The sequence below is a fragment of the Ursus americanus genome, chromosome 12 (genome assembly GCF_024610735.1).
Source record: "Ursus americanus isolate L20-20 chromosome 12, mUrsAme1.1.p, whole genome shotgun sequence".
Taxonomy (NCBI): Eukaryota; Metazoa; Chordata; class Mammalia; order Carnivora; family Ursidae; genus Ursus; species Ursus americanus.
Genome location: NC_142138.1, coordinates 1,905,261 through 1,975,452, shown reverse-complemented (window position 1 = coordinate 1,975,452; position 70,192 = coordinate 1,905,261). Strand labels below are relative to the sequence as shown.

At 53.7% G+C, this 70,192-nt stretch overlaps 1 protein-coding gene across 1 annotated transcript; it reads left to right on the top strand.

The window, feature by feature from the left end:
• The first annotated feature begins 41,709 nt into the window (after nucleotides 1-41,709).
• Nucleotides 41,710-69,992, top strand: SLC2A1 (solute carrier family 2 member 1). The gene is made up of 10 exons (XM_045799796.2): nucleotides 41,710-41,995; nucleotides 53,846-53,941; nucleotides 64,584-64,744; nucleotides 64,894-65,134; nucleotides 65,784-65,946; nucleotides 66,038-66,225; nucleotides 66,469-66,573; nucleotides 67,024-67,125; nucleotides 68,318-68,521; nucleotides 68,910-69,992. The coding sequence occupies exons 1-10, from the start codon at nucleotides 41,978-41,980 to the stop codon at nucleotides 69,108-69,110; spliced, it is 1,479 nt and encodes a 492-aa protein (XP_045655752.1). The 5' UTR covers nucleotides 41,710-41,977; the 3' UTR covers nucleotides 69,111-69,992.
• The last annotated feature ends 200 nt before the right edge of the window (nucleotides 69,993-70,192 follow it).

Genomic DNA, 70,192 nt, shown 5'->3' with positions numbered 1-70,192 from the left:
ACAACCCAGAATCACATCTCAGGTGCTACTTAGCTACTCTGTTTTCCTCCAAGGACCCTCAGGAATGCTGTGGCGTCCCAGGTCCCTTCGCCACAGTGTGCCTGGTACCAACATTTACTCTGGGGCCCAGGGTACCAACTACGATCAAGGGCTCTGCAATCCAACAGACTTGGGGTCCAGTCGAGGTCTCTTCACTGCGGGACTTTAACCAAGGACTCACCCATTCTGAGCCTCAGTTTCCTGTTGTGTCAAACTGGAATGATAACAGCCACAGACCTTAGAGGTGACTGTGAAGATTAACTTAGGGGTCCCACAGCACCTGCTGTATTTGTGAGGGAGTCAGGACCCCCATAAAGGGAGGCCAGGAAACCCTGGGTGGGCCAGGCTGAACAAGGGTATGGAAAGTCCTAGAACAGTCATCATCACTCAATAAGTATTGTCGTGATCATTATTATTACTCCTACTTTCACTATTTGGAGGAGAGGGGGAGAAGAGGGGCCGGGGTAAGGTGTGGCACTGTCTCTTTGTGTGAGCTGCTTCCTGAGGCCAAGGCAACAATTCCTTCCTGCCAGGGTTTACGGGAGAAGGAAAGGGCAGGCAGGGAAGGAGGGGGCTGCAGAGAGAGAGACTTCTGATCTCCAGCCTGGGACTCTCGCATTTCACCTACTTGGCCTTCTGGGCACCTAGTTGCGATCTTTGACGATCAGGATGTTGCTATCCTGGTCATTTTCCTCAAGCATCTGATGACCACACAGGTCACCTCCAGCCCCAGATTCCTGGAAAATTCCACAAGACTGTTTGGGGAGGGAGTATGACAGAATAGAAACTGTGGTGACACTGTGAGCAAGCCACTGAACTTCTGAGACTCGCTCGTGACAGAGGCGAGCCCCGCGGTTAAGGGTTCCAGTCCCAGCCCTACTACCTGCTAATTGTTGGAGTTGGGGCAAATCCCTCACCATCTGTGCACCTCAGTTTTTCTTCCACTCAACAAGGGTAACAGTATCCACACAGCAACATGATTTAGGATATTCTCCGTCCCGTATTTGATAGACCCTAAGTGGAATCAGGTGACACTGCAAAATTATGCAAAAAGCCTCCTGTCGCGTGTGGTGTATTCTGTAGAAGCCTCAGAAATTCGAACTCCCTTTGGAGCCGGCCAGAGTGTAGAGTCCCTTCTGGTTGTGTCAGTGGGCAAGCCCTCCAGCTTGCTCTGTGATTCCTCATCTACAGATTGGATTTAGTCAGATCTTTTTTACGATATTAACAATAATAGCTGCCATTTGTTGACTACTGACCACGGGCTGGGCATTCACTATGCTCGGCGCTTTTCACATGTGAAGTCAGATCATCTTCTCAGCAACTCCATAAGAAGGTGTTCTTGTGTCCATTCTGCAGATGGGGAAACTAAGGAGTGGCAGAGCTGGGCATTCAGCCACAGGCAGCAGACGTGGGAGCCCCGCTTTTCCCCAGCGCACACACTGCCTACCGCTCAGCTCCTGCAGGACGGATCAGTGGGGCTTATGTTAAGCAAGACGGGGACATCCGCGAATGTTAGTGCCCACCCAGCCTTGTTAAGAACAGATCAAGTACTGGGGCACAGGGACCCCTGGGGGGCTCAGTCGGCTAAGCGTCCGCCTTCAGCTCAGGTCATGATCCCTGGGTCCTGGGATCAAGCCCCGCATCGGGCTCCCTGCTCAGTGGGCAGTCTGCTTCTCCCTCTCGCTCTCCCTCTGTGCTCTCTCTCTCTCTCTCTCAAATAAATAAATAAAATCTTTAAAAAAACTACTGGGGGCAGAGTTGCCGACAGGATTATTGAGAGGGATTTTTGTTAATGTTCGCCTTTTACATTATACAAGGTTTGCTTACGGAACATCCCTTCAATGGAATTACAAACACATATAAATGATGAAAGAGTAAATCTATCACACAGCTTAATAGTAAAATTAAAATAGTGACTAGTAAAGTCTAAAAACATCTTAGAAAATATTTCAATGACATGGAGACACATCCACAGGATTATTAAGTGAAAAGGAAAAATAAAACCAGTCCCCAAACCATATGTCTTGACTGCTATTTCAGTGGGTTTGCTTAGAGGGGTGCCTGGGAGGATCTAATGGCAAATTGTTAACACCAGTGGTTATGGCTGGACAGGAAGACCACATGGGATTCTTTTTTTTTTTTTTTTAAAGCAGTCTCTGTACCCAACGTGGGCCTTGAACTCACCATCCCGAGATTAAGAGTCACAGGCTCCTCTGACCGAGCCAGCCAGGCACCCCTTATTTTTGTTTTTTGATCAACTGTATTTTCTAATTAGCTTTTCTAGAGTCAGCATGTATTTCTTTTGTTATTAAAAATATTCATAAATGCAGGATGAATAGGGACTTAGGCCTAGCAGTCAAAAAGAAAGAAAAAGAAAGACTGGGTTTGTTCCGTAACATTCATGTATTCACTCAGTAAATAGTTGAGTGTTCACTACATGTGAGTGCTAGGCACCGCTCTCAGCTCTGTTCAGCAGCAAGCTCAGGAGGTCCAGAACAATACTGCCGTGAAGAAGACGGTGGGGTGCACCCGGAAATGGGGTGTCGGAGCACCTGGGGACTGGCCTCCCGCTTTACTGGACACGCCTTCCTTCTGGCGGCCGTGCACACCTGCACTTTCTTCCCACGGCGATGTAGCTGTGTGTCCATGCGCCGAAATCAGCCTTTCCTTCTGAGTGACTCGCTGAGCGGGAGACACGAGAGTTCACACCACACGCGGAAGGGCCGAAAGCAAACGTCTTTTGGGGAATCTGTCACAACGCTAGGGACTTCCGTGAGCCCTCCCAACCACCTTGCATCTCCATTTTTGCAGATGAGGACACTGGGGCTCAAAGGAGGAAAACCACCTTTCCGAGGTGACCCAGCTAGTCAGGCAGCCAGCTGGGATTTGAACCCGGTTCCTTCCCACGGAGACGCTGTCGCCCTTCCACTGCAGGACCCACGGACTGCCTCCCTCCATCTCCTTCACTAACATCAACCTTCTGGAGCACGCGAGCTGAGCCCCCTGCTAAGGGCGTGGTCGCAGGTGTCGCTGGTCTCACTGACCCTCCACCGGAGGTGGGGACAGGACGTAGGTGTTACTTACCAACGAGGCGTCCAAGGCTCACAGAGTTTGCCACCTGCCCCAGGTCACGCGGCTCAGGAATGGGTGGCACAGAGATTTGCACTCTGTCCTACCAGGTTCCCGAGCTCTGTCCCCTCATGCCCGCACTACCCTGCCTCTCCGATCCTTGGCGACACCCCTCTGTGGTAGCATCAGTGAACATTCACGAGTGTCAGCTTTTCTTTCCCGTTTGTTTGCTTTTTACAAAGTCGCTCTCGCAGGGAGTGTGTGTAACACAGAAAGATGAAGAAGGGGGAAGAGTACAGGGACGGGGAAGATGGAGGAGGAATGTTTGACAGTCCGTCAAGCGGTGAGAACCAACACCTCATTCTTCTAGAGAACAAAAATTCAGTTTCTGGAAAATTAGCATAAAAACATGGTAAAGAAAGAGAAGGAAGAAAAGACTTGAAACCAGGTCTTGGAGGTACAGTTAAAGGAACTAAAAATACTTCACCTGAATGGAACTAGTTTTGCTCATTCTACTAACAAATACGGATAAGGCCCCTCCCCTGGAACAAGTATTGTGTAAGGTGCTGGGGACGTGGAAATAAATAGGACAGATGTGGCCCCTGTCCCTGTGGAACCTAAAGTGGGTGGGATGGTCATGGTCTCTGCCTGCAAGTATCTGAAGGGGTGTCGGGGAAGAGAGAGCAGCCTTGTTGCATGTGGGTCCAGAGGACAGAGCTGGGATTGTTGTGTGGAAGCCCTGGTGGGCAGATTTCCTCCCCGACAACAGAAGGGCTTGTCAACAGGCACCCCTCTTCGGAGAGAGAGGGCCGGCTGCCTCAGGGAAGCAGCGTGCTCCCTGTTCCGAGGGGAAAAGAGGGTGAGCACTTTGCGAGGATATGGGAAAGGGGCTGTGTTGTCAGCTAGGGCTGCCAAAACAGCACGGATCGGGGGGCCTCGTTTATCACGTTCTGGAGGCTGGGGAGTCCAAGATCAAGGTGCCAGCCAACTTGATTTCTGGTGAGCTCTCCCTGACTTGCAGGTAGTCACCTTGTCCCCGTGTCCTCACGTGGCCTTTCCTTGGTGCCTGCTCATGGAGGGGGGGGGGGGCTCTGGTGTCTCTTCTTATAAGGACACTGTCCCCACCATGAGGACCCTGCCCTTGTGACCTCATCTAAACCTAAGGATGGCTCAAAGACCCCAGTTCCAAAGACCATCACACTGCAGGGTTAGGGCTTTAACATACGAATTTGGGGGGGAGGGGACAAACATTCAGTCCATAGCAGGGGTCTCAGCATGAACTGGGCAGCCGGACTAGGCTCACCCTGGAGAGCCCTTCTATACCTGATTCTGTGCTTCTGGGGAAGCTGAGGCCCAGGTGGACCCCTTGTGGGGGTCGGCTATGACTCAGGCTGCTCACCGTGAGTGGGGGGCAGGGGTTGGGCATCAGACAGAACTGCTGTGTGGCTCACCCATGGCTCCCCCCTGCTCCGGGAGTAGAGGCGCAAAGATGAGCCAAACCACTCCTTGCTTACACACTCTGGGCAAGCGCCCTGCCCTCTTGCAGTCTTCTCCGTCTGAAGAAGAGGGTGTGATGCTCCCACCTACTCAGAAAATTATTGCGAAATGGCGATGAGGCGAGGAAATGTATGTTAGAGCTCAGCACAGAGCCTGACACGTGACAAACACCCCGTGGATGGGAGCTGTCGTTTCTTTTTCTTTTTCTTTCCTTTTTTTTTTTTTTTAAGAGAGAGAGAGGGGCAAGGCAGGGGCAGAGGGAGAGGGAGAGGGCGAGAGAGAATCTTAAGCAGACTCCCCGCTGAGCACAGAACCTCACATGGGGCTTGACCTCATGACCCCAAGATCACGACCTGAGCCAAAATCAAGAGTCAGACACTTAACTGACTGAGCCACTTAGGCGCCCTGAAGGCTGTCATTTCTGATGACTCAAAATAATGATAAAAAGTTCCTGCCATGGGGTTTCAACCTGGGCGGGGAACATTCAGGAACACAGCCGAGGTGATGACCGTGTGGGGTCTCTCTACCTCCCAGGATGTTTAATTCTGACAGAGACCCCTCCTGGAGTAAGAGTTAGGAAAGTCTTCCTGGTGGAAGGACATTCCGAGCTGAGACATGAAGGAAGCCTGAAGAAGTAGAGAGGTTTGGGGCAAGGTGGTTGTAAACCAAAGGATGAAAGAAAAGACAGGTTGTTGGGCTAATTGGAGAAAGAAAGTAGCTCAGGTGACCCCACAAATATATTCACCCATTCTCCCACTCCATCGTAAACCACCTCCCAAAGCCTTGCCTTGGACCCTGCCAACAACCGTCATGGCTCCAGCTGTAAAATCACCACTTGAACATCGGCCAACGGACCACAACCTCCATGTGTCACCACACGCACGGCCTGGGTCCCCTGCAACGGCCCACCACCCCTCAATGTTCTTCTAGTGCACACCTCTTCTTCCTCATGTCTTTCCCTCCACCCCCAGCTCCCGACAACCCCTCTCTACTCTCTGTTTCTATGAGTTTAACTGCTTTGTTTTGTTTTTAGATCCCACGTATAAGTGATACCATCAGTATTTGTCTTTCTCTGACTTATTTTACTTAGCATAATGCCCTCACAGTTCATCCGTGTTGTCATGAATGGCAGGACTTCCTTCTTTTTCACTGCTGAATAATACACACACCAACTCTTCTTTATCCACTCATCAATAGATGGGCACCTAGGTTGTTGCCATATCTTGGCTATTGTGAAAGACGCTGCAGTGAACATGGGAGTGCACGTATGTTTTCCAAGATCCTATTTCCATTTTTTTGGATATAGACCCACAGTGGGATTGCTGAGTCATAGACTAGTTTTATTTTCAATTTTCTGAGCACCTCCATACTGTTTTCCATAACGCTTACACCAATTTACATTCCTACCAACGGTGGACAAGTGTTCCCTTTTCTCCACATCCTCCCAATACTTGTCCTATCTTGTCTTTTGGATGATGGCCATTCTACCAGGTGTGGGCCATGTCCTCCTTTATTACAGCTCAGAGTCAAGGTCCAACGTTTCAATGATAGTCTTGCCAATGCCATAAATTCTCTTGGCCCCCTGTCTTTCAATCGACTGGTTGAGCAAACCTCTCCCCATCTGCTTCCTGTGGCTTCCTGTGCCAGGCAGCCAAACATGGCTGAGGGCTACACACCACAGGGAAGAGGGCTTTCCCAAGACTCTGGAACCCTCGCCTCAAATGAGTCTTGGACACTGCCCAGGAATCAACCACTCTCCAATGGCCTTGTCACACCTTCACCACACCCCTCAAACCAGCTTCCTCTATTCTCATTCTCAGTGGTGATCCTACCTTCTACTTGACAGAGAAAGAAAACTCCATCCCTGATATTCTCCCATAGCCACACACACACACCTCTACACCCATCCTCTTCTCTTTTTCTTCTATTTCAACATGGAAGCTGACTTCCTCATCAAAGGTTGATGTTTCCACCTGGATTTTAGTGCCCTCCTTTCACTCTTTCCTAGAAATCTTGTATTTCGTACTATTCCTTCTTTCTCTTGGATTTTTTTTTAAAGATTTTATTTATTTATTTGACACAGAGACAGCCAGTGAGAGAGTTAGCCAGTGAGAAAGAGACAAGCAGGGGGAGTAGGAGAGGAAGAAGCAGGCTCCCAGCAGAGGAGCCTGATGCGGGGCTCGATCCCGGAACGCCGAGATCGCGCCGTGAGTCGAAGGCAGACGCTTAACGACTGAGCCACCCAGGCGCCCCTCTCTTGGATTTTCTATCTCTACTTCAAGGCCTGTGAAGTAGGGCCTCCCCCCTCCCCTCCAGCCCCACTGTACCCTACGCTCCCTCCGTTCCTGGGCTCTCACCACACTAGCTTCTTTCGAGTCCTTTTTACTTACTAGGATCCCCCCTTCATAGGGCTTTGCACATATTGTTCCTTGTCTGGAATGTTCTTCCCACTCATGTTGCAGACCTTGGCTCGGGTATCACTTCCTCAGGGAAGCCCTCCTTACTTCCCTAAGTCAGTCAAATTATCTTGTCACATCTTCACTTAGCACTCGGTAGCTCTCTTTGTAGTGCTGCCATGGTTGTGACTTGATTATCTGTACGCTTATCTGCTTCCCTTACAATATCATTTCCCTCACTGAATTCCTAGGCAAGAGAGTGGGTCTTTGCTCAGCATTGTATCCTCAGTGCCTGACCTAGTGGGCCTAGTCTCCAGGATTACTAATAGTAGTAAGGGTTCAATGAATGAACATATAGGGAGCGCCTACTGTGCGCCATACTCTTCTGTGTATTTGGTTGCATTTAAGCCTCACGACAACTTTGCAAGTAGGTATTTGCTCTTTATAGATGAGGTCATCGAGGCTCAGAGATGCTAAGAAGCTTATCCATGGTCACATGCTGGAGACGACTGAGGCTGCGCAAGAACTGCCCATCTGACTCCAAGCCAGAGCTCTTCTCTGTTTCTCCAGCTGCCAGGAAAGGGAAGGAAACATCCCCCTCTCCACTCCCGTAGTCTGAGGGCCGCGCACACTAGATGCGCTAGAGCGTTATCTCCATCCGTCCTCAGAATCAGCCTATGAGGTGGGGGTTCTATCCTTTTCCAGATGTGGTCACTGAGATACAGAAAGGTTTTGTGAACAGCCCCCCAGTTACTCAGCAAAATAGCAGCACTGAGCTGCTAACCCAGGGCCTCAGGGCTCTCTTCACCACAGCAGGCACGACAGAACAGGTAAATGAAAGCATAGCCAGGGTGGAGGATCTGTAAACCTCATGAAAGGACTGAACTGGCTTCTGGGCCTCTTCTTTGGCCCACACTTGACAACCTGAGTCATCCTGGCTTTGAGGAATCCTCGTGCCTGGAACTGCTCTGTTGACCCAAGACCCTGGATCGGAGCATTTCCAGCCAAGGTGGGGAAGCAAGGGTAAGAGCCATGCCACATCCCTGGCGCCAGCTCGAGGATCCATTGTCAAGATGGAAGCTGACCTTCCAGCTCCACTTAAAAGATAAACTGTCTGGTCTTACGGTGGCTTTTCAAGGACAGCCCCCCTTACCGTCGCTCTCCCTCCCGGGCACAGTGTGGAAGCAAGGGGGCAGGTGGGGCCCTGGCTGAAAGGGCGGAATGAGCCAGTTTCCAGATGGAATAGAACCAAGAGCCTTTGGGCACTCGAGCTGCTTGGGCTTGACCCTCGCTGCCTGACCTTCCAGTGGGCAAGAGAGACACACCACCGGCAGCGGCCTGTGCTAAGGGTGGGGCTCCGAGGAAGGCTTCTCTTGGCTGGCAAAGTGACAAAACTACCATCTGAGCAGCGAGATGGACATTCTGCCTACCTGGGCCTCCCTGTAGAGGACCCACTAGTGCCACCATTGTTTCCTTGGCTCATGCCTTTATTCAAGAAATAACTGAACAGGGGCGCCTGGGGGGCTCAGTTGTTAAGTGTCTGCCTTCGGCTCAGGGCGTGATCCCGGCGTTCTGGGATCGAGTCCCACATCGGGCTCCTCCGCTATGAGCCTGCTTCTTCCTCTCCCACTCCCCCTGCTTGTGTTCCCTCTCTCGTTGGCTGTCTCTCTCTGTCAAATAAATAAATAAAATCTTAAAAAAAAAGAAAAAGAAATAACCAAATAGAGCAGTGTTTCTCAAATTACTGACAACACGTCTCAGACCCATCTTTTCGTATTTCTTACTTACATGTCAAATTGCTGCAAAATCTTTCTAAATGCTTGCGCAGAACGTTGGTATTTAACTCTCTGTGGCCTGGTGACAAAGAGCAGCTGGTCTCTGCCCAAGGGCTTCCCGTGGCAGCAGGATTGGAGGACGGGATGGATTGGGCGCACAAATGTTCCAGCTTCTTTGTCCCCCTGTGGGACACTTCCACAGGGTGTTGTACACGGTTTCGTGTGGGACTAAGCCCCAGTTACCTCATCTTTTATTGGCTTTCCTCCCTTCTCTCTCTCTTCCCCACTCCTTCACCATCCTTTCTGGGGACACCCTCTTAAATACAGTACCTGCACCTGAATCTTTGATTCAGCGTCTGCTTTGCAGGGTCCCCAAATTAGGACACTTTCAAAGTTCAAGTCCCATCATACTCTTTCACGCACCCTTAACTAGAGCCAACTTCAGTTATAAACTGGATGCCTTCTGTGACTCTGTGCTTGCTGTGCCTGTTACCTAGAAGCCCTTCTGGCTTTCCTGTTTGTCATCTCCTATCTGTTTTTCAAGAGCCAGCCCAGGTTCCATTTGTTGCATGACAAGAACAAAGAGTAATGGCTCAGCCCTTTGAACTTCCAGATCAGTCTATCAGTAATGGCATGATCTTTGCCTTCCAGGTTTCTTGATTCAATGGAGTCAACTGACAATCTTCCTGCCTGCCCCCCATCACTCCTGCTGGGCCACTGGGGTTCGATCACTTATTCCCATGGACACAACTAGACCTTACCATCGCTCAGAACTGCGCAGGCTCTGGGATCTTAAAGGCCAGGGTCCTCAGGGCAGCCACAGACACTTCTCTGGCTCTGTCACTTGGAGGGCTTCTGTCGTTGGAGGTTATCAAGACCTCCATTTCCTCCTCCTTCAGCCAGACCTACACATCCAGTCCCACAGTCTTCCCCCCAAACTCACCAGCCCCTTGGCCCCTTCCAGCCCTGCAACTGTACAAAATCCAGCCCTGGGTCAATCCGCCCATCAGCCTCCTGGGCTCCCTCTTTGCCAGGAGCCTGAGAAGAAGTGCAAAGTGGGTAAGGGCACCCAAGGAGGTACCGGGGTTGAAATCCTGGCATCACTACCTATGTGTTGTATAACTTCGGGCAGTTACATACGTTTTGGGTCTGCGGGCTCCTCATCTCTAAAAGAGAAAAATAAAACACACCGCTCAGATAGACGTTCAATTTTTAAACGCCAAAGACACGGCAAACTCTCCCTTACTGCTTTTGTTGGCACTGCTTTAACTCCCGCATGCCCGCTTCATCGGGTTGCTGGGAATTCGATGAAATAACGCATGTAAAGCATTCAGGACCGGGCCAGGCACAGGGTAGACACTCCATAAAGGTCGGCTGCTAGTATTATTACTGAATTAGTTTCTTGGACAACCATAACAAACCACGGCAAACTGGGTGGCTCAGATCCACAGAAACGAGGGGCCTCACAGTTCCGGAGGCCCAGAAGTCTGAAATGAAGATATCGGCAGGGACCCTTCTGAGCCTCGGAGGGAGACTTGATTCATGCCTCTCTCCTTGCTTCCAGTGGATGCCGGAGATCCTCGGTGTTTCTTGGCTGTGGCTGTGTAACGATGACCTCTGCCTCTGTGTCACGTAGCCATCCTCCCTGTGCGTCAGTCCCAGATCTCCCTGACTTGCTCTTGTAAACATACCTGCCACCCCCCTACATCCAGGCTAATCTCATCTTGAGATCTTTCACTTAATTACATCTGCAAAGACCCCTTTTCCAAATAAGTTCACCTTCATGGGTTCCAGGGGTTAGGATTTGGACATATCCTACGGGAGTCAGCATTTAACCCACTACAGTGATCATTACGAAAAGTTTCAGTGGACAAGTGGGAGCAGAAGCCTGACTGCAAAGAATTAAGAGACAAACAGGGAAAACAAAGAGAGAGAGAGAGATGATTAAAAAAAAAAAAAAAGAGGGCAGAGGGGAGATGAAGAAATGTAGATAATTACTGGAGAGACTTGGTCAGGAAGGAATGCAAATGGAGAGGCTGCTGGAGGAAGAGTAGGGAGAAGAGGAATTTTCGGTCCTCTTTGAAATTATGGTAGAAACTTGGGTCTCTTGGGGGAAAAGATGGTAGAGAAGAAGGAAGACCTTCAAGATGCGAGAGAGTAAGGAGAGGAGCAGGCCCCAGAGCAGAGTCACCCTCCAAAAATCAGGGCTGAATGGCTGACAGCAAACCCGGGGACGGGCCAGCCACTGAATCACAGCGGGCCACGGAACAAGTCAGAACAGACACATCATCGGAGGAGAAAAAGGTGAGCCAAGCAGCCACCAAAGACAAGAGAAAACACAACCAACTAGCCGTGGAAGAGCCTGAGACAGCCTGAATCAGAGATCATACGTTGGTCAGTTTATAAGGCACTGTCTCCGGTCTCTCCTCTGAAGCTCCAGTAGCGCTGGAGGGCCCTCGGTGGGGGAGGGGAGGCCCTGGGGTGACCAGAGAATACCCAGAGCCCCCAGCGAGGAGGCAGGAAGCCCAGGGAGGGCCTGGGGCATCCTCGCGCTGGGCGCAGGCAGAGAGCCGTTGAGGCCCCACGCGGAAGCGGGCACCCTCGTCGTACCCTGGCTCACGTTCCCTCACTCTCCTCCCTGGGCTTCTTGGAGCTGGGTCGTCCTGGTTTTCAACCTCTTGGATCTTTCTCAAGACCCTTTCCAGAGCACCTCTTCTTCCTCCGACCCCTGACAGACCCCAAACCAGATTTAGCTTCTTCACCCCACACTGGCCCCTCCTCTCCTGTTGGTCGGCATCCCGGCCACAGACCCGCCTCTGTCTCTCCCAACATGCTGTCAGTCAGCACGTGCGGCGTCTTCTACCTCCTAAAAGCCCCTAAGGCTGCCCCCCGCCCCCCAGCAGCGTTCTCTCCATCCCCAGGCCTCACCGCCCTGTCTTACCCAAACCCTGCGACAGGTCTCCCCACCTCTTGGCTTCTCCAGTCCATCCAAACAGCTACACCATGGTCTTCCTAATCTGCGGAGATGATGTTTTCTCTCTCCTGTCGCCCGCCTGTTTCAAGGTCTCTGCGGCCTTCCCACCTCTGTGGGGGAAAGCACAGCACAAACTAGGATCCGGGGGAATGTCCTCACAGTCCTCTCCCCCACGCAGTTAGCAGAATGCCCCCGTTGCGAGGCTGCTGAGAAGCTTCTACGGGAGACTGCGCGGAGTTCCTCGCACAGGGTAGAGCACCCAGCCCCGCACTATCCAGGGCAGCTGTTACACATATTTATATAGACATTGTATAAAATTGGAGTCATGCTGTTTCATAACTTCCCCTTTTCACTTACTAGCATATCTCGAGTGTTTCCTCATCTCTTTAATATTCGTCGAGAGTGTGAGATTTAATTTCCCCGCAGCCTTCCTTCCACAAACGTGACATAGTCTATTCACCCAGGTCTCTGTCATTGAGAATTTGGGAAACTTCCCATGTACCCCAGTTATAAATAAGGCTGGGACAAATAATCTCTGATTTTTAGGGAGCATCCTACAAGTAGAATTGCTGAATCAAAGTATAACTCTTTTCAAAGCTTTCCTGCATACATACTGTCACACGGTGGTACAGAAACGTACAATTTTCCTCCTCAGCGGAGAAAAAGGCCCTGGCTTCCCCCACATCTTACCAACATCTGGTGTTTTCATTATTTTTATCTTGACCAGTTCTATAGATAAGAAAAGCCGGAATCTCCTTTTCATTTGTACTTTGGGATTTTTGACATTTTCATAAGGTTTTTGTATTTCCTCGGTGAACTACGTTAATCATCCTTTGCCCCTGGTGTCCACAGGTCAGTTCCTCTCATTGTTATGGGTTTAGCAGGACTTGAAAGGGCCGCAGCAGATGGGAGCCCTTGGGCAGCTTCCTCCCCGCCCTTCTGACCCTCCTCCTCCCACATTCCCACCCTCCCGAGCCTTCCTCTGCTCCCCAGGGAACCTTTGTCATTCAAAGTAGCCCTTGCTTCCCAGGGCCTTTTCCCAGGACGGCCCATTCGCACCCGCCTCTCCACCTTTTGCTAGCTTTCCCTCTGGGAGCCCCACATTCTTGCACCTCCCACCTCACCTCTCTCCACACCCTGCACGCTCACCCCTGAAATTCCTCAAGGAGGCCCAAAGCCGCAGAGGACCCAGACTGACCTAATCCTAGAGCAAGAATCCCGGCCCTGCCCTGTTCTGGCCTGAAAGGGGGAGGACTTGGGGAGATGGGGAGCGGTTCAGAGGAACGGCTGTCCCCAGAGGAAGGCCTGGGAGAGCAAAGCCACGGTGTGAGGTGGGAGAAAGGGCTCATTTTTTATGTCTTTCTGACGTTTGATGTCTTTCTAGCACAGAGCTCAAACGCAGGGTCGGTCAGGTAAAGGCTGTCACCTCACTAGCGGGCAGGGTCATGAAGAGGGGGAGCTGTAACATTACGTGTAAAGCCTGTGCGTGGCACGAAGGTCAGGTGCACAGATCACCACAAAACCCCAAGGAGCAGGCAGGGCTTCCCCAGGAGGGATGGGCCTTGGCGGTGTCTCGGGCAGAAGGGACAGCTCAAGCCGAGGCCGGGGAGCGGAGGTTCTGGCTGAGGAGGACCTGTAAATGAAGGGGCTCGGGGCAACCAAGGAGTCCCGAGGGTCGGTGCCAGGACTGACAGGGAAGCTCCCACATCCGCCCGGGCAGCGGCCCCTCTGCGACTTCACTCCCGCACTGAGGACGCCAGTGCGGCGGCGGGGCCTAGGCCGGGCCGTGTGCTGGGCCCCGCCCTGCAGGTGGAGGGGCTGCGAGCCTCGATCCGACGGATCTGGGCCGGAGGGCGCCCCGAGGGCAGTGACTAACCTCGGGAGTCAGAGGCGGCTTCCCAGAAGCAGCCTTCGAGCCGGGCGTTGGGGTGCAAAGTGGTCAGGCGGCGGGGGGGGGGTCCCGGCGCTCAGGGGGGTCGCGGGAACTGCGCCTGGGAAGCCAAGCGCGGTCTCTGGGAGGCTCGGCCGCCGCTGCAAGGGGCGCGCGGGGGAGGGGCAGGACGAAGGAGGGGGGTTGGGCCCCTGGGTCAGCCCGGAGCCCCGCCGCGCAGGAGGGCCCCGCGCCCCCCGCCCAGCCCGCCGCCCGCGCACGTAGCGCTCGTCGGCTCGGCGCGCCCGGGCAGGTGACAAGGGGCCCGGGCGGCGGGCGGGGTGGCGCCTGCCCGCTACCTGCCCGGCCGCCCGCGCCTCCGGGGCCCCGCGGACCGAGAGGGGCGGGGCTGCCTCGCGCACCCGGGGGAAGGCTGCGGGCTCCGGTGCCGCGGTCGGCCCGTCTGGACCCAGACAGAGAGTGGGGGGCTGCCCGCGGGGACGAGGCCGGCGGCCGGGCGGGGGGCGAGCGGGTGGTGACATGCTCAGTCGCGGGTTTTGCGGGAGAGGCGCGGGCAGGGCTCCCCCGGTACGCACGCCTGCCCCCACCGTACCCCCCACCCCCGCAGTGTGAGCACGGGGACGCCGCCCCGGACCTCTAAGCGGAATTCGAGGCATAAGAACATCCAGGTGCACAAGTCCGCGCTCCGGAATGTCTTATCTAGGAGCCAACCTAGATGGACCGGTCTCCAAGCGGCTCTTGACGCAAGATTGTCCTGTCTTGTCCTCATCAAAGGGAAGGGGAGGGTGGCGCCAATGGACGTTAGTGGGGAGACCAACGCCTTCTGAAGCTCGCCGCGGCGCCACCATTGCGTGTACTCGTGCCCACAGGACGCCCTCGTGTTGGCTCACCATCCCGCGGGCGCGTGTGTGTCGTCCCCCAGACCCGCGCCCACCCCTGATCTCATACACGCACGCGTCGGGTCGTGGGCCCCAGCAAGAGATCCTGACCGTCCCGAAGGGTTAGAGAATGAATCCCAGAATGGCCCTCGAATTCACTGTCCTCCCTCACTGGCCTCCGCTCCCGTTCACTTTGTCCTCGGTGCAGGGCAATCCAGGGGCAGATGGGGGAGAAGAATGGGGCCTGGCTCACTGGAGATCAAAAGCACTTTGAGAGGGAATGTTTTTCTGGACCCAGGGCCGCTCTCCTCCGCCACACCCCCAGCCCATCCCCCATCAAAGCAGCTAAAGGCAAAGCCAGAGGACCACCCAGGGTAGATTTGTAGGCCACCGGAGAACCACAGACTAGAAGGCTGGGCCCCTACCACTTGCGGGGAGGCGCAGTCATTGCCTCGGCCTTATCAGTACAGTGGGGAACAGGGCTGAGCCCTGGGATCTGGCCCCTCCACTTCTGCCCTTCTGCTTTGGACCTAATCTGCAGACCTAGGGAGTGGGGCCCCTGTGTTCACAAATACCTCCCCTTGCAACCTGGCACAGAGTCCCCATTCCTTGGAGAGGGAGCTCTGGGAGCCGCAGAGAGGTCAGCTAGCCTGGTCGATCTCGCTTAGGTCAACCAGAAAAGCAGGAAACCAGGCCCCTGCCCTGCCGGCTCCAGGCACGGAGCAACAGTTACAGAATCAAATGCAGACCCGGCACTGCAGCCCAGGTGCTGAGGCCTGGGGATTAGTGTCCAAAGAGGGAGGGAAGGCTCCCCAAACAGACACAGGTCTAGATACACAGGTGGCTCTCGGTACCATGCGGTGAAGGACTGAAAGAACGGAGGAGTGGATGAGCAAGTGGGTGATTGAATGGATGTCCGAGGCCATGAGTTTATTTGGGTTGAAAACCCTCAGCAGGTTGAGACTTTTTGTGGATGGTCACTGCTCTGACCCTGGGGTGTGCTACAGCTCCCCAGGGGCCAGGGCAACACTGGGATTCCTGGGGCCAAGGCCTGACATCCGCAGGTGGCCAAGCTCTGCTCTCTGAGTGTCTGGAGCTGAGGCGTGTGGATTGTCCATCGCCCCAGACTGAGAACTTCTCACGGGCCTCTGCAGTGCCTGGGTCACACTCCTTCCCGTCCTCATCTTGGTGTCCCCAACAGTGTAGGGCAAGGACCTGAAATGAAGGCCACTTCCCAGCTGCGTGGCCTTAGCACTCATTTCTCTCTCTCTGAGCTTTAGTTTCCTTAACTGTAAAATGGAGATAAAAATGCCTTCGTTGCCTTCCTGAATGTGGGGTCACCTGCAGCTCTACTCCTCCCGCTGAGCCCCTCCCCCCTCAGCCATCTCCTCAGCACCCAGGGCTCTTTGTTCACACTGTGCACCTTCCTGCCTGGCCCTGCCTGTGTATCTGCCTTTACTCCGGCGCTAGCAGTCCTCGCAGGGCAGGAATTGGGTCTCCCCCCACGTCCCCGTGCCCTCTGTTACCCGACATTGGCCAACACAGCGACAAGCACCTGGCAGTAGAAGTAAGCGTTTCCTGAAGAGTAGTGATGACTGAAAGCAGGCTGTTAGCCAGAGGGCTTTGGTCGTGATGATAGGATTTTAAGTCACAGAACATATCTTACAAATGAACCGAATCCCCCCATTTGACAGATGAAGAAATTGAGGTCCAGAATGTGAGACTGCCAGGGATCCCCTATGGAGGTTGGACCTCAACTGAAAAGTCTCCTAATGGGGGGGGGGAGGCCTCTCCCCAGGTCGTTCTCATCAGACCCTCCCGCCTCCCACCCCCGCAGGGTTCCAGCCAGTGCAGACCCAGTGAAGCCCTGCACCGGGACCCCTGTTTTTCTCCTTCAGTGACTGCCTTCTTCAAGACCCCCAAGAGCGAGGAGCCGATGTGGGTTCTTGAGGGCTGAAGGTGGGGCTGTAGAGGGACCGGGAACTCTGAGTGGGCGCTGCTGGGGGAAGCGGGCTCAGGGCTGCGGGGTGCGCAGGGCGGAGCTGGAGCCCTACGTGTGCAGTTCCGGCCTAGCCTGGGCTGGTGGAAGCCATGTGGGCTTCAGGCGCAGACCAGGGCGGCTTTAAATCTCCACTCTGACACTCATCAGCGGGCTGAGTTAACAGGACAAGTCACTTCATCTATGAACCTTGGTGTCCTCACCTGTCACATAGAGTATAAATGCCTAGTTGAGATGATTCGATAAAAACAAGCATTGTGGCGCCTGGGTGGCTCAGTCTGTTAAGCGGCTGCCTTTGGCTCAGGTCATGATCCCAGAGTCCTGGGATCAAGTCCCTACATCAGGCTCCCTGCTCAGCGGGGAGCCTGGTTCTCCTTCTCCCTCTGCCGCTCCCCCTGCTTCTGCTCTCTCTCTCTCTCTCTCTCCCCTCCCCCTATGTGCACAGGGAAGACAGGCTATGTGGGGACACGGTGGGGGGGGGGGGGGAAGCAGCTGTCTGCAAGCCTGGACGAGAGCTCCCCCCAGAAACCAACTACACTGGCACCCTGATCTCAGACTCCAGCCTCCACAACTATGAGAAAATAAATTTCTGTTGTTTAAGCCGCCCGGTCTGTGGCATTTGTTATGGCGGCCCGAGCTAACCTAGTGTCTAATTAGGAGGGCCACCACTGTTCTCCCTCTTGGCTCTCTCCAGTTTCCCCTCTATTCCCAGGAGGAATAAGGAAGGAGCCCTGGCCTACCACTCCATCCCCCAGTTCAGAAGCCATTGGAAGGAGGATTGTGAGGTCTGTGGTGAGCTGAAAGCAGTGCCCCAAATGATATCCACGCCAAATCCCTAGAACCTGTGGGGATTACCTTATATGGCAAAAGATGTGATTAAGCTAAGGATTTTTTTTTTTTTTTTTTAGAGTTGGAGGGCAGAGGGAGAGGGAGAGGGAGAGAGAGAGAATCTTAAGCCAGCTCCATGCCCAGTGAAGACTACGTGAGGCTCGATCTCACGACCCTGAGATCATGCCCTGAGCTGAAATCAGGAGTCGGATGCTTGGGGACGCCTGGGTGGCTCAGTCCATTAAGCGTCTGCCTTCAGCTCAGGGCATGATCTCAGGGTCCTGGGATCAAGGCCCTCGTCAGTTTCCTCTCCCTCTGCTCCACCCACCTGCTTGTACCCCACCTCAAATAAATAAAATAAAACCTTAAAAAAAAAAAAAGAGTAGGATGCTTAGCTAACTGAGCCACCCAGGTGCCCCTAAACTAAGGATCTTAAGAAGAGGAGTGTCCCCTGAATTTTCCAGGGGGCCCTACATGTTACCATGAGTGTCCTTATAAGAGAGAGAAGACAGACAGACACAAAGGAGGAGGTGTGAAGATGGGGCAGAGACTGGAGGGATGGGCCACAAGCCAAGGACACCATGGAGCCACCAGAAGCTGGAAGAGGCGAGGAACAGGGTCTCAGAGGGGAGTGGGGCCCTGCTGACACCTTGCTTTCAGACTGGCCTCCAGAACCATGCATGAATGCATATTTGTTGTTTCAAGCTCCCTGGTTCGTGGTAACTTGTTACAGCAGAGCAGGAAACCAACATAGGAGTCTGGTTCTACCTCCAACTCAGCCAGTACACTGCCTCTGAAACTTCTCATCTCCTAGCCAGACCTGGACCTAGAGCCTCAGGCACTCACCCACCAAGCCCTAAAGCCTGATCCTGGGTGGGGTGGGACACCTGCCACCCACAGCATAGGCTGAGTCCTAACTGCCACCTGCTCCTTGGCCCTATCGGCCTCCGTTGGACTCTACCGCCAGTTTCTGGCCCCCAAACCCCAGAGGGAATGGGAAGTGGGCATGTCCGCAGGGGTCAAGTATTGGTTAATGGGGGGAAAAAAGAACTTGGGAAAATCAGGAGGCCCATACTGTAATTTTGCCTCTGTATGAACTTGGGCAAGTTCACTTGAGCTCTCTGGGCCACGGTTTGCTCACCAGCCAGATTTGTGGATTGGAGCACCTGCTTTTCCTGAGCCTTTTAGTTCTGACTGTGAATGAGCAAGGAAAGGAGTGGGAGGGTTTGGGAGGGAGATAATGAATGCTGAGCAAAAAAATGTTCAATTCTTTAAATGAGGTTTGGGTTTTTCTCATGAATTGGTGACGAGCAGGGTTGAGGTCACAGAGTGACTCAAGGTTTCCCAAGAGGGGGGCCTAGGGTTGGAGGTTTGTAGAGAGGTATCCATTGCAACACAGGACCCACCACGCCACGCTCCTTTCAAGGGAGATCCGTCTGTCCCAAGTCCTACAGCCCAAGTAGATACGTGTAGATCATGGAACTTTGATCCTATGGACAGAAAGAACCAGAAGAAAGAAGGGGAACGTGATCAGAAGAAGGCTGCCTGGCAACCGATGACATGAAGGGACAAGATGAGACGGGCCAGATTGTCACACTTGGGAACTTGAAGTAGGAAACACTGGTAGAAAAATGGAGGCAAAGGAGTCGCAGTCGGGAGAAGTCCGGAGATCTGAACCTGCTCAAGTCCGCGGCTGGAATAAAGTATTGAAAGGAAGCGAGTTAGTAGCCGGCAGAATGAAGTGAAGCAAAGCGGGGTGGTAGTTGAGTTGCTGAGCTAGTGTTGAGATGGGAAAGTAAAAGTGTACGCACTCCCGCGGCTGGGGTCCTGAAGGTTCTTGTTATCGGACTCAGTAAGAACGTGGTTGATTAGAAGTGTACCCACTGAAAGAGGACCGCGCCCACCAGCCAGGAGCTGAGGACGACCACACAGCAAAACGAACCTCTGAGCCACTCAAGCTGACTTTAGCAAGATCGCAGGATGCAAAGTCAGGGTTCTCAATTCAATCAGATTTTTTTTTTTTTTAAGATTTTATTTATTGAGGGTCGCCTGGGTGGCTTAGTCAGTTAAGCAACTGCCTTCAGCTCAGGTCATGATCCCTGGGTCCTGATGGAGCCCTGTGCTGAGCTCCCTCCTCAGTGGGGAGCCGGCTTCTCCCTCTGCCTGCCACTCCCCCTGCTCTTGCTCTGTCAAATAAATAAATAAATAAAATCTTAAAAAAAAAAAATTTTTGTTTATTTATTTGAGAAAGAGAGAGAGCCAGAGAGATCACAGGAGAGGGAGAAGGAGAAGCACACCTGCCACTGAGCAGAGAGCCTGATGTGGGGCTGGATCCCAGGACCCCGAGATCACGGCCCGAGCTGAAGGCAGACGCTTAACCAACTGAACCCCCCAGGCACCTCCAATCAGATTTTTATATAGTAGCAATAAACAACTGGAAACTGAAATTTTAAAAACATCTTTTAGAATTGCACCAAAGGGCACCTGGCTGGCTCAGTCAGCGGAGTGTGCGACCCTTGCTCTTGGGGTTGTGAGTCTGGGCCCCACGTTGGGTGCAGAGGTTACTTAAAAATAAAATCTTTAAAAATAAATAAATGAAAATAAAAAATAGGGGCGCCTGGGTGGTTCAGTTGATTAAGCGTCTGCCTTGGGCTCAGGTCATGATCCCAGGGGCCTGGGATCGAGTCCTGCATGGGCTCCCTGCTCTGCGGGAAGCCTGCTTCTCCCTCTGCCCTCTCCCCCTGCATGTGGTCTTTCTCTCTCGACAAACAAATAAACAAAATCTTTTAAAAAATAAATAAATAAAAAAGAAAATTGCATCAAAAAATCAAGTAGTATTACATTTAACAGAAGAGATACGAGATACTAGTTATCTATTGCTATATAACAAATTATCCCAAACTTAGTGGTTTAAAACAGCTAACATTTCCTATTTCAGTTTCCGTGGTTTAGGAACTCAGGACCAGTTTAGCTGGTTGGCTCCGGTTCGGAGCCCCTCACAGGTTGCACCCCAGATGCTGGCCAGGGCTGTATCGTCTGGAGGCTTGCTGTGGTGGTTCGCAGGAGGCCTCCCTTGCTCGTCCCATAGAACTCTCCATGGGACTGCTTACACTGCTTACAACATACCAGCTAGCTTCTCCCAGAGTGAATGATCTCAGAAAGAACAGCCCCACCGGAAAGCCACAGTGTTTTTTTATGACCTAATCTCCAATGTCCCACGCTGTCACTTCTGCTTTATTCTCTCATTAGAACAAGTCAAGTCACTAAGTCCAACCCATACTCAAAGGGAGGAGAATTAATTTCTACCTTTGGAAGAGAGGTGTAGCAAATAATTTCTAAACAGATTTTTTAAACCACCGCAGCTAGTACACTGAAACAATAAAACACTGCTGATAAGATTTTTAAATGCAAAGATAAAGTATGTTTGTGGATGAGAAGACCTGATATATCGATCTTGGACTGACCTATAGATTCACTACAATTTCAATCAAAATATCAGCAGAATGCTTTTGTAGAAATTAACAAGCTGATTCCAAAGTTACAAAAATGTGAAAGTCTTAGGAAAACCAAGACAGTTTTGTAAAGTAAGAACAGAGTTTGAGGATTATACCACCTGATTTCAAGACTTAACGTAAAGCTACTATAATCAGGACAGTGCAGGATGGGTGTAAGGATGATCGTGAAAATCAGTGGAATAGAGAGAGAGTCTGCAGATAATAGGCCTGCAGATAATGTAGTCAATCAATTTTTTATAAGGGGCAAGGTAATTCAATGGGGGAAGGATAGCCTTTCGACAAACTGAACACAATAAGTATTTACATGCAACGAAATGAATCCAAACCATCACACCAAATGCAAAAATCAATTCAAAATATGTTATAGAAATTGTAAGAGTTAATACTAGACAACTTCTAAAAGAAAACGTAGAAGAAAATTATTTTTTTTCTTGGTTTAGACCAGTGTTGCTTAACCGGGGGCAGTTTTCTCCAGGAAATGTTTGGCAATGTCTGGAGACATTTTTGGTTGTCACAGCTGGAGGGGTGATGCTTCTGAGTTAGTGGGTAAAGGGCAGGAACGCTGCTTAATACCCTTCAGTACACAGGACAGCCTCCCCCTACAAAGAATTATCTGGCCCCAAATGACAATAGTAATGGAATTAAGAAACCCTGAGCTAAGCAAAGTTTTCTCAAATAGGACACAAAAGGCAGAAACCATAAAAGAAAAAAGCCCGGATAAATTAGACTTTATAAAAATGAAAAACGTCCGCTCTTTAGAAGACATCATTAAAGGGGCACCTGGGTGGCTTAGTCGGTTAAGTGTCCAACTCTTTTTTTCTTTTTTTAAAAGATTTTATTTCTTTGAGAGAGAGAGAGCACGCGTGCTCGCGAGAGAGCACAAACGGGGGAGCAGCTGAGGGAGAGGGAGAGGGAGAAGCAGGCTCCTGGCTGAGCAGGGAGCCAGACGCAGGGCCTGATCCCAGGAACCCAGGGCCATGACCCGAGCCCAAGGCAGCTGCTCAACCGACTGAGCCCCCCAGGAGCCCTTAGGTGTCCAACTCCTGATCTCAGCTCAGGTTTTTTTGGTTTGGGGGTATTTTTTTTTCTTTTCTTTTTTTTAAGATTTGATTTATTTATTTGTCAGAGACAGAAAGAGCACAAGTGGGGGGAGGGGTAGAGAGAGAAGCAGACTCCCCACTGAGCAGAGAGCCCCATGCAGTACTTGATCCCAGGACCCTAGGGTCATGACCTGAGCTGAAGGAAGAGGCTTCAACGACTTAGTCACCCAGGCGCCCCACTCTCAGCTCAGGTCTTGATCTCAGGGTCATGAGTTTACTTAAAAAAATAATAATAAAAGACATCATTAAAAAAGCAAAAGGCAAGGTACAGAGGGTGAAAGCATTTGCAAAACATGTACTAGATAAAGGACTTTTAGCCAGAATTTATAGAGTTCTGACAACTCAAAGTAGGAAGGCAACCAATTATTTTATTTTATTTTTTAAAGATTCTATTTATTTATTTATTTGAGACAGAGAGAGTGTGCACAAGGAAGGGCGGAGGGAGAAGCAGACACCCTGCTGAGCAGAGAGCCCGATGTGGGGTTCGATCCCAGGACCCTATAATCATGACCTGAGCCGAAGGCCGACGTTTAACCCACTGAGCCGAGCCACCCAGGCGTCCCACAACCAGTTATTTCAAGGGACAAAAGATTTGATCAGACACTTCAACAAAGATATACAAATGGCCAATAAGCACACAAAAGATACTCAACATCATTAGTCATTAGAGAAACGTAAACTTAAATCACAGTGAAATGCTGCTACACATCCATAAGAATGACCAAAAATAAAAAATGTTTGGCAAGGATGTGGACGACTAGAACTCCCCTACAGGGCTGGTGGGGATGTGAAATGGCACAACTTCCGAAAACAGTTTGGCAATTTTTTGTAAAGATAAATACACACTTACACCACACCCACGCCATCCCATTCTTAGGTATTTACCCAAGAGATATTTACCGAGAGGTATTTATCCAAAGACTTAATAAGTGAATGTTCATAGCAACTTTATTCACAATAGCCAAAGCTGAAAAGAACCCAAATGCCAATTAACTGGTAAATGGGTTAACAATCTGTAGTATCCACATAATAGAATTTACTCAGCAATAAAGAGAAACAAACCACTACAACTGTGATATATACATAAGAATATGGATGAGTTTCAAAATCGTTATGCTGGTGAAAGAAGCCAGACACAAAACAGTGCAATATTCTATGATTCTGTTTACAAGAAACTCCAGGAAACTCGAAATTACAGTGACAGAAAGCAGGTCAGTAGTTGCCAGAGGCTACGAATTGGGGGAGAGGACTGACTTCAAAGGGGCACAGGGAACTTTGGGGTGATAGAAATGCTCTGTCTCCATATATCAAGGTACAGATATGCGTATATCTATGTAGATGGGGTTATACAACTGTATACATTTGTCAAGATTCATATTTTACACTTGAAACTGGAGAATTTTATTGTGTGTAAGTGGTGCCTAAAAACCTGATTTTTAAAAAATATAGGCTTCGGGGCGCCTGGGTAGCGCAGTCGTTAAAGCGTCTGCCTTTGGCTCAGGGCGTGATCCTGGCGTTCCCGGATCGAGTCCCTCATCGGGCTCCTCCGCTGGGAGCCTGCTTCTTCCTCTCTCACTTGCCTGCTGTGTTCCCTCTCTCGCTGGCTGTCTCTCTGTCACATAAATAGATAAAATCTTTTAAAAAAATAAAAAAATAAAAAATATAGACTTTTTCTATATAAGGCCACCTCCAAGACTGGCCTTGTGCTCAGCAGCAGAGGAAGGGCCTCTTAGCACCAGGGTAGGAAAAATGAGACCTTGGGAAGTATAGCCAAGAAGGAGAAAGGCACTTAGCACTTTTATTAGCAAAATTTTTATTTTTTTATTTTTATTTATTTATTTCAAGATTTTATTTATTTGACAGAGAGAGACACAGCGAGAGAGGGAACACAAGCAGGGGGAGTGGGAGAGGGAGAAGCAGGCTTCCCCCTGACCAGGGAGCCCGATGTGGGGCTCAATCCCCAAACTCCCAGAATGCTGGGATCATGACCTGAGCCAAAGGCAGACACTTAATGACTGAGCCACCCAGGTGCCCCTATTAGCAAAATTTTTAAATTTGAAAGAAGTTCTAATACCATACATTTGAAAGAGTTCACTGGTTTTGTCCAGTATAATCTGCACAAGTGATAGGATTTGTGCAGTGGAGATTGTTAGTAAGGGTCTATAAAGGAATCACAGTTTGTCCAGAGAACAAATCATTTCAGGATCTCTTTGTTAGTTGAGACTGTCGACATTTAGACCCTGACATGAAGTCCCACTGATTAGCCAGGGCTGCATCCCTCATCCTTCGGGGCCTACCTAGATCTGGACCTCCTGAGGCTCAGGGGTCGGGGTCGGGGTCTCCGTAAGAACATCCCTGGGGATTCACTTGGTGCATATTCTCATGCTAGGGCCCCTTCGTCCTTTGTTTCTTGCCACCGAAAGCTCTTCGCCAGAAAAAGATCAGAGTCGTAGTTTATAACTAAGGATTAGGCTAAGATTAAATTTAGGATTACGGTCTCGCGAAGCCTAATGCATGCGGCTCCTACAAGTGTGTCTAACGCATAGGGAGTCGTGGGGATATATTGTTCAAATAAATCAATGGATGAAAACTGATTGAAATGGAAGGAAGCTGTCAGCTGGCTTCGGGGGGCTTAAACAACATCATGAAGGATAGAGAAGGGGTTGCTATCTCTCTCTCTCTCTCTCTCTGGCCTGACCTCTACAGTGTCATTCGAAAGCTTCCCACCACCCGCCACCGTTCTGCTAGAAGCTTCCTTGTGCCTCCCTGTACTGTCCCATAAAGGCGAGTCTCCCTGGTAGCACCCATGGAGAAGAGGAGCCACTTCTTCTCAGGGATGCGAGGAGAAGTCTTCTTGCTTTTCATTGGCTCTGATTTGGTTTGGGGCCCCGCTTGGACGTTGGCTGCAGCCATATGGACAGGCTAAAACCGATCACGACCTACTCTTGGTGCTGGGGACTTAGCCACTTCCTGCAGTTGCAGGGAGAATGGGTGTTTGGTGGTCAAAACTGACAACTGTCACAAGCATATCAGGGTCTGGATTAGAGCTCCCAAAAGGCTCCAGCATAGACTGAGCAGCGACAAGTTGAGTTGTGTTTTTTTAGATCAGGATAAGGAGGAAAAAGCATAACACTTTGTGTCCTGCATTCCACTTTTCAGGACTTTGCCTGAAAACAACAAAAAAAATCACCTACCGAAAAGCTGTTCTTCCCAGTGTTCTTTACGCAGGAGAGTATAAGACCTCGTAAATACGTCGGGCTGGGGGAGACAGAACAAATTTTTATGTACGTTATTGAATTATGGTAGTAAAAATACTGTCTTCGTATGGATAAAAATACGGAAAAATAAATATCACTAGATGTGCTGGGATATTTAATGAACACAGGGATTGATGAAAAGCAAATATATGTTTCAGTTTCGTTCTCCACAAATATCACACTGTTTGCATAATCATAAGAACACATCAGAACAGAGTTTGGGTTAGGTAAGGGATAAATGCTGGAGCTGGGGTGCGGTCAAATGACCTTTCCCGGGAGAAGCGATTTAACCTCGGCAAGCTCCGGCTTCCCCAGATGTAAGACAGAGACGATGGCGACAGTGCCACCTCACGAGGCTGTCGCGAGGGTTAAACGAACACTCCGTCTATCTGGTCTAAGTATTATGCACGCAGTGTTTGGTACACACCAATCTTCCGATATGCCCTGGCGGTTAGGAGCAGGACAGGCGGAGGGACGCCTTGTAAAGACCAGACTGGCTGTGACTGCATGTAACTGGCATCAGATTTGTAAAACAGCTTTATTGAGATATAATTGACATGCAATAAAGAGCACATGTTTAAATTATACAATCTGACAAGTTTTGACAGATGTATCCACACTTGAAACCATCACCACCACCAAGATAATGCTCCTATCTATCACCCCCAAAAGGTCCTTATTCCCCTTGGTAATCCTCCCTCCCACCCCGCCCCTCCCCTGCACCCCAGATAACCATGGGTCTGCTTTCTGTCAACATAGATTAGCTTGCATTTCCTAGAATTTCATGTCAATGGAATCAGAGACATGATGTACTCTCTCTCTTCTGGCTTCTTTCATTCAACTTGTTTTGAGATTTGTCCACGTTGTTGCACGTACTAAAAGCTAGCGCCTGCTTTTTTATTACTGAGTAGTACCCACTGTGTGGGTAGGTCACAATTCGTTTCCCCAGTCACCTGTTAGTGAACAAGTGGATTGTTGCCCGTCTTTGGCCATTACATAGAGTTGTTATGGGCTTTTACTTACAAGTCTTTGGGTGGACATAGGCCTTCATATGTCTTGGGTGAATACCTGCCCGTAGAACTGCAGGATTGTGATGTAAGTCTATATATATCTTTACAAGAAGCTTCCCGGCAGTAAACGTGCCATTCCAACTGTGCAGTTTGCAGGTGGAGTCATTCCAGAGTTCACTGGACCTCGGAGCCACAGGCAGGACAAACCCATTGTAGACTTCGGGTCCCCACATCGGGGGCAGATGATAATTAGAGTCGAGATGAGGAGTCTGAGAGGAGCCTCATCTGAAGGGGGGCCAAGCATAAGCAAGAGAACAGCCGCAGGTGCCCCTCTAGCCCATCTTTACAGGTAGCCATAGAAGGGAGGTTGTTCATGACGGAAAGGTTCTGGAGCCAGGAGTCCTCTGCTCTTTGCCTCATAGCCTCTCCCTTCAGAATCAGGGCCCCGTGTGACACCTTGCCTGGCTCATGGGGACTCTTTCCCAGGGCTGGACCTTGCCCTGATTCCTGCATGCATGCTGGGGTCCTGCTGCAAACCCCCAAGTCTCTAGACAGAGACCTAGTTGCATTGGCTGACCTTGAGCCTACTGAAGCCTAAAGCCCAGGAGTTCCTGGAGCTCCTGCCTGCCTCAGCCTATCTTTGACCTCAAGCCCTGGACACACCCAGCTGCCCTGAGTGGGGCCAGCTCTGCCGCCTCTCTGTCCCACGCTCACCTCGGTTCTTATGCCCGGAGGTGCTCACACCTGTTGAGCCACCCACCTGTCCCCACACTGGTTAGGTCTTGACTTCTCCCACCTGGACTGTATATCTGGTCCTCTTCTGGCTGCTCTGCCTGGCCTCTCCTTCTCCAGCCCATTCCCTCAAACCAGCTTCCGCACATCGTCATTCTAAGATGCAAAGCTGACCAGGCCTCTCCATTGCCTATAGTGGAAAGTTCTAGTTCCTCAACCTAGCAGTCAAGGCCCTCCATGGACTGCGCCTCTGATCTTTCCAGCCTCTACTGCCTCTGTCCCTTGAACCTTCCCTGGGCTCTAGCCATCGCAAACCATCTTTCACTGCCTTTATACTCGCTGTTCCCCCGCTTAGTACACTGCTTTTAAGTTCCTATGCCTTCGTCAGGAACCAGCCTTCCCTTGGTTCCTCCCTTGATTTTTGGCACCCTGTGCAGAACTTCACAGTGGCAGGGCGCCTGGCTGGCTCAGTCAGTAAGAGCACGTGACTCTTGATCTCGGGGTTGTGAGTTCAAGCCCCACGTTGGGAAGTAGAGACGACTTAAAAATAAAATCTTAAGAAAAAACACAAAAACAACCCTTCACGGTGGCAACAGTCACATTGTATTGGAGTTGTTCCATTGTGTTTGTTTACCCGCCCAGCTGGGCTTCCACGTCAGGCCGTGTTTTGCCTGTAGCGTCATCTCCAGTGGCTGGCACGTGGTACGTACGCGTTGAATGAACGAGGGAAGAAGCGAGTGAATGGCAGAGTGAGAGAGTGGGACAGGGACATGGCAGCACCCACGGTGCTGATGGCGTGGGTGGGGCTGGAGCCGGCAAAGGGTTGTGATGAACCAAAAGAACAGAATAAAAGCATGAAGACACAAGGAGATGGCTCCAAGGGGGAGGGGAGGAAGTTGCCGCAACAAGGTTCTAACCCCATCTCTCTGCATGGGTCCATCCTGTACCCGGGCTGCGTGCTCTGAAATCCCCCAGAATCCCTGTCATTTCCTCGTGTTTGTTATTTCTGCTACCCCTGTGAGGAAATGCTCCTTGACCCTGCCCTTGAGAAGAGTTGCTCAGGCCTTATCCAAGGCCGTTGGCTTCTTCGTATGCTGGGGGCTGAGGAGGGGACTGCACAGCTCACCCTTCCCCTGGGCACCCGGACCCTCCTGGCAGGGGCACCGTGGGGAGGGCCTGAGAGCTGAGCAGGCAAGGCCTGAGCCATACGGGTGAGAAGGTTGGGCCTGTGGGAAGGGGGAACCAGGAAGCCATGGGGTCTGGAGGCTGGGCCACTGGGCCCTGCTGCTGTGTCTGTCTGAGCCCCCCCCCCCCCCCCGCCCAGGTGGGTTTCCTGTCCTAGTTCTCTTGTACTTAGCCACATTCCTGATGACAAAGCACTCCATGCTCAGCCAGCTAAGGGAAGCAGGACTGATGGAAAGTTCTGTAGAGGGGTGTGGAGTATTTGCTGTCCTCACCACCGTACCTTCAGGACCCAATACCGTGCCGGGCACATGCTGAGGGAGATCAAGAACTGTGTCTAATGGATGGATGGATGGATGGATGGATGGATGGAGGGAGGGAGGGACAGAGGGAAGGAAGGTTGTCTTGCCTGAGGCCAGAGGGCTATAGGGGAGTAGCATCTCTGGGGTCCATTTCTGGTGACAAATGTGGCCATGAGAAGGTGGGACTCTCTTAGAGAGGGGTAAGAGGCTGGGAGTCTGAGTCGGGGGTCTCTTAGGCTACGTTCACACCTTCTCAAGCTCTCTGCTCCGATCCTGGAGGTCTGGGATTGGTATCTCCGTGAAGCCTATCCCTGCTTAGAGATACCCCTTCCCCATAGCGGCGGTTCCCAACCTGGCTGGGCATCAGCATTTCCTGGGGAGCTTGAACCATTCGTGATTACCACTGCTCAGAATATGGCTGGATGGGCCCACAAAGTCTGTGTTTTTTAAAGTGTCCTGAGTGATTCTGCCATGTAGACAGGCGTAGGAACGCCCCCACCTACTGGATCAAGTTTAAACCCCCAAGCAAGGCATTCTGAGCCCTTTGCCATGGGCACCCAGTGCCCTGTGCGGCCTCATGCCTTGCCCCTCCCCCCAAACATGTAGCCCAACAAAACCGCTCATGGTCCCCTCTCACTGCCCGAGCCTTCACTCAAACTCATCTCTCTACTTGCCCCCTCCTCTACCTGGGGGACTTCCATACATCCTTTGAAGCCCAGACAATGCCACTTCCTTCCCCAGGAAGCCTTTCACACCCTTCTACCCAGCCAGGCAAAACTTTTATGTCCTCCCTGTGAATTTCACAGCACCTCCCACCACCTAAACCACAGCACCTGTCAGCCTGTTCAGTCATTATCTGATAATGCCCGCGTCAGACCATTTGCAACAGCAGCCCCGTTAAATCCTCCCCCACATCCTTTGAGGTAAATGACGATGATGATGGTGATGGTAGCAAAGACCGATCAGGCGAAAAGCCTGCTTGATGCCCTCTGCCTATGTTGCTAGGCTCTTAAATCCTCACAAAAGCCAGGTGAGGTAAGTACTGTTATTACCAGGCCCATCATATAGATGAGGAAACTGAGGCCCAGAGAGGCAAACACCCCTGCCCTGGGCCACACTGGATGTGGTAGAGCCGGGATCTCACCCAGGCAGCGCTCCAGATACCACAGTCTAACCCATCACACCTCACCCTTTTACACCTGAGGCTCAGGGAAATATTTGCCCAAACTCACCATTCTCATAAGCAGCACAGACATTCTTTGCACCCGGAAGACCCTGATTCCCAAACTCCACACTCCCACATGGCCCCTGTTTAAAGCTTTTGGTAAGTAATCGCAAGCCAAGCCCCATTCCAGGCTCCCTTCCTCATCCCAGGACCCCCCAGAGACCTGCCCTCTCCTCTTCCTGGCCTGGCCTGACCTCTCAGCTCACTCCTACTCATCCTGCCCCACCTCGAGTTCCGTGGAAGGAACGCCCAGGCCTTGCTGAGGCCGCTGCAGCTGGTAGGCTGAAGTCCGACATCGTTGGCAAGCTTTGCTTCCCCATCCAGCATTCTGGACTGAGCAGTCTGGGGCGGTGGAGGAAGCAAGCCTCCTCCTCTCCCTGGGCCTCAGTTTCTCCATCTGTAAGGCAGAGAATGGCCTTGCTCTGGTTGTCTTCCAGGGCTGAGAAGAGGCTCTGGGGACCACAGGACAAGAGGTTTGTCAATGCTGGTGGTCTAGCCCTGAGCACCTCACTCCTGGGCCTGGTTAGGAGGGTGGGATCCCCAGTCAGCCTGCAACCCAACACGGCCGCCCTGGCTGGTTACCTACCTCCCCTGGGCCCCAGCACCCCATCCAGCAAATGGGATCCCAAGAGAACCTCCGTACACAATCACTGTGGGCATGGACTGCGGAAAGGCACCGGGTACATATAAAGGGCACCTAGCCCGGGGCAATACCTCCGTACGTGAATGGTAGTGATTACTAAGTGAAGGGCCCTGCCTCCTTCTGAGGGGAGAGCAGACCAAAGTAGAATCGTAGCTGGGAAGTCAGGCACCTTTTGGACACACAAAAGTGGTAGTGTATCCAGTGGTAAATGTGGCTCTCCAAGGCGGGTCCCCAGCCCAGCCATCCCCCCACTGAGAATGTGCTACCAGTCCAGCCGGCTGACAGCAGGGCTTTGAAATCGCACTGCGATGGCAGATGCTCCTCACCACGTGGTGAAGCTCGTGCTCTCGCGCACGTCCTTTTCTCACCCGATTCTTTACAGAGCCTGGAAAAGGAGATTGCGTGGGCTTTGGTTCCAGGCTGGCCTGAGCTCCTGTTTCCAGTTCTGCTACTCATGAGCTGCATGATCTTGGGCAAGTTATTTCCCTACTCTGGGCCTCACTTTGCCTCATCTGTAAAGTGGGCAGGATACTCCCAACCTTCGAGGATCCCGTGGGAGTGACAGGTATCAGGCATACAGAAAGCACATAACCCTTAAAGCTCTGCTACCCTATGTTCTAAATGAAGAAACTGAGGCTCCGAAAACTTCCATTGCCAGCTCCACAACCAGAAAGAAGCTGGCTGGTTCTAGTCCAGGACCCCTGCTACCACACAGGAAGGTGTCCCCCAGCTCACAAGTTTGGAGGCTATGAGGGATGGCTCTGGCTGTTCAATGCCAAGGACGCAGGGTCCTGCTTTACAGGCTTCTCCTTACAACTCTCATTAGTCAAAGGTGGCCAGGTCCAGACCTTAATCATCGGGCCCTTCGGAGTGGGTCAGAGGGGAAAGGGCAGACCCAAGATGGGTGTGGCTGGTGTGGCGGCAGGTGTGGCAGGTGAGGCCGTGTGCCCTGTGACTACCGGAAGACCCGCAGACACTGGGCCGGAAAGCAGAGCCCTTGTCCCGATCGGCCGCCCAGTGAGGACACAGTGACCTCATCTCCACTGTCAGGAGCTCAGCTGTCAACACTGTGTTCCTTCTTACAGCCTGAGTCAGCGGGACAGAAACACATTGCATCGCACTGGCTTCGTGTCTGCTGATTTTATTAGGGCCACTTCTAGATAAAGAAAGTTATATTCAGAATGATTTGCATTGATACCAGCAGGCTTGATAAATTTTTCCACATTGGGGCTTGTCCTTGTGGAACCCTCCTTATTGGCCCCAGCGACAATGCTGTAAGGAAGCCTGGGCTCTGCTGCTGGAGACAGAGGAGAATGTGACACCGCGAGTGGAGGATGGCCCCCGCCGGCGTCCGGCTGAATGCCACCATGTGAGTAAATTCAGCTTTGCCATGGGGAGCAGAAATGCCGAATCCACAAAATCATGAGAAATAACACATCATTGCTGTTCAAAGCCACTAAGTTTGGAGTCGATATTCCATTCCCCGGCAATAGATAGCTGAGACCCCGCCGCGTTTGCATTTCCGAGATTTTCAGAATGTATGTAGACCCTTAGAACAGAAGCACCTGTGTCTGAGCTCCTAGCGCCCCGTGTGCCCTCCCCAGCCCCCCCCCCCCAAAAGCAGAGCCTCGGCTGCCGCTGATTCCGGAGCCTCTGCCACTGGCCAGACGTTGTGTGCCTTTCACAAACACCATCACGCACTAGAGGCTTAATACTTACTTATTCAGAAAAAATCAGAAAGAGGAAGATATTACCCAAGAGGAAAAAAAACTTTTACCCCTTACTCTGCTACCCATAATTTCAATGTACGTTTAGCGTGTACGTATAGAGACTCAATTACGTTACGTATGCATATTTACTTTGAAAAACGTGATAGGGGAGCCTGGGTGGCTCAGTCGGTTGAGGTTTAGCATCTGCCTTCTGCTCAGGTCATGATCTCAGGGTCCTGGAACCCAGCTGGAGTCATCAGGCTCCCTGCTCAGCGGGGAGTCTGCTTCTCCCTCTCCCTCTGTGCCCCCCCACTCATGCTTGCTTTCTCTCGCTCTCTCAAATGAATAAATCTTTAAAAACAAAAAAAGAAAAATGTGATAAGCATGCTGTTCTATAACCTGTTTTTTCGTTCAAAAATATCTGGACTTTCTTTCCATGTCCATGAATGTATATCTCCATTTCACAGCATTTTTAACAGATGCACACATTTGCCTGTGTGTCTCCGTGGGGAATCACACACCTTCCTCTGCCCCACCCCCACACAGAGGTGAGCCCAGCCAGCCTGCGATGTGCTCTATGACCCAATCACCTGACCACAGCCAGCTGGACCCAAGATGAACATCTCACCCAGACTGGGCTCATCCGCTTCCCTTGTCTACACACTTACAATCAGGACCAGGAGACAGTCAAGTCTGCCTGAGGGTCATTGAAATGGTCCCGTGTATCTCCTGGCATCGTGCCGTGGCATAATCTCCTGTGCGGAGACATGCCTGTCTGGGCAGAGGAAGAGGAATAAAGCAGGGATGAGTGACACAGACCATCCTGGTGGCAGCCGTCTCGCTGCATGCAGAGCGGTGTCAGCGCCCGACTGCCTTTCTGCTCCTGGTTCGTGGGGCATCTCTGCAGCCTTTCGTGAGTTCTCCGTTGTTGGTGGAAGTTGGCGTGAATGCATTTATGCTTGCAACCGAAAATTCCTAACAATTACTACTCTACTCTATGAGTATAAGAAAGAAGGGACGCTCCACCACGAGGCCAGCCTTCTGGGAACCAGTAAAAAGAACAACCCAGCACTTTCTAGAAGCAGAGGCTCTACCAGCCAGCCACCTTACAAAACTGGGTACACAGGGGGCGCCTGGGTGGCTCAGTCGGTTAAGCATCTGCCTTTGGCTCAGGTCATGATCTTGGGGTCCTGGGATCAAGCCCTGCTTCTCCCTCTCCCTTTGCTGCTCCCCCTGCTTGTGCACGCTCTCTCTCCCTCTCTCTCTCTCTCTCTTTCTCAAATAAATAAGGAAAATCTTTAAACAAAACAAAACAAAACCAGGTACACAGGATGGAATGCAAGCTGCCTAAGGGGAGGGCTCCACAACCGAGCAAGCAAGGCCCTGTCTCCATGCCATGGCCTCCACCTTCCAGCCTCAGCAGCAAATATCTGTTGGGCACCTGCCTTATGCAGGGCACGGTGCCCAGGGCATAGATGCATACGGATGCATAGATGTCCATGTGTGACTTTGGACAAGTCATTTACACCTCTCTGGGCCTCAGTCTTTTCCTGTTTAAATAGGTTGAAATGTACAATCTGATTATCTTTCCAGCTCTTATACCCATAAATCTAAGCCTGGGTCTCAGTCCCAGCGCCCCAGGAAGAAGGTACACATGACAAGCTCTAGAAGTGGCATTGGACTTTCCAAACGCCTTCATCCATTGTCTCTTGTGATCCTCCCAACAGCCCCAGGAGGCAGGGCTCTTTAGGCCAATTTCAGGGATGTGGAAATGGGAGACGCAGAGACAGAAGCAACCTGCCTGGGGGCACACAGCTGTTCAACAGAAGAACTGGAATTTAAATCCAAGTCTGAGCCAACTGCACCACTGAGAGAAGGATCAAATAACCCTTGACTTTTATTAGCATAGTTTTAAAGTTGAAGAAAGTTTCTCTGAGGTCCCTAGAGCAGTCCGATTCATAGAGACTGAAAGTAAAAAGCTGGTCGCCTCGGAATGGGGGTTCAACGGGCAAGGTGTTTGCCTTGGGGAAGATGAAAAAGTCCCAGAGATGGAGGGTGGTGATGGTTTCCCAACAGCGCAAATGGACTTAATGCCACTGAGCCGTACACTTAACAAGTGGTTACAACAGTAAGTTTTACGTTCCGTATATTTTACCGCATTTTTTTTTTTTGAATGAGAAAAATGAGGTCTAGCAAGATCAACGGGGTAGGTGTGGAGCAATTTATGAGAGTTCTAGGGACAGACTGGGCTCAGTTCTCAGATCTGCCACCCACTTCCTTGCCTGACCTGGGGCACATTGCTCTGGAACTGTGCCTCGGTTGCTCTCCCTGTAAAATGGGGTAGTACCGTACATCTGGGATTGCTTAGAAGAATTAAAGAAAAGAAGTCCATGCCAACCACTGAGCCATGTGCCTGGCATACAGCGAACTGTCCCTACACATGACTTCTAACGACAGCGTCTCTCAACCCAGAGCCAGAAGGGCCTAGCAGGGCACCTGTTAAAACCCCTTCATTACAAAATGAAAGAAACCGAGGCTTAGAAAGGCTTAGAAAAGGACTTGTCTAAAATCACTCAGCAGACCTGTAGCAGGGCCCAGCGAGGACCAGAACCACCACCACTCTCTGAGCACAGAGATCTCTGTCCCCAGCCAGCCCACATTACTTTTCCTTTCTACAGAGCTAAGTTGCCATGGATTTGGGGCATGAATCTCAAGCCTCGAGGAGGAAGGGAGGGCTTCTCTGGGCTCTCAACTGGTTTTCACTCGCCCCCTTCTGAAGTGTGAGTCAGCTCTGGTATAAAGGGTGAGTCAGCTGGCTTCTCCGTGATGAAGGTGCGTGTGACTGCCAGGTGGCACCCAGGTGGGGGCTGGGGGAGGGGGGTGAGCACAATGTGACACCTGCTGGGTCGCACGGCTGCTTGCTGGGGGGATGAGCTGCGTGCTTCTTCTGGATCCAAACAGCTGCACAGTGGTATCCAGCATTTAAGAGGTCCAGGTTTCATACCTCCAATGTGCTACCAAATTCCTCCTTCGGTCGACTTCGAGCAAGTGGCTTTAACTCCCGCGTGCCTCGGTTCCCTCAACCCCCCCATGGAAATGTGAATAAATCTAGTCTTGCCCTCCGCACAGGTGTGAGGGGTAAAGGAATGATGTGTGGGAAGGTTCCTTTGTGCACTTAAAAAGTTGCATCGGCATAAAGGATATTGTTATTTCATTTCTCAGGAGGAATAAGGTTCTAAGAGCAAAACAGAGCTCAGCCAAGCTTATTTGTTTTTCCATCAGTCTTTGGACTTCTCAGGGTGGCTGAGACCCTCCAGTCTCCTTGCTCTTCCTACCGGAGGGTGCCAGATTAATTCCTCAGTGTCAACCTTAATGGAGAGTCTACTGGGCCCGGGGCCCAGGGTCAAGCCACTGAACCCTCCCCAGAGCCCCACAGGCTCAGGACTATTTTGAGCTCCATTTTACAGAGAGAAAACTGAGGCTCCCAGAGAGAGCAACTTGTCAAAGACGGGCCACCGGCAGGGTGGGGCTGGCCCATGAAGCCAACTTCCTGGCTATTCCAGCACTCTCCCTCTCCCTAGGCTAGAGAAAGAAAACCCTGGGGGCTACATCAGGGGCCCTCCTTCCAACTCCAGGGACCCCCAGAAAACAATACATGGAAACTGAAACAGGTCGATTCCTGCCACCCTGAAGTCAATCAGGCTTTGTGAATGTAAAACACAGGCAATATTAATCCTATTACCATTTTTCCAGTATTTATTATATGCCAGTCACCTGACAGCCATGTTCTCACTTCCTGTTCTCACTAAATCTCTGAAGTGAGTACTGAGACTCTCATTTTATGGTGGGGAAATGGAGACTCAGAAAGCCCAAGTCAAACGCCCAAGGACACACAGCTAGCCGATCTGTCTCCAAGGTGCTCTACTCAGCCCGCATCACTGACAGACCCCTCATTCATTCATTCCTTGCTCCATTTCTTTATTAAACACTTAGAGCCTCTTCCTTGTGCTAAGTAGCTGGACAGGGGAACACAGGAGTGCCTGAGCCCCTGCCCAGAAGAGGTCATTATCTAGGGAAAGATAAGGCTCAGATAAACTGTAATCTAAGCGATAAGCGCCAGACCCAGGTCCGAGGCTGGTGCTGGTGCGGGGCCAGGTACCTCCATGAGTGCTGCTAGTCAGAGCTTTGGTTAGTTTTTTTTTTTCATCGAGGGGCTGGAACTGACATTTACTACCGACCTGTTCACTACCTGCTACCGACTCCCTGATTTGGGCAAATTACTTCACTTCCCTGAATCTCTGTTGTCTCTTTAAGAAAACGGGAGACAGGGGAGCCTGGGTGACTCAGTTTGTGTAAGCGTTTGCCTTCAGCTCAGGTCGTGATCCCAACAGGATCCCAGGGTCCTGGGATCAAGCTCAGCAGGGAGTCTAATTCTCGTTCTCCCTCTGCCTCTCCCCTTGTTCGCGCTCTCTCTCTCAAATAAATAAATAAAATAAATCTAAAAAAGAAAATAGGAGAGAAAAACATTCATTTCATCAAGTTCTTGTGGGAATTAAATTAACTGGGATGATACTGTATTCATTCATTCAACAAGTATGTACTGAGTCCCAGTCTGCGCCCTGTCCTGTTCTTGGTGCCGCAGATGCTGGAGGAAGTGGAAGGTAGACATTCCCTTGGAACCGTGGAAAGATTTGGGTTTTTTAAGCTAAGAGAAAAGAAAGAAAGAAAGAAAAGAAAGAAAGAAAAGAAAGAAAGAAAGAAAGAAAGAAAGAAAGAAAGAAAGAAAGAAATCTTGTAATTGAGGCATAATGTGCATACAGAAAAGCACAAAAATTGGAAGTGTACAGCTCAATGAATTTTCACAAACTGAACACACCCCTGTAACCAACACCCTGATTACAAAACATTACCAGCAGGGTCAGGACCAGGGTATGGCAAGTGAGGCACTCACCTCCACGCTAAAATTGAAGGGGGTATGGAAAGCTCAGTCATCAAGATAAACAGTGCTGCAATGTGATATTTTTTAAAAATCTAAATTAATGCAAAAAATCCAGGATGACAAAATATCAAAATTTTAACTAAAGACAGGACTAGTAATAGTGCCGTCTTGAGTCATGTGAAAGCTCAGGGCAAAAGGGAAACGTCGCTACTGTTGATCCTGCCTTACCTCCATCCCAGCCCTGATACCAGCCCCTCTCAGAGCCACTGCTTCGCCTCCAAGGGTAACTATTATTGAGACGTCTAATCCCATAGGTAAGTTTTGCCTGTTTTTGAACTTTGGACACATGAAATCACACTCTTTTGTATATGGCTTCTTTCGCTCCACATTATGTCTGCGAGATGTAACCATGTTGAGGCACACCCTGGAAAGACGTTTAAACAAGGGAAGGATGCGGTGGCTGGGGGTTTTAGAGAGACCAGTGCGGTGGCAGGTGGGAGCGTGGATACACAGGGGTTCTAGACTGTGCTGGCTCAGGGCCAGTGGGGATGAACAGGGGTGGGTGAAGTCCAGTGATATTTCGTAAGGATAGAGGTCACAGGACTGACTGGATATTGGGGATGAGGGAGAGAGAGGAGGCAAGGAAGATGCTAGGTCTCTGCCTTGGCCAGTGTGGTGGATAGAGGAGCCATCTCTGGGGTGGGGACTGGGAGGGAGGGGAAGATGAGTCTAGACTTAAGTAAGGTGAGCGCCAGGTAACCTATGGGACATTCGGAGAGCTGACCCGGAGGCAGCTGTCCAGATAAGCCTGGCGCTCAGCAGAGAATGGAGGAGGGATATGTTCCCCCTGCATCCCCCAGCATCAGCGAGCAGGTGGCAGCCCTGATGAGAACGCTAGCAGAGGCCTGGGGAAGGGCACAGCAAGGATAAAGAAGGGAAGCTGAACAGTCCTTCAAGAGCAGGTGGTTTGAACAGGTGTGCTAATCAGAATGAAAATATCAAACACACAAAACCGTCCTGCTTGGCCCATCAGGCCTTCCTGGAGTCCAGCACCGCGTTTACCTGCAGCCTGGGAGGATTTGAGTTGCAAAACATCCTGAGGATTAAGGGCTCCCCCGTCCCAACCCAGGCCAGCCCCCCTTGCATCAGCGGCGTTGGCTGACTCAGCAAAGCTTCTTCTCCGGGACGCTTGCCTTTAAAGGCAAAAAAGAAAAAAAGAAGAAGAAGAAGAAGAAAAAAAAAAAAAAAAAAAAAACCCTTTTCCCGGGTGCCTTACTCACTCCGGACTCGGGGAGCAGCTAGGACCGCCCAGCAGAGCTCCGCCCGAGCCCACGTGCGTGCTCCGAGGCACGCACCCCGCCGCCGCCGGGCCACCTGGCACCGCCCCTCCAATCCCCCGAGAGCCCTTCCTCCGACTGGCTGGGGCTGGAACTGCTTGGAATCAGACCCAGAAAAAGTCCGAGTTCCTTCCAGAGCTAAAGGCAGCCTCCAGGGAACAAAGCTGCCAGTGTGAGCACAGCTTGGGGTTGAGGGGGAGTGAAGGGGGCCTTCGGTCCCTCCAAGCCCAGCACTAGGGCTCCGCAGCCTCCTCCCAGCCTTCTTTAAAGCCGCAGGGTAAGGGAGGCTTGAGGGGAGATTTCTCCCCGCCCTTCCCCTGCTCAGAAACCCTCCATGGCTCCCCGCTACCCACGGAATAAAGTCTTAACTCCTATAACCTGGCAATTGAGGGCCTTTATGGCCCCATCTCTTCAGCTGCTTTTGCTCAAATTCCCCGTAACTTCATCTCCTCTGTCTCTCAACTCCATCCACAGAGGCTGCTTTTCGGGGGCTCTGCGGCTCAGGCTGCACCTTCCTGCCCTGCTCCCGGCATTAGCTCCTCGTCTCTCCTCCCCCGTCTCCCAACCTTCCAGGCTCAGACGCCTTTTAGGCTTTCCCTGGTGTTCCCTCTCTGGTTGGAGTTAAATTCTGTTTCCCAGGACTCAGCCACCCCCAAAATAAACTAGCCCACCTGAGAATCTAACCTCTGATCCAGTGTTAATAGCTTCTCATGAATTTACCTCAAAACTGTAGCCTCTAGGGGGTCGTAAAACTTTTACAGAGGGACAACACCTAGAAATGGAATTTCAAGCAGATAATGGGGGTCTGTTTGGGCAGGTATGGTGCGGTGGGGCAAAAAGTAAAGCTGTTTTTCTGGTCATTCTGCTTTGTCTTCCAGTGCTGCCGTGACCAGAGGAGGGGCATTTGATTTGACATCATGAATTAGGACTGTTTATTTGGATAAACTTTTATACACATCCATTTTTCCTCAGGCCGATCCAGGAGGGAACTGTTATACCCATTTTACGGATGTGAGTCTTGAGGCTCAGAGAGACGGGATTTGCTCAGTGACGTTTGGTAAGTAAATAGCAGAGCTGGGACTCAGGAGTCTGAATCCGGGGGTCCACCCTCAGTCTCTGAATGTTGTCTAGAGATTCTTCCTTCCTTTCAGCAATTACTCTCTGCCTGTCTGCTGTCTTTACACATGTTCTTCCCTCTGCCAAGAATGGCCTTCCCTCTGAGCTACCTGGTGAACTCACATTCAGCCTTCTAAACCCTGCTCAGCATGCCCCTTCCCTTCCCTGGAGCTCTCTCTACTCCCTCTCCTTCCTCTATGGTACAAGTTCTCCTCCCATACACACACGTTCTTATCCCTGTACACTCCACTTGGTATTACTGCAGTCCATTGCCCCTCTTGCATCCTTTCCAGTTTGGGGGCTCCGTAAGGCTAGCAACAGATTCACATGCCTCTGACCCTGGGGAAGTGACCCACACAGGGCTGGCCTAAAGAAGGAAAGGGAGTCTGGTGGTGAGTGTGACCCATGGGCTGAGGGAGACAAACCCACAGCTGGGAAGAGGCATACACAACAGACTGGGCGTGCTTGGCAACAGGGAGCTATGGAGACTTTGAGCCGGGAAGTGGCAAAATCAAAAAGTTACTTAAGGAAAGATTGCAAGTGTTAGCAGGACGTAGGCAGGCTAGCTACTCATCTGATCATTCATCACTGCCTGCCTTCCCTCCTTCGCCCATGTGTCTACACCACGGACGCCATCCTCGAGGTGCCCCATCTGGGGGAAGACAGACAGGACCAGCAGCACACGGAGAAACACCAAAGGGTAAAGATAAAGATTCTCTCTTGGGGGACTCTGGGGCACTTCCCAGAAGTCCCACTGCAGAGGTCCTCTGTGCCATCAGAAGCACTATGGCACACGGAAGTGGAGGGAGTCAGGCAGAGGAAACCAGAGCAAAGGTAGAGATGAAGAAACTGCTGGTGGGAGAGGTGAGGCCAAGAGCTTGTAAACTAACCAAGGGCCTGCTCCGTCTCGGGCAGCATCAGACATATGAGCCTGAGAGTGATGGTCGTGACTAGAGGAGGAGAGACCAGACCAGAGGAGTGGAGGCCCTGCAAACAGCAGGGGGAGAGGGAGGAGGGATGAGGTGGTACAGAGAGTGAAAGCAGCAGGGCTTAGTGGCCTCTGGTACCTGGGGGACAGGAGGAAGCCCCAAGCTTTGCAGGCTGAGCAGCTGGGAGACCACAGAAACAGAAGCCATGGGCAGACATGTGCAGGGAAGGGGCCTGCTCCATGCCCAGCCAGGGTGCCCCCTTGGCAACACTGGACACAGTCTGGACAGAGGAGTCCAGGAGTCATGTGGTCAGCTCGGCCTCCTCCTTTCCAACTGAAAGTAACCCCTCCCTGTCCCTCTCCACAGGGAAACGGATGTTCGGCCTAACCTCAGGACTTTGGACTTGGGGGTCCCTCCCTTCGCAGTGTCTCAAGTAAGACGCGGGTTTAGAAGAGCAAATAAGGTGAAAGGACTTGGTGTGTGTTCACAAGTGCTGAGTACTTCAAGGACTTATCTGGAAATTGTATCTCTCGTGACAGCACATGAGCCTGGAGGTGGTATTCATTCCGTTTCACTGGTAGTGAGACTGAGGCTCAAAGGCCAGCACGTTGCCTGGGATCGTGCTAGGACTGGTATACAATAGAGCTGGCTGAAACCCAAGGACTCCTGTATTCTTACCGTTCCTGTTTTCCACACTTACCTGTCGCCGTAGATTCACAAGTACTGTCAGGAGTAGAAGAGACTTCAAAACGGAGGTGACAGGAAAGCCCAGGGAAGAGGTGGGTATGGATTTCCAGGCAGCCGGCCCAGACTGCGCTAAGGCAAGGCTTGGCTTGCGAACAGGAATGTCGGGGGTGGAAAGGGCTTAGGAGAAAATATGGGAGCGAGACCTCCTGTAGTTCGTCTCACCAATACTTCAATACCGCTTACCACGAAACAGACGCCGTTCCAAACACTTTATAAATATTAACGCACTTCATCTTCATAACAAACCCGTGAGGTGAGGTGGTACTGTTATCACCCTCAGTGTACCAAAGTTACCCAGTGGCGGAGGGAGGACTCCAGAGTCCTCTCTCTTAAGCGCTATCCCACGCCGCTCCCGATTTGCTGTACACCTCCACCATTTTGCTAGAGGTCGCTGAGGCTCAGAGAGGTGTGCACACTGGCTTCGCGTCACACAGCGAGCCCGCTTCCCCGGATTCGGGGCACGGGCAGCGGGAGAGACCCACAGCGAGAGCGAGGAGCGGGCAGGGCGCCTTCCAGGCCCCCCCCCGGACCCCTCCCCCGGCCCCCTCCGCGCGGAGCCCCGCCCCGGACGTGCCCCAGGCCCCGCCCCCAGGCTCTGCCCACACACCCCCCACACACCGGCAGCGCCAGCCAATGGCCGGGGTCCTATAAACTCCACCGTCCGCGCGCTCAAGGCGAGAAGCTAGAGGTAGCCCGGGCTAGCGCGGAGGTCGTGGGCCGCGGGTCTTGGGAGCGAGCTCGCCAGGCAGCAGGAGGCCGGACGACCGAAAGCAGAGTCGCAGTCGGAGTCCCCGAACCGGAGCAGGAGCCTGAGCCGGAGAGCGCCGCCCGTCCGCCCGTCACCGCCCGCGCACCCGGCGCTGCCAGAGCCTCCGGCGCAGCGCGGCCATGGAGCCCAGCAGCAAGGTGAGCCGCGCGCCTGCCGGCCCTCCCCGCCCGGAACAAAGGCGCGGAGCCCTCCGACCCTCCGCCGGCGCGAGCCTCCCCCGCCGCCCCGCCGCGCTGTGCGCCCGGGGCGGGCGCCGCGCCTCTCTGAGCCTCCCGCCGGCGCCGGCCTGGAGCGCCGCGCTCTGCCGCAGCGGGGGGCGCGGGTGCGGATGGGCTCGGGATGTGGCGGGCGCAAGGGCGCCGCGTGCGTAGTTGGCGCCCGCACTGAGCATCCGGCTTCCGGGGGCGCCGCGCCGTCCACGCGGCCCGGTGGGGCCCGGGCACCCAGGGCCCGGGCGCGGCACGTCGCTCACGATCTCCCCGGCGGAGGCCCCGCGCCGACTCCTCCCGGGGCGGGGGAGGGGGCTCGAGCGCGGCGCCCATTGGCTGAGCGGGCCGAGCCCCCGGCCCGGCCCCGGCCCCGGCGCGCGGAGGCGGCAGGACCCGCCCCCACTCGGCCGGCTCCGAGCCGCTGCTCGGTTCTCCCGGGGGCCGCGCTCCGGCGCGCGGCCTCCTGTTTGGCGTTAGACGCGGCCTCGCGCCGTCTCCGCGCCAGCCCTCCGAGGTTCCGAAGCGGAGGGTACTTTTCTCCCGCCGGAGCGCCAACTCCAGGATGCCCGGCTCCCGGGCGGAGACGGAAAGCCGGCCTCTGAGGCCCTCCTTTCCGAGTAGTGCAGGCCCCAGAGCTTTGCCAAGTACCGAGGAGAGGTGCTCCGAGGTGGCACGTTTCCCTGCTCGGGCGGGGCTGGGCCGAAAGAGCTCCCGGGGGGCCGCCGCCGCGAGTCCCCGGGGGGGGGGACCGGGAAGGTGCCCCAAGCAAGAGCAGATCGGGAGGAGGGCACGCCAGGGGTCCGGGTCTGGGGGTCCGGGGGACACTTCGCACTCTAGATGTGGTCTCTTCCCCTGGGGACAAACAACTACCTAGATAGGATCTCTGTCTTCATCCGTAGAGAGGCTTGTCCTGCAGGGGATCTTTGTGACTCCCAGAACGGTTCCTTTTCAACAAATATTTATCGATCCCCTCCTGTGTGCAGGGCATTGTTTCTCTCTTACCCTCCCTTTCCCCTTGTGAAGAATATTTTAAAATGAGTTTTTTTCTTTGAAGCGCTCCCTCTCGAATTTTCCCAGCTCCTTGGCAGGGGAGGCGCAGGGGTCCCCCCCACCCTCCTTTTAAAACCTGGAATGTGGGGTAGGACTGAACTGTGCACTGCCCTTCCTTTGGGCCACGGAGGTGACCAGTGGGACCGAGCAGGGTCTGGCCTGGCCAGAGTGGCGCCTGACTCACGCCAGGCGGTCCTCTCAGCGGGAGAAAAGTTTCCCTCATACCTGTTGAATCCAGATAACTTGTTTCACCCCACCCTGACCCTTGGGCTTGAGGTGAGACCCTGAGCCGCACACCCGACAGTCATCGGTGAATCATTATCCTGGCATATGGACGTAACAAAACAAAAATAAAACAAGTGATTCTAGCTAGTGGTAAGGGCTAGAGACCCTTGCTGTTTTATCTCAGGGCTCTGACAGGCGACTTCATCTCTCTGGGCCTCAGTTTCCCTGTCTGTAAAAGAGAATGACTTTTTTTTTTTTTTTTTAACTTCTTCAAGAGTAAGAACGGTCCTGTTTGGCAGGACCTGGGTGTTTCTTTGTTGAGTGGCTAAGTGAATATTCTGAGCAGACAGAAAAATGTAGGAGACAACCGCTTACAGTTTACCAGGCTCTTGGCTAAAATGCCACTGTTACTGACCCTCCATGTAGCCCTACTGGTTCACAGGCCTGGAGCTCAGAGAAGAGAGGTAACTTTCCTGAAGCCACACAGCTAGTCAGTGGTGGGGTTGGATTTGAACCCAGGCCAGTCAAAAAGGGCTGTCAGTATCCTTTCACCACACCCTTTCTTGAATTGGGGGCCAACGGGAGAGTTTGCCTAAACTCAAAGGCTGCCCTTGTACGAGCTGGTTCTAAATGCTGTAGCCGGTGGGTGTTTTCATGCAGCACCTTCCAAACTTAGGACTGTCTGCCCATCAGTAAATAACTTTGGAGCCCCTCCTTCTCAGTGGTTTTATCTGTATTTACAAATTCATGTGTATACACTGTTATGCTATTAAATTATATGCCTACATACGATAGAAATTTTAAAAAGAGACACAGATAACAGTTATGGTTAAAAACTTTTTTTGCTAAACCCTCTCTGGGTCATTGGTATACATTCTGGAATAAAGCCTTTCCCTTTGGAGACTGCGGATTTGATCAGCAAGCACAGCCCTTTTGTGAAGGACGTTAGACCGAGGCCTGGCGAGATTATGTCCCTTGCCTGAGATCTTTCAGCCAGGTGTGTCTGACTCTAAAGTTTGTTCTCTCTCTCTCAATTTTTTTTAAAGATTAAAAAAAAAATGTTTTTTTAAAGTAACCTCACAGGAACACGGGGCTCCAACTCACAACCCCGGATCAAGAGTTGTATGCTCTACCGACTGAGCCAGCCGGGTGCCCCTGACGTTCTTTCTGCTGTGTTCCCCTTCATCTCTTACGCACTGAGAATAGACTCAACCGACTTCCCTGTGTTCTGTTGTGTCCTCTGCACACTGTGCTGAGTTTAAGTAGGAAGTGGGGGACAGGTTGAATGCCTCCCCTCCCAGCTAAAGGTTTGCTCATGCCCCCTCCGGGGCAACAGGTGAGGTGAGCCCTGCCCTAGGACCTCTCACCCAGCCCTTTGGGAAGAATTCCTGGCCAGTCCCTTGTGGCGCCCAGGGCCTCTGCGGGGCCTCTGCGGGGCCTCTGCGGGGCCTCTGCGGGGTCTCTTCCTTCTCTGTCTTCCAGATAAAGGAGAAATCAGAGATCTGCAAGGCTCCTCAGCCCTCAGTGGTAGGAAGAGCATAGACTTTTAAAGTCTCGAGGATGTGGTTTCGAATTCCAGTTTAGTTCAGTTGCCTCTTCTGCAGAGGGATGTCATTTTCATGATTAGAGTGTAAGAATTCAGAAAGAAATGGATCCGTCCCCATAGGTGCTCCATAAATGCTCCTTGCTTCTCTGGACTCCCGCAGTCCATTGCACTTACCTGAGTCCCAGGTGACTGTACCTGGGTTGTGGCCTCTATCCAGAAGTTTGGCATTCTGACAGTGGGAGCTTTTGGGGAGCCCAGGGATGCCCAAGCCATGAGTGCCGGTCAGTGGAGTCAGTCGTGAAAGATCCCACCGGCCAGTTCTTCTGCAGCAGGGGTTTGTTGGGAAGCCAGTTGGCGGAGCTCGCGGCTGGGTGGGAGGGCTGGGCTCGGACCTGGGTCCGCTAATGTGGCTGCCCTGCCTCCCCTGTGAGGGAGATACGAGCCACAGTGACATTACTGTCCGATGAGAAATGACTTTCCCAAGGTCACACACTGAGCCTCCTACTGCAAAACATGCTGCCAGCCTCTCTGGGATGACATAAGAAGATCAAGGAAAGTTGGAGCAGGAAGGGACTTTCCATCGCATGGCCCAGCCCTCTGTTTGATAGATGGGGAAAGTGGGGCCCACGAAGGAAAGACGCTTGTCCAAGATAAGGCTGTCACAAAGAATTGGAGATGTTCCTGAGTATTAAAAAAAAAAAAATGATTTTTCCACCCCCTGTCCAGAGTGCCCCCTTCCACTCAGCCCAGACGAGCAGGAATTCCCACACTACAGGACTTCAGGCTGCTTCTGGGTGCAGTCGGAGTCGAAATGTGGGATTAGACATAACTTGACAACTGAAGTCCTTCTGAGAATGGAAACAAAACATGTCCTCAGGAAACTATGACCTTGGGCAAGTGACTTTCCTCAGAGCCGTGGAGCTGGAAGCCTGCTACCCATGGCAGGTATGCTGAGACTGGCCAAGTTCCCCACCTCAAGGTGGTGGCTCTTTAGGTGGGAAGGCCCTTCGTATGGCCACTTTACATGCACGGACAGTGTAAACATCTCCATTATGATCCTTGTCCCCTGCTGAGCCTTTCGGGGACCCAACCCTACTTGGCCCAGCGCTGGGTCAGTCCCAAATCCCCCGTAATCAGCTTGTGACTTCAGGGAGCTCAGCTATACCCAGTCCCTCCTGGTCACGGGGTGTCAGGGCCTAGAGCTCCTCTCTGGCTCTGAGGGTACCGGCATCCAGTTCCCCCTCCCCTGGAGCTGGCAGAGCTGGAGAGGCCTAGAACAAAGGGGGAAGTGTGCAGCATTGGCTTGGGACCTGCAGCCTCACCCTTCCCCCGCCTCACTCCTGGGCACACAGGTGACAAAGCCACTCAGTTCGATAACTGGCGTCCCCTGGATGGTGGAGGCTGAGAAGGCTCCTGGTTGGCCTCGTGGGCTCAGAGAGGCTGTGACCAGGCTGGCAGGCCCAGGCCTGGCCACCAAAACAAACCTCTGATTGTTACCTCCCTCCGTGGGAGGGGTGGAGGGGAGCCCGAGGCTCTGCCATCTAGCCACCAAGCCAGGAAGGCCGAAGCTAATGCGTAAGCGGTGGGGTTTTATAGGAACTGAGCAGGGCTCCCAGGCCTTGAACTTGGGACAGGATGGGGGCAGAGTTCACCCACTCTAAGACCTCGGCACCAACATCTTGCTGGCTTTGGCCTCTCCAGGGCCTCGGCACCCTGGAAGGGGAGAGACCTCTTGCCAGACCCAGCTTATGGAACCTTTGGCCACTGAGGCCTCTGCTGGACAGGATGTGTCCCCAGATCGCCTATCCCAGAGCCGGCCTCCCACTGGTATTTGGGAGTGGGCAGGAAGGGGAGCCAGCAGAAACAGCTCCACCATTTGACCTCAGGGAAGCCACACCTTCTGTTGAAGCCTGTTTCCTCCCCTGCGGTGGGGATAATATCTACCTCTCGGGGTCAGGTCGTAGATGCTTTGAAAATTGCAGAAATGAGGGGCGCCTGGATGGCTCAGTTGGTTTAAGTGTCTGCCTCGGGCTCAGGTCATGATCCCGGAGTCCTGGGGTCTCTGCACAGGGAGCCTGCTTCTCCCTCTCCCTCTGCCGTACCCCCCCCCCCCGCTTGTGCTTTCTGGCTCGCTCTCTCTGGCAAATAAATAAATAAAATCTTGAAAAAAAATTATGGAAATAATGGAGTCAACTATCGAGAGGCATGCAAAGTAAAAGAATAAACGTCTTCTCCCGGTTGTGATGGTTCGGTGTTTCTCCTCACAGACCTCTTTTTGGGCATGTGTGTATGTGCGTGCCTATAAATGGATCACACTTTCTACATAGTTCTGTGTGCCCTGCACAACCCCTCCTGTTCACCCCCATCCCCGAGAGGTCAGTATGTACAGATGTATTTGCTCTGCACATACAGGCAAGTGCCATTTATACAAGTTCATTTTCTCCCCCTTCCTTACACCAAACAGACGTCTGACACGTTGTTCTCCTTGCTTTTTCCCTGAACAGTCCGCCCTGGCACTCACTTCATACCAAGGACATACAGATGTGTTGCATTCTTTCCAACAGCTGCACGATATTCCATTACAGGCGCGGCCCACTGTGATTAAGATACAGCACCCCCATCACTTTCTTTCTTCATACCACGTGCCACCTGATGTATTTTAGGTTTTACTTTCTGCCCTCCGACCCCCAACTAAAGTATCACGTTTCAAGAAGGCAGGGGTTTGGTTTGGTTTCTTGCCGAATGCCCACTGACTAGAATAGCACTGGGGACAAGCATTCAGGTATTATCTTTCTTTAGTAACGTATTATTAGGAACCCTCTCTTGTGGAGAAAAAGAGGTCTGGAGGGAGTGGGCTTTCTCCAGGTCACACAAGTGCGGGGAGCTGGGACTTAAACTTGTCTACCGACAGGGACCTCTGCGTATTCCCATGGCCTGACCTGGTGAGTTACATCAGGGTCGAATTGGTGCCCATCTCACCCCTTGAATGGGTACCTGTTGGGGTGTCCGCTTTTCCAGATGTGTGGGACCCGCACACAGCCCTGGGAGCCACTTGTTTGCTCTAGTGTTCCGTTTTAGGACAGGCACCTTTTTGGTTATTTAGAGAGGGTCTGCTTTTACCTGGAAGGCTTTGAAACTCCTGTGCAGTTCATGGGCTAGGTTTGCACAGAGCAGTTCTTTTTTTTTTTTTTTTTAAGATTTTATTTGTTTGAGAGAGAGCATAAGCAGGGGGAGCAGCAGGCAGAGGGAGAGGGAGAAGCAGGCTCCCATCGCCACCTGCCCCACCCCCCCGCCCCAGGAACAGGGAGCCTGATGCGGGGCTGGATCCCAGGACCCCGAGATCGTGACCTGAGCCGAAGGCAGAAGCTTAATGGATTGAGCCTCCCAGGTGCCCCAACAGAGAGCAGTTTCGAGGACCTAGGGCTTCAAGCAGAAGCTGACAGACTCTCTGCTCTGTGGTCCCTGTGTGTCATTGTAGTGTAAAAGCAGCTATAAACAGTATATAAATCAGTGAATGTGACTGTGTTCCAATAATCTGTTATTCGTGGTCACCGACATTTGAGTTTGGTGTCATTTTTATGTATCACAAAATATTAGTCTTTTTTTTTTTTTTTCTTTTCCAGCCACTTAAAAATGGAAACTCTGCTCGTAGCTGGCAGGCTGGATGTGGCCAACAGGCCCTAGTTCGCCAGCCCTGGCTTAGAGCAAGACCCACCCAAGTGGCCGGAGGTTTCTGAGCTCCGGCCTGGGCTATCCTGGCTCAGACTGGGCAAGGCCCCAAAAGTTGCTAGAACAGAATTTGACCTACATAGAAAGCACCAGGTAGGAACCCTGCTTCCTTCGGGGGGCCAGTGCCTGGAGGCAAGGGGGAGGGCATGAGCAGGAAGGGCGTGGGATTTGGCCTCAGAGGCCTCCTACCAGAAGCATCACAGAAGCAGAGGACCTTCTCTTATCCACTTTTTCTTTCCCAACGTCCCGTTTTCTCATCTGCCAAGTGGGAGCAGTCTCTCCCCCGGCGTGTGTTCATAGTGGTGGAATCAGGATGCAGAAGCAGCCCGTGGCTTGGCGGGTGCTGCGGGGACTGATAAATGCAGCGGCTCCCTCCTCTCCTCTCTGCCTGCAAGATTGATGAGTGCCTTCTGCCCCCGGGGCCACCGTGGGGTGCACGGGAGGCTCAGCCATGCAGAAGTCCTGACATCCCTGGAAAGCTCGAGGGGAAGGCCTCCAAAGGAGTAAATGCCTGAGGTCACCTGAAGGTTAGGCTTTGAGGGGTGACCCATCACTCTTCTTTTTGAAAAGACTTGGCAGGATGGAAGGGGTCAGAGGGTAAACTGCCAGTCAAGGAATCCAGAGAACGGGAGTCGCAGCCCTGGCTTTTGTTTGCGGACGATCCTGGGAGTCCGCCCTCTGACCTGAGGCTCCCCATCTGTCACACGAGACTGTTACAGCAATTCTGCCATTTCTTGGGCTGCTTTCTTTTCTAATGCCCAGAATTTTGTTCAAATGAGATTTTTTGGGGGAAAAAACCATACAGAAAATAAATCAAAAGGGAGCGCTTGTGGATTCCATACTCCCTGCCTCATCCCCCCCATCCTCCCTAGAACTTGGGGACCAAGCCGTTAGAAAGCCCAGGTCCTGCGCTTCCGCGCCCATCAGGAAACCATGCGAGAAGCTGCAGGAGGAGGATGGGATGGGAGCAGTGTCTGGATCGTGCCAACACCGGGACCCTCCTCCTGCAGGGAATGCCCTGCCTCCAAATGGCAGTAGCCACGTGCCCTCCCTCTGCCAATATTGACCAAGGGCCTGCTGCAGGCCAAGCCCAAGGCTGGAGCATGGTGCTGTGGAAGGGCACATGGGCATGGGTCAAAGGGCCACAGTGCTTAGCAAGTTATGCGACACAGCCAGTGTGCCATCTGGCATCCCAGTGTGTGGGAGGAGAGGTCCCGAGGCTGACACCTCATCAGCGGCTTCCCGGGAGAGGGAGGACCCTCGCATTGGGATAGGGCTGATGGGGTGGGGGTGGGGCTGTGAGGTCCTCCTCTGTGCTGGCCCCTGAGCCTGGGCACTTGCTGAACTGAGAGGCCTATGGCACTCCTAGGAGAGCCTAGATTTGAACTCGGGTCTGCCTCATTTCAGAGATCTTTCTTCTCAAGTCCTGGGAGTTGGGAGTTACTGTTAGCCTGTTTCTGCCTCTCAGAGCTGGTGTTCTAGTACCCATCAGGGGTTCGATCAGTGGCCGAGGTAAAACCTGTTAGGATGAGCACTGTTCTGGCCAAATGGATACCCATAGAACTTGTTTTGCCTGAAAGCTAAATTCAGAAGTGGTTTGTTTCACACTTGTTCGGTACTGCGCCCTACCCTGGGCACTCTGGCCGCAGAGCTGGGTAAGACTCAGGCCCCATTCTTGGAGGGAGTTCCCAGACTGGTGGGTGAACAGCGATGGGTATTCTCAACTGCTAGAAGCCAGAGCTGCAGACTGCAGAGGACACAGCCAGCACAAAACCCTGCAAGAGGGTGGGGTGTTCTCGAAGGGAGCCTCAGCCCCAGGTTGGTCACAGGCGGGCGACCAGGGTGGGCTCCCGGGAGTCACAGATACCAGATTCCACGTTGCTCCTCCACTCTTAAAGACGGCTTCACGAGAGAGCCACAGCTGTGGGTTCGGTACCCTTCTCGGGTTGTCACCAAGTAGTCCCATCAGCTCGACGCCTAAATAAACATGTGGAGTGAATGGATTTCATCGTGGCACTTCAGAGCAGGTGGGGGCAGAGGGTGCCATGGTGGCCCAATGGAGAGTGACTTCCCATCCTTCCTGGGTGCAGCAAATGTTTGTCAGGTGAACCCTGCAGGCTCCATGATGGCCACAGATACCAACGTGACAGCGAGTGTTTAGGGAAGGAACTCTGATCCCCATTTCCTGTGTGAGGAAACTGAAGCCAGAGGCCTCCACGTGTCCCAGCTGCCAAGTGAAGGGAAGTAGTTCTCTGTCTTTCAGCCTGGGTCTCCTGATTCTCAGTACAGCCCAGCTCCAGCTGGGTATGGGGGGGGTGCCGTGCCTCCAAAGGAGGGGACTCCCCCCCGCCCCCCCCCCGCCCCGCCTCTAGCATCCAGTTGCACTGAGCACTCCCTGTTTAATCCGGCGGAAGCAGGCCCCTCTTCTTCCCCCTGCACGTACTGTTCTGTCTACCTGGAATGCAGTCTTGCCACTGCCTCCCCACTTGGCAGACTCCCTGCATGTCCTTCACAGCCCAACTCCAATGTCACCTCCTGAGGAACCTATCTTTGATTGCCCCCAGGCAAAATTAGAAGTCTCTCCCTCCAGGACTCCCACAAGGCCTTCTCCCACCCCCCTGTGGGAACTCTGACCACACAGGCCTCCCCACTCGCCCAGGAGCCTGTTCCGTGATGCCAGGCGGGGGCCTGTGTCATTCATCCAGGGCCTGGAGCGTGGGTCACTGAGCACGTGTGAGCCCTAGTGCGGCAGCCTGCCTGGGTGGCTGTGGCTATAACCAGGGAGTGGGTGGGCGGGTTTTCTAAAGCAGAATTTGACCTTGACCTGCCCGTGGCAGTTCCAGCCCAGGGGTCTGTCCTTGGCTCCCCGTAGTCCCGGCTGCTCCACAGGGCCCCAAGAGTAACTGCAGAGGCGCGGACACCTCTGGAACCTCAGAGCCAGACTGAAAACGGGGTCTGTAATCACAGGACTTGCCTCTTGCAGAGCCCCGGCTGCCGTGCTGTTGGTTTCCCGGTGCACGGGTCATCTGTATTGCTCTTCACTGCCATTTTTATCTAAATGCTTTGTTCTAAGTCATGTGAAACCAAGGGACTTACAAGTAAGTTCTTTTGAGTGGGTGATACACCCACATGGTCCAAAATTCAAAAACATGGAGAAGGGTGTGAAGTGAAGCCTCTCTTCTCCCGCCTCTGCCACGCACCCCCCAGCGTACGGCCCTACCTTGCTTGTGCGTTACTTCAAGTCGGCGGGTGGAATGTTCTTCCTCACCCCCCATCCTCAGCCTTTGTCCTTTTTTTTTTTTTTTAACACCAAAGGTGGCAGGCATCACCCTGCTGTGAAGCTAGCTTTTCCCTTAATACATCTTGGGAAGTGTCCCAAATCAATATGTAAAGAGCTTTCTTTTTTTCCTGTATTCTGTGATATAGCTACCCACATTTTGTTAAATCATATTTATATTTATTCTACTGTGAACTAGAGAAATACGTATCTGGCACACCATAATACCGTACTCTGGACCGCGCAGTGGAAAACCCTGAATTAACACAGCGACTCATCAGGCAGCGAGCCCTCTCGCGGGGGCCTAAAACTGCCACTCTTCAGCGCTCCTTCATCCATGCTCAGTGCCTTGTGACAGCCTCTGCCTGCGTCCCAGCGGCCACCCAACGAGTTAGCTTGGCTCGGGCCCACAGAGGACGTCTGTCCAGTGCTCCCCACCCACACGGGGCCAACAGCCCTGGGTCTGGAGGCTCCCTGGGGAGTTAAGAGAAGGGAGACTTTGGAAGGAGTGCGGCCCACTATGAGGAGAGCCCCAGTCTAGGATGAATGTCCAGAGTTGGGCCAGGAAGGGGCGAGGTAGCCCGGCGGGAGGGGCGGTCCCAGCACTCATCTGGCGAAGAATGGACTCCACGTGAGCACGCAGGCTAGCGGAAGCCTCTTCCTCCTCCTCAGCCTTGTGAGAACCTTGGCTTTTGCCGTCGTTGGCCTGACAGCTTCTAGAGAATGAAAAGACCACGCTAGGAACGTGTCCGATTAGCCATAAGCCCAGTGCCATCTGTGAGGATCTTGAAGTCAGGGCTGCTTCGGGTTCTCTGGGGAAACTGAGGCCAAAGGCTGTGGCTTAGTGCTTCCTGACCTTCCCCGCTAGCTCCCAGCCTGGTGTGGCGCACACAGTGAGCGGTGAGCACCGGTCATTGCTTTTGGCACCCCCTCCTCCAATTTCCTGCTCTCTCAACCAGTTAAGGGCCGGCCTCATGTCACATTTCTTGGCTTCTTCTTGTTGAAAGGCAGAAAAGAAAAGTCCTCTCCCTTTCTCCAGCAAGGCACCTTACTCTCCTGCCTGCTGGCCTCTTCCCTGCCTGCGGCCTCCACGCTGCCAGGGGACAGAAACTCCGCCAGATTTTTTCTCCCCTAACCCTTTGCCCATTGAAACACCTTGGCCCAACACTCCTACTCACCTAGTGTCATGTACTTTTCCAGAGCACATTCCTGGCTGTTACGTCATCTGTGTCCACATAACCCTGGGAAGCTCATGGTCTGCAGATGGTTGCCATGAGCGGCATGGGATGGAGAGTCAGGAACCTGGCTCTTTGCAGACCCCTGAGTAATCTGGGACTTGCCTCTGCCTCTCAGGATTCTGTTTTCTGCCCCGGGAATGGAGGGAGGAGAGGGAAGGACTGCATCGCTCATGCTGCCGGGCCTGACTGTTCCTGCCTTGCACGCATGCAAATGGGGGTCCAGCAGGATTGGGGAAGGGTGGTAGCCTGCTGGGATTCAGGTCGGCTGGAATCAGAAGCCAGCACTTTCCGGTCCAAATCCAGGGTGCTTCCCCCTCCCTATACTGTTCCTCCCACATAATTTGGCCCCCCTTGCATAGGGAAGTTGATTCCTGGGCCTCCCAGACAGAGTCTGGAGCCACCTGGACCCCGGGCACGGCTCCGCCAGAGGAATGAGACTCCAGAGGGCCAAGACCTGGCTGCGGAGAGAGAGAAGACCCTAATTCCCCCCTTCCCCCAGGAATGAGTCTGGCCAGCCCCGAGTCTAGAAGTCAGCGGGGCTGGTTCGGGCATCTGAGGTCAGGAAGTGGCCGAGTTTCCTGGGAGAAGGACTGGTGTGGTGCCAGGAGCCAGGCCAGATATCTGAACACGGGAACCTGCCAGCCCATGCCCTGCCCTGTAGTAACCTGGGCCCAGACATGCCTGTAACAGTATGGGTTTTTTTTTCTCTGCAGAAGCTGACGGGCCGTCTCATGCTGGCCGTGGGAGGGGCAGTGCTTGGCTCCCTGCAGTTTGGCTACAACACCGGCGTCATCAATGCCCCCCAGAAGGTGAGTGCTGTGCCTCCCTTGGCTTATCAGCACAGCTTGCTCTGCTGGGCATTGCACACCCCACAGGCTCACCCTGCCTCTTGGGTGCTAGTCATTTCCATCAACTCACCATCTGCTCCCACCAGCCCATTTTCTGGCCCTGAACAGATCAAAAACTCTTGGCTTTGGCCTTGGAATCCTGGGGCTGCAAAATCACGGGGGCTTCATAAGTCATCTTGACCAACCTCCTACTCCAACACAGACCTCTGTAATCGTCAGAGCAATGCTTGACACAAGGATACTGCATTTATGTGACACTCTGGGGCTCCAGTAGGCCTGGTGGTGCTTTTCTCCCTGCTGCTCACCGCGTTCTCCAAGGCAGGCAGGCGACAATCGCTGCTCCCGTCCTACAGGTGGGGAGAGTGGGCAGAGAAAGGAAACCTGCCCAGCAGCTCCAGTCTGCCTTGAAGCTCTCCCAACCGGCTAGTCCCCAAGCCTGGGCTCACACCGATCCACAAGCAGTTCCCTCCCTTGTAATGGCTCCTGTTCGACTTGGAAACAGCCTCCTTCCCCTGGAGGTCCTGTGCCAGTCCAAGTAAAAATGGCATCTCGCTGTAGGGTACCATAGGGAGTAGGGGTCTGCCTTACTTCCTTTTCCCCGCGGCACATCCCAGATCTGTCCTCACTTGTTCCCTTGAATATCAGGACTGGGAGGGACCCCTGTGACCACCTCCAGCTCAGCTACCTGCTTTAGGGAGGAGAGAGGTCAAGGGGCAGGAAAGGGGTCAAGGGGCAGGAAAGGAAATCATAAGGAGTCCCTTCTCTCTAACAGCCTTTTCGCATATGTTTATGAGGTTGGGTGGTGAGTTCCATTTTATAGACCCAAAGACTGAGGCCCTAGGCAGATGAAATAACCAACACCTCTCAAGGTCACATAGCTAGTGAATGGTGGATTCAGAAGCCAGACTGTTTCCACAATCTCAGGCTGTCTTCCTGACCAACTGCCTTGTCAGTTGAAAAATCTGTACCTTCCTGGGGAGGACGAAATGAGAGTGGACAGTCCTGTCAGGACCACATTCTATTGTCCAGAGGGTGAGGCTAGAAAGTGAGTGCAGCTGGCTCCCCAGGACCAATGGCCCGTCCTGGGGAACTGGGCAGTGTCGGGAGTCAGAGCTGGTCCTCCTCCAGATAGGCGGAGGGTGGCTGTGGGGGGCCACGCCTGATGCCCGAGAGCAGGTCACCAGGAAGGCCTGGCCTGCTGAGTCATGCTCAGCTGCAGTGGAGGTGACAGGACTTTTCCAGACTTGTCTGAAATGGCGCCCATGCTTGGAACAGCCCCAAGCCCTGCTTTAGCTAAGTGTTCTGAACAGCTCTTGCCAAGGTGTGTGCCTCGGAGCTGGCTGCATTTGGGAATCATACAGATGGTAATTCTGCACGGTCTTAGAGGGAGGTTGAGTTCTGCACTTGATTGCACCTTGGGGTCCCCTGGACACTCCCAATTCTGATGTGTTTGATCTGGGATGCTGTTTGGGCATTGAATGTTTAACACACCCCCGACTGATCCTTACGTGTGGCCAAAGTCAAGAGGTCCTGAGTTAAGTGATGTCTCAACTATGATCACTTAGTTAATGACAGAATGAGGACTCTGAGATCAGGATAGAAGTGTTTTCCAGAAACAGAACAGGGTTGGGTAGACAGATGAGAGAGACTTGGTGTGTCCGGGGGAGGGTGAGCAGGAGGAGAAAGAAGGCTGGGGAGGCCAACAAGGTAAGCCCAAGCCTGACTTACAAAGGGCCTTGTGGGTAGAATTCATCCACAAAATACCAGCCACTGGCATGGCATGGCACCATCAGGATGGGCACGTGGGCACCAAGCGTGGGCCAAGCTAGGAGTATGGACTTCTCAGTGAGGACAATAGGGACTCATTGAAGAGGACAGATAGAATCAGATTTGCATTTTAGGGAAAGGATTCAGGCATCTGGGCGGCGGGAGGGATCTGAGAATGGGAAATGAGAGATAGGGAAATAGCGAGAAGGCTGCATTGGAATAGGGCTAGGAAAACAAACACGGAGCGGGAAGAGTGGGCAGGATTTGGTCATCAGTTCAGTGGGAGGACAAGAGTAGAGTTTAAAAGGGGCTTCTGGGTTTCTGGCCTGGGTGGCGTGGGGTCTGGAGGGGGAGCAGGTATGGGAGGAGCTGAGAGGTGCGGGAGGGATATTCCAGAACTGAGGCTAGGCGTGACACAGCTGGAGACGCGTACCGGAAACATTTGGACGTGGGGGTCTGTTCCTCTGGCGGGTAGTTAGCTGGAGAAAGGCTGGGAGTTGGTCACTGGGATCCACATAGTAGGAGAGGGGGATGTCCTAGAGAGACTGGGATAAAAAGAGGAGTTGAGTAGTAGGGTGAAGGAGTGCTGTCAGGTGCCCCAGACGGTGACCTGGGCAAGTCAGCCCCATATTGCCCAATGCCGAAGACCGGATGGTGCCCTGTGGTGACCAAAGGTTGCCTGGGTGGAACCGCGGTGATAGAAGCCTCCCTGCAGCTGGTTGAGGAGGGAGGGGGGATGGGAAAGAGTAGGGAGGGTCCTTCCAAGAGATTCGGTGGAGAAGGAAGAAAAGAGGGGGTGGTTGGAGAGGTGGTCCACCTGAGATGCTTTTTCACATGTGAAAACTTCTTTTTTTTAAATGTGCCGTAAGGAATCAGCAGAGAGCAGCTGAGGGCGAGATGGAGGCAGGGCTGGGGGAGCAGAGGCACTGGGCTTGCGTTTGGCTGGGAGCTGAGACTGAGGAACTTCTGAAGTTGCAAATGCGGACAAATCCACGGTTGGTCGGGTGGCCTCCTGCCTAATCAGAGACAGGCGGAAGGCCCAACAGCGGAGGAGCATGGGTGGGGCGGCCGGCGGGGGCGGCTGGCAGGGCCAGTGGGCGGCACGGAGTGCCCAGCCCAACTGCAGACAGCCTTTATGGGAGCGTTTGTGGGCACCTGTCCAGAGGTCACTTCAGAGGCCCGCGGTGAGGACCCGAGGCCAGAATCGGTAGTGCCCGCGTTGCAGTGGAGCGGGGTTTCCGGGACGTGTGCCCGCACCCCTTGCTTACACCTGCACCTTGCACGCACCTCTCGCCGGCTTGGCCCTAGTGCTTCCAGCTGGGAGCGGATGCGCCGTGATGCAGCTAACCTGGGAGGAGGGGATGGGATGACAGGAGAGGAAGAGATGACGGCCGGTTGTGCTGGGAAGCGGCAGGGTGGTGACTCAGCCCTGCCGACACTTTCGCTCTGCAAGGGCTCCGCCGGGCCCTGTCCCAGACAGTCGGGAGGGGTAGAGCTGTGACACACGGTCTGAGCTGGGCCCCACCCGGCCCGGCCTTAAGCTCCGAAGACTCGGGGGGGGGGGGGAGACTCCTGGGAAGAGCCAGAGCATAGTTAATTGGGGGGCTTCCTAATTAATGGAGGGCTTGGGGGACCTCCGGAGCAGAGAGGAGGGCAGGCTAATGCTGGCATTCGAGGAGGAGTTGGCAGCTGGGCAGACCCTGAAGGGGAGTCAGCCCTGGGGGAAGGACGGACAGGTGGCCCAGGCGGCCCCTGACGAGGTGCCGTGGCAGGAAGTGTGGCCCTAATGTGGTATTCCCCACACGCCCACTGCCAGTCTGTGTGACACTCTCAGGAAGCGGCCCTGGGCTGGTCCAGGCGGCCTGCTCTCTGAAGGAGACTGTGCCCCACTAATGGTGAGGAGGCCAGAAGCTGGGGCTCCTCCATAAAACAGGCGCCAAAGGGCTTCCTCCTGGAAGTGGTTAATTAATCCTGACATTATCTTAAATGTTTACAAAGCACCTCCCCGTAAATTATCTGCTCACGGCAGCCCCACAAGGTGGGTGGGGCTAGTTATCTTGCCGCCTTCTAAAGAAGGAAGCTCAGGCTGGTGAGGTCACTTGGAAAGTGAGAGGCTGAGCTACCCGGTGGCCTCCGGGCCTCACCCAGAGTGATGACCGCATCCCCGTGACACCCCTGCCAGGCCTCCTGTCTCCTGGGGGGCGGAGGGAGAGGGAAGCCCAGCCACAGGGAGAGCAAATAAATGAACAAGGCATCCTGACCACCATCCTGGGTGGAGAGAACTGCCTCTCCCTTCCCCAAATGGCTGAGTTGCCAATAGAGATGACTAAAGGCCATTTAGAATCCATGAGTTCCTGGCCAAGGGACAGTGTCGGGCATGTCTCAGAATAAGGCGTCCTCAGAAACCAGAGTTGGGGCTGGAAGGGGCCTGATGGTCCACTGGCTCAGCATTCCCTGTTTGACAAAGGAGGAACTTGGCCTGGAGAGCAGACAAGGTCTGCCCAAGATGGCCCTGCTCGTGAGTGAAAGTGCTAGAGGTAAGAACCACCTCCCATCACAGCCCTCTGTCCGCTGGGGCTGCACTGGGCTTCAGGCTCTAGGCTCCAGGCAGCCTCTCCTTACCTCTGTCAAGATCCAGAGATTTCTGGGTCCCTCCCCTCTCCCCTTCACCCGTCTCCGCTAACACAAACCCTTAGAGCTTACTGTGTGCCAGGCCTTACCTCAGTGCTTCAGAAATCACCCTTCAGTTGTGTCTTGGAATAACATCATTAGGTAGGCCCTATCATCCCTGTTTTACAAGAAAGTGGGGCACAGAGATATTAAGCAATTAAACCAAGGACACACAGCTAGTAAGCAGCGGAGCTGGGATTTGAATCCAAGAGTCTGGCTCCGTCTGCATCCTCGCCCATCATAGAAGGACTGGCAATTTTATACTACAGTCGGATGGGTACCCAAACACCCTTTCACACACCTACAGCTGCTACCCAGCTGGTCCCTCGTGCTCTGACATCCAGGCCGAGTCAAGCTCAGTCACGTACAGACCTCGCAACAGTTTCCCACACGCGGTTGCCCAATCTCTTACACCACTGCAGCCTGTCACGGCTACGTCACCGCTTCGGCCCCGCAGATTCGTGGCTTGTTTATCAGTTAGTAACAACTCTGTCTACGCCCAGCCTGGTGCTGGGGCCCGGTGACACCGATGCCCCCCACGTGGAAGTTTCGTCTAGAGGGAGCACATGTCTCCTCGGGACGAGCCGTCTCGGGGCAGCCATGGACGGAAGTGTGGACAGGCCCCGTGGGAGCAGAGGAGGGGGAGGGAGAAGGCACCTGGCCCGGAGAGCAGGGTTTTTCTCAGCATGAACCTTCGGGACCAGGTAGTTCTGTGGCGCTGTGGGAGGCTGGCCGTGCCGTGTGGCGTGGTGAGCAGCGTTCCCGCCAGTGTGACAGCCGGTGGGCCAGCACACCCAGCCAGCGGTCCTCTGCAGGGCCGATTGCCCCTGTCTGCGAACCGCTGCGGCAGAGGAGGAGGGGAGGGTTCTGGAAGGCTTTCCAGAGGAGTATTAGTGTATTCTCTCTCGTCAGGGAGAAGGCAGAGGAGCCGCACAAGCGAAACTGCAGACATGTGGGGTGCCTGGGTGGCGGTGGGGGCAGTGGGGAGCCCAGAAAGGCTGTGGACAGGGCCTGCCACAGGGACGGGAAGATCCCTGTGCTGGCAGGGGAGGCTCTGGGGGTCAGGGAGCAGTGAGGAGGCCACAGCAAAGGCCTGGCCTGGGTCTGGAGAGAAGCCGTGTCAGGGCTCTTCTGGAGAAGCAGAGGAGCAGCGTGGGTGGTCGGAAACTTTCCTGGTGGGTTGGGGCCCAGCTTCTAGCTCCATCTGGCTTCTGGGCCTCTTCTGCAGGCCCCAGGAGGGGCCCCAGGGCACCTGGCAGGTGGGGCTCTCTGTCCAGCCCTACCTGTATAGCCTCTGCTAGAACTCCCAGCTGACCCTGGGGCGGGGCTGAGAGTTGCTGTGGAGATATAAACTCTGGACAGCGGAGGATAGCTGTGGGGGAGGGGAAAGCAGGGAATAGGAAGTCGGGGTCAAGGCCAGGCTGAGGGACTGAACTGGACACGATGGCCCTTCCTTCTAACTGGAGCTCAGAGCGTAGGTTGCTCTTTACCCCGTTCACCCCCCAAGAACATCTAGGACAGAGAAGAGAGGCTGGAGAGGGAGCTCTAACTCTCCTCCGCAGGGTGGTCTAGAAGACCCTGGGGTAGGGGGAAGGATGTTGAGACCAGCCAGAGGTGTTCCAAAGCATACCCCTTTTCCTGGCAGTAATCTAGAATTCTAGATCAAGGGTTGGCAGGGAGGCCAGATCCAACCAGCAGCTGTTTTGTGCAGCCCATGCACTAAGAATGGTTTTCACATTTTTAAAGGGTTGGGGGTGGTGGAGAAAAATCATCTGTGCCCATAGGTGGTCAACAGACCCTAATATTTTCTACCTAGCCTCTTACATAAAATGTTCAGCAATCTCTGGTCTAAACTTTGACTTGTATGCTTCCTGCTGACTGGGAACTCACTACCTGTGAGGTGGGCAGTCTCATCCTCTGAAGCCTAGAAAGCCTTTCTTCTGAGCTGAAGTCTGTGTCCTGGGGCTCTGTAGACCTGCTGGGTTTCTGTGCCTGGGGCCGCCAGGCAGGGTCCGAGGAAAGACTCCCTGAGGCAGGCCCCTAGTTCCTTCAGGTCCTTTCTAGGCTGTGAATTCCTTAGGATCATGCTTTGTGTTCAGGCAGCTTAGAACAGCTTAGAAACGGGAAACCCTGTGTGCCCCTAGCGCTCCTAAGATGGCAGCTGCTCTCCTTGAAGGAACAGCGGTGGCGTGAAGAACAGCTCATCTGTATGCAGGACAGCAGGCTCCCCCCCATGCCCAGGCCCTGACTACAGATGCTGCCCAGACACAGAGGAAGTCAGAACTTCCTCTGCAGACAGGCACGCACGTGGTCCTTCTCCCACAGTTGCCTGGGCTGGGCGGCGGTGGGGGGGGGGATTCCCAAGGAGTCAGATGTGATGCAAGCCTCCCCCCACCCCCAGGAGAATTGCAGGCTGGCGAAGAGCTTTTTACTGGGAACCATCTAGTCCAGGGGATCTCAGCTGCCCAGAGCAGGCCTGCTTTGCCACACTGGCCTCTACGGTGTCGCCGAGCGGGCATCTGCCCCCTAGGGTCAGTGAGGGGTGATTGGACAAGAGATCCTTCGTAGCCCTCAACTCCTGAGAGCCTGATGCCATGGCAGTCCCCTTCTTTCCCCCAGCGTGCGTGCACTCACACAGACCGTTGGCGGGGGGAAGGCTGGCAATGCACTGGGAAGGGAGCAGAGCTGCAGATGGATGGCTGAGCCTGGCGCATTTGACATGCAGGGCTTTGATGCCACGATGGGGAGTAGTTGACCACGGAAGCAGAGTCGCTGCGGCGGATGGGAGGAGTCAGGAGCAGAATGCAGGCGAGACCTAGGGCAGGTGCTGCCCGGGTAGAGAATAGGACAGATAGGAGGGAGAACTGGCTCTGCTGGACCTGGTGATTGATTGGATGCGGGGTGGCGGCAGGATCGAGGGTATCTCCCAGGCTTGTGAGGAGCATGTGAGGTGGGAGCTTTCAGAAGCACGAGCCAGGCCTCGCCTCAAACATGAGCCAGGCTCGCAGAGGCTGCCGGTGACCCTGTGGTGGAGACTGGGTCTGTGGGGTCCTTCTGAGGGTGGACGCTCTTCTTCACTTAGGAGCACTCAGCCACTGCTCGGGTGGGGGCCAAGGACACCACCTGGGTGGAAGAACTTCTCCCCGGGTAGGGTTCTTCTCATTCTCCAGGGACTCCCTGCCTTTCCTGGGCCCAGGGCCAGCTCAGCCCCACGTGGGGCATGGACCCCCAGCAGGGACAGGACACACAGTCCCCACACGAGCACCAGGAATGGAAAACCAGGCATAGCTTCTTCCCAGAAATCTCAAGTGCCAGATCAAAAGGCAGGAACCCACTGCACTGCCTCAGCTTGGCCAGGAAGTGCTGCTGGGGGATGGAAAGGAGGAGCCCGGGGCCACCGGGAGGGGGAAGGGGGCTGGCCGCTCACCCTTACCCATCCCCATGAAGTGGTCTGAGTAGCAGGGGAGTTCATGAGCCATTGAGCAAGCTGTGGACAAGGTTGGGTCCCTCTAACTTATCACAAGCAGCACACTTAACTGGGGGAGGGGAGCCCCTGGGAATGTGGTCCTCTTATTGGCTGCCTCAACATCTCCAGCCAGCCCCAAGAAGAGGGTTCAAGACCTGAGCTGCCAAAACAGAAAGCCCAGCCTCACATCTTTAAGCTCATTTAGGGAGTAAGCCCTTACTCAGCACTTGTGGACTCTTTGCACACAATTCAGGCAATTCCATTAGCTGGCTTCTTGGCAAAAACCAAAATGATAACGTGGAGAGTTCTCTTGAGACAGCATCAGAACCACAGGGGTGGGGTGGGGGGCAAAGGAAGACCCTGAGAACTACAGAATGCAAAAATTAAAGGTTATCTGGGGCAAATACCTCTCCCTGCCCCTTCAGAGAGCCCCAAGGGCAGCAGAGTGAGCTTGACAGAGGGGAGAGAGATTTCCACCCCGATGATGGGTCCTCAGTGGGGTGAGTGTCATTTATCTGGACAGTCCCCTTATCCAGGACAGCCTGTTCTCTGCAGAGCCTGATAAATGGAGCATTACTTCTCCCAACCAGTCCTCCTCTGGGGTTGGTGTTAGCCCTTGAAGAACAGAAGCACTTTGTTTTATTTTGTTAAAATCTGCCGCCTTTCTGCCCCCAGCGAAGCAGGGGCTCCCAGGAGGAGAGCCTGAGGCCCTCTCTTCATTTCACCCTTCCATTCACTTACCAGGCATCCCTGGATGGGCCCTGGGATGGGCTCCAGTGTGAATCCACTGGGGTCCCTAACTCAAGAAGGACAGACTCCTGGGAACTTTTGAGCTGGATCTCAGAGGGTTTCAGCATGGTTAAGGCAGGATGGGCCCTTCAGGCAGAGTGACCGTGGAGAACGTGGAAATGAGTCCTAGAGCCGAGGTAGAGATGTGGGAGGTGCGGAGGCCGGACTGATACCTGACCGGAGCCTTGACTTTGAATTATGGGACGCAGGGTTGGCTGGACATTGTCAGCGGTCTGCACTGCCTTTGGGTCGGTACCAGAACCTGCTGGGGTCCCTTGGCTCAGTGGAGGTGCCAGGCACCGCACAAGCACTCTCTGTATCATTAATCCCCTGCAGCGCTATGAAGTAGATACCGCTAATTTGAGATGAAATAATTTGCCCGAGGTCATGGTTGAGTGTGGTAGAGCTGGGACCTGAACTCAGTTGTCCAGGTTCCTAACCCCTGCACTCTCTGGCTTCCCTGGGACAGACAGAGTAGATCATTAGGGCTGCCTCCCTCTGCTCCCCATCCCCCATGTCAACCCATCCTAACCCCCTGGAGCCTGGCCTGTCAGGTGTCTCCAGACCTGGGACAGATCATGGCACCAGGGCAGGAAAAAGATGGAGGCCAAGGACCCGTTGCAACTGTGGGGCCAGACCCAGCATACTCGATGGGCGTTCCTGGGACCAAGGGCCTCAGTTTCCCCCTTTGGTAATTATGGCTACCCACCGCCTCTTCTTCTGCTAGACCCCTGCGACTTGGGAGGGTTAGGGAGGTCCAAGAGCAGTGCCATGGAGGTTGTGCAAGAGGCTGCACACCGCTGCGTGAGGAGGGACTTGGAGCATGCGTGTGGGGAAGGCTGCCAGGACCGGCTGGGCACGGGCTAGGTGCGCAAGGAGCTGAGTTTGAGCTGCGGGTGGTTGAAGGGAAGAGGGACACGCAGGTTTGTGACTGGCTGAAACCAGGAGTATTCAGATCGTGAGCACCAGTATGTGTGTGAGACGGCGTGTGTGCATAGGAAGCTGTTTCTGGGTATGTTGGGTCTGTGCCCAGGTACGCATGGGGCTGGGTGCGTCAGGCCAGTCCTGTGGCCCTGGGGGGGTGTGTGTGTTGCCTGAGAGTGTGGTGAATGTGCTCACGCAGAACCGGTGGATCAGGCCAGGCCCTCCCTTGGGTGGGGGCAGGGCTGGGGGGCGGGCCTCCAGGACAGGTGTTTCCAGTTCCTGGAACCGCTTCCTTGTCCTTAGCCTTCCCCATACCTCCCAGCCTGGCACCTGGCAGAGGGGAGGAGGCCACGGGTCCTTCGGGGTGGAACTCCCACAAGTAGCTGGGCCTAGGGGTCAGAAAGCAATCACGTGAGGCTCAGAAGCATGTCTTGTCTGCCAGTTGGTCACACCAGGCCCTTGGGTGTAAAGTCAGTGAGTCAGTGAGCCTGCCCGTCCCTTTGTCCCAGAGCGTCTAGAACCGGGAACCATCTGTCCAGCTGTATTTCCTCCCCAGCAAGGGGGTGGGGGAGAGGGCGCAGGTGGCAGGAGCCTAGGGCCTTAGGCGCCTTGAAGAGAAGGGGGCCAAGTGGGAGGAGAAGGTTCTTTCTCCCCGAACCTCTCCCTGTGCTGTGCCTGAACTTCCACCGTGGGTCATTTGCTGTCCACTCACCCCAACCAAGTTCTGTTGACCACGTGTCCCCCGAAGGCACTGGAAACCACACCTGGGGGAAGCATGAGAGCCGGCACCGCTCTTAGAGAAGGAGCGCAGCCCCTTGTTTCTCACCCGGGGAAACTGAGGCCCACAAAAGGGAGGGACTTGACACAAGGATGTACAGTGAGTTCGGGGCCCGGCCGGGTGCTGGGCCCTCTTCGGCAGCCTGTGGTCAGTGGGAACAGGGCAGCTGGGGGACCCCCTCGCTCAGCAGGCCGCTTCTCCTCCTGCAGGTGATTGAGGAGTTCTACAACCAGACATGGATCCACCGCTATGGGGAGCGCATCTCGCCGGCCACGCTCACCACGCTGTGGTCCCTCTCCGTGGCCATCTTCTCTGTAGGAGGCATGATCGGCTCCTTCTCTGTGGGCCTTTTTGTTAACCGCTTTGGCCGGTGAGCAGAAGGGGTCCTGGCCCTGGCCGGGGTGTCCCAGATGGGAGGGAGGGAGACTTCCCTACCTGCTCAGGGTGTTGCCTCTGACCTCTGCCCCTGGGAATCTGGGGAGATCCGGGCACCCACCTGACCTGTGACCCCGCCCCCAGGCGCAACTCAATGCTAATGATGAACCTTCTGGCCTTCGTGTCCTCTGTGCTCATGGGCTTCTCGAAACTGGGCAAGTCCTTTGAGATGCTGATCCTGGGCCGTTTCATCATCGGTGTGTACTGCGGCCTGACCACAGGCTTCGTGCCCATGTACGTGGGGGAAGTGTCCCCCACGGCCCTTCGCGGGGCCCTGGGCACCCTGCACCAGCTGGGCATCGTCGTCGGCATCCTCATCGCCCAGGTAAGCTGGGGCAGGGTCTGTTTGCTCGCACTGCGTGCACCCCACAGCTTCGCTGGCTCTGGTGTCTGTGTCCACGTGACTCCCCGATTAGAATTCTCATCCAGCCTTCCACAGCCCTGCAGCAAAGGACGGCCTCGTGGCACCCGTCCCGGTAGGCCCGGATCCCGGAGAACACTCCGCCACTCACGATTTCCCCAAGGCCTCCCCAGTATGAGAGCCAAGTCCAGATGACTTGACCCGTCTCATCCCAGCCTACTCTGCCTTGGGTCCTGTCCTTCCCCTGGGGATCCAGCCTCGGGGGGGCCCACTGGTACCTCCACGTGCCGGCCGTCTCAGGCCTCCAGGCCTTATGCCTTTATATATACACCACCTTCTCTCCAGAAGGCTTTCCCTTCCCCTAAAGCCCCCACACCCTGTGACTCGCCTGCCACATTTGTAGCCATGCCATTTGTCTTCCCACTTGGGCCGTGAGGTAGGTTCCCCTTTCCCCATGTGACAAATGCGGGAACTGAGGTTCAGAGAAGCTAAGCCTTGCCTTCCCGGCAGCGCCTCCCCAAAGCATGCAAAGGCCCCCGGGTAGAGTGGGGCCGGGAGCGGGAGCCAGGGCTGGGGTGCCCGGGGCGTCTTCCTCCATCCCTGCTCCCCGCAGGTGTTCGGCCTGGACTCCATCATGGGCAACGAGGACCTGTGGCCCCTGCTGCTGAGTGTCATCTTCATCCCGGCCCTGCTGCAGTGCGTGCTGCTGCCCTTCTGCCCCGAGAGCCCCCGCTTCCTGCTCATCAACCGCAACGAGGAGAACCGGGCCAAGAGCGGTACGGGCAGGGCCCTGCCCTCCTCCCCGCCCCTTGGCCCTGGCCCTCTTCCTGCTCTGAGCCACCCCCACCTTCCCTCCGGTCTCCCCAGTGCTGAAGAAGCTGCGCGGGACGGCGGACGTGACCCGTGACCTGCAGGAGATGAAGGAGGAGAGTCGGCAGATGATGCGGGAGAAGAAGGTCACCATCCTGGAGCTGTTCCGCTCCCCCGCCTACCGCCAGCCCATCCTCATCGCCGTGGTGCTGCAGCTGTCCCAGCAGCTGTCGGGCATCAATGCCGTGAGTGCCCCCTCGCCTGCCCTTCCCCGTGGGCCCCGGCCAAGCCCTGTGGTCAAGTGTGTGCTGCGACCAGATCCCCAGCTGAAAACAAACACGCCCCTGCCAAAGGAACCAGACCCCACAGGGCCCTGGTGGCGTGTCGCCTTCATTCTGTCCTCACTGTGTGTCCGGCACCTGCAAGGGCAGAGGCGGGAGAAGGGCCACAGCACTCAGCCAAGCCCCAACTACTTCTCTGTCCCCTAGGTTTTCTATTACTCCACGAGCATCTTCGAGAAGGCGGGGGTGCAGCAGCCTGTGTATGCCACCATTGGCTCCGGCATAGTCAACACAGCCTTCACTGTCGTGTCGGTGAGTCTGCGCCAGGGCCCACCCCCGGTCAGCTGTCAGGGTCCGGCTCAGGGTGGCCGCAGGGCCTCATGACTGAACAGCAGCGCTTCCCGTGACCTGAGCGTGTGTCAGGTTCTTTGTAAGTGCTGTCTCATCTCACCGTCACAGGCCTGTCAGGTTCATTACTCACGTCCAACAGCCCATGACACTGATGCCCAGAGAAGTACAGCGGCTGGCCCAGAGTCACAGCCGGGAAGCGCCGCTGTCTGGCTCTCTGGGGCCAGCTTTCACTCCCTGTCCTGCTGTCTAGAGCCAGCCCTCTGCCCCTCAGAACCTATGTGGTCCCTAAGCTGAGCCCCACGGAGGAGGGCGGGTACCGTCTTCCCTGGTCTCTGCAGGGCCTCGTGGCTTTCCCTGCACCGGGGACGAGCCTCTGGATGGGGGCGGCACTGACCCTGTGTCTGCCCGCAGCTGTTTGTGGTGGAGCGAGCCGGCCGGCGGACCCTGCACCTCATTGGCCTGGCCGGCATGGCGGGCTGTGCCGTGCTCATGACCATCGCGCTGGCACTGCTGGTGAGTGACCACGCTCTGGGAGTGGGGCGGTAGGGGTGAGGACAGCTCCCAAGAGCTATCGGTCCCAGAGTGCTATGGCAGCCCCAGCCTGGCCAGTGGCATTCAGAGCCCAGGTGGGGGCTGCCCTCTCCCTAGTTCCGCCCCCTTCTCCCCAACCCCATGGGCTTGGGTCTGACCTTCTGGCCCCCTAGGCTGTCTCCTTCCACCCACTCACGCCCTGTCGTGCCCTGGCTCCTCCCTGTTTGGTGCTTTCTCACTGCAGCACCGCTGGCCCCCGAACCCAAGTCCCTCTCCCCAGGAATTGCTCTGCTGGTACTAAGCCTTTCAAAGTCTGCATCCGTGGCCTTAGTTTATCTCCAGAAGAGCCCCTAGAGAGTATGACCCACCTCCCCACCAAGACATGGAAGCATGCCTTCTCTCGGTTTCACCACTGCCCCGTGTGGTTCAGTTAGTGTTCCCGGTTCACAAGTGAGGAAGCGTAGTCCCAACGAGGTCAGGAAGGCAGCAGATAAAGGACAAAGCCAGGAACCGGCCTCAGGTCGGCTGGCCTCAAGCCTGTGACTGTAACCACCGTGGTAACGGTGTGCTGGCCACTCTCCCTGCATGGACACTCATTTGTCCGCCCTCTGGGCAAGGAAGCAGCAGTATGCTCATTTGACAGCTTAACCAAAGTCTGGAAAGTCTGGTGATTGCTGAGAGGTCCAGCAGGCTGCAAGGGGTGCGTGACAGATCTGGGATCAGAACCAAAGCTTGTAGCTTTTCCACGGCGGCTTCCTTGAAGAGAATGATTATATAGGGCCACATGCTTGGGGCCTACCCTGCTGGCCCTCAGCACCTTACAGTCTTTAACACTTACCCCAGAAATGTTCCTCCACATCATTCTGCTTCCGGCTGACTGCTTTGCCTCCAGAGCCACGGGACCACAGGGACCTCCTCTTAGCCCCTCCCACGCACACCCCACATTACCGTTCCCACAGGGTACACTCCAGCTCACACCTGCCCTGCAGGACTTAGATCATTTTGTTCAGGTGACAAAAGTGAGACCCAGTGGAGGGTCCCTAAGTCATGTGGCAAATCCAGGATCAGCCCCAGGCCTCCTGCCTCCTAGCCCAGGACTCTTAGCCCTGCCCTGGACTACGGAGCACCCAACACAGCCTAATCTAACTGTCCGCCCCTCTCTCGTCCTCAACAGGAAAAGCTGCCCTGGATGTCCTATCTCAGCATTGTGGCCATCTTTGGCTTTGTGGCCTTCTTTGAAGTGGGCCCTGGCCCCATCCCATGGTTCATTGTGGCTGAACTCTTCAGCCAGGGTCCTCGCCCAGCTGCCATTGCTGTTGCTGGCTTCTCAAACTGGACCTCAAATTTCATTGTGGGCATGTGCTTCCAGTATGTCGAGGTGAGAACTGCCAGTGTCTCCATGCTCACTGTTCCTCTCCTGCATGCAGGACCCCGTACTGCTGTGCAAAGTGCTCTCCCAGCTCTTCTCATCAGAATCCTGCTGAGGAAATTGAGGCTCAGAAGCCCAGGTCACGCAGTTAAAAACGCTGACCTCAATTCCGGGGTTCTTTCCTTCGCTTTGAATTGTCTCCATTCTGCTCTGCGGGGGGACCCTGCTCCCTGGAGCCCATTACACGCCAGGTGCAGGCAGACTCATTTAATCATCCCAGCACTCTGGGTTGTGGGTAGCTCTTCCCTTTTTCAGTCAAAGGCCCCAAGTCCTACAAGGCCCTACAGCCAGGATGTAGGGTCAGTACTCCAACCAAGTGTATCTGTGTGTCTTTCAGCAACTGTGCGGTCCGTACGTCTTCATCATCTTCACCGTGCTCCTGGTTCTGTTCTTCATCTTCACCTACTTCAAAGTTCCTGAGACCAAAGGCCGGACCTTTGATGAGATCGCTTCCGGTTTCCGGCAGGGGGGAGCCAGCCAAAGTGACAAGACACCCGAGGAGCTCTTCCACCCCTTGGGGGCCGATTCGCAAGTGTGAGGCGCCCCACACCACCAGCCTGGCCTGCTCCCAGCAGCTCCAGGGATCTCTCGGAGCACAGGCAGCTGGAGATTTCCAAACTGACAGATTTCAGCAGAGCTGGGCCTGGGGCTCCTTTCTTCAGCCAACAATGATGTCCAGAAGAGTATTCAGGACTTTAATGGCTCCAGGATTTTAACAAAAACAAGACTGTTGCTCAGATCTATTCAGACAAGCAACAAGTTTTATAATTTTTTTTATTACTGATTTTGTTATTATTTTTTATCAGCCAGTCTCCCGTATCTGCACCCCAGGCTTCACCCTGAATGGCCCAGTACCTGAAGGTGGGGCCCAAGCCCTGCCTAGACACTCGCCTTCTTCACCATGCTAATCTGTAGGGCTGGACCTATGACCAAGGACACACTAATCGAACTATGAACTATGAGGCTTCTACCCCAAGAGGTAGCTGTGGCCACTCTCTTCTGAGGCCTGGATCTCCCTACCCTAAGGTTCAGGCTCCATTGGGGTTCGCCCATACCCATCTCTTCCTACCCGACCACTCAAAGTAATTTTGCCTTGTGTGAGACCAGTTGGGAGCACTGGAGTGCAGGGAGGAGAGGGGAAGGGCCAGACGGGCTACCAGCTTCTAGTCTCCTTTGCACTGAGGGCCAGACGATCACCATGAGAGGAGGGCCATGGGAGGCTGAGAACTCACTGCTCAAGAAGACATGGACACTCCTGCCCTGCTGTGTATAGATGGAAGATATTTATATATATTTTTGGTTGTCAATATTAAATACAGACACTAAGTTATAGTATATCTGGACAAACCAACTTGTAAATACACCACCTTACTCCTTCTGTAACTTACCTAAACAGACATAAATGGCTGGTTTTTAGAAACATGGTCTTGAAATGCTTGTGCGTTTAGGGAGATTTGGATGGAATGGGAGAGAAGCAACTGCGATAGTGACTTTGGACTTGGTGACTCGGGATCCAGTCCTTTCCAAGCACTTCTGATCAACACCCTCTACCATGAATGCACCCGATCTCACCTGATCTCCAGAAGCTAAGCAGGGTCGGGCCTGCTTAGTACTTGGTTG

Bases quoted from the DNA above. Each gene is read 5' to 3' on its own strand.
- SLC2A1 (XM_045799796.2), top strand. The intron at 53,942-64,583 runs GTGAGTGCTGTG...CTCCTCCTGCAG, and splicing joins TCATCAATGCCCCCCAGAAG to GTGATTGAGGAGTTCTACAA. The intron at 64,745-64,893 runs GTGAGCAGAAGG...CCCCGCCCCCAG, and splicing joins TTTGTTAACCGCTTTGGCCG to GCGCAACTCAATGCTAATGA.